The sequence below is a fragment of the Gossypium arboreum genome, chromosome 13, assembly GCF_025698485.1.
Source record: "Gossypium arboreum isolate Shixiya-1 chromosome 13, ASM2569848v2, whole genome shotgun sequence".
Classification (NCBI taxonomy): Eukaryota; Viridiplantae; Streptophyta; class Magnoliopsida; order Malvales; family Malvaceae; genus Gossypium; species Gossypium arboreum.
Genome location: NC_069082.1, coordinates 107,564,078 through 107,636,166, shown reverse-complemented (window position 1 = coordinate 107,636,166; position 72,089 = coordinate 107,564,078). Strand labels below are relative to the sequence as shown.

The following is a 72,089-nucleotide window of genomic DNA, read 5'->3' as shown; positions in this document are numbered from 1 at the left end:
GTTCGAAGGTTTTCTTCCCCCTTTTTTGAATCAGCAGAGAAAAAGAGAGAATATAGAGGTAGCAAAAATCTATAATTACCGCATATTCCTCGGGAAATTTAATGCGCCTAACTATGTAACGCTCAAATTCCTGCCTTAGGAAATCAAGACCGCCAACATTCTCCCACGTAACATTTGGAATTGAGGAGAATCCCTCTCTTCTTGATGAGGGTTGAACCATTTTAGCTGCTTCCTGCAAGTAAAACATTTTTAAGCAAATACATAAATACAAGGGCATAACTAAATTTCATCTAAACTTTCTAGCATAAAAGAAATACTTCTGCATACCAGAAAGAATATACAAGCTTTGTTTCAATTTTTTGATAAATCTTTTTTTAATTGGAACAATTTCTGTCTTATTTTAAAACTAAGAATTGACCCCTTAATAGAGGTTATTCTTGTAGTCTAAGAAACTAAAACTAACTTGTAGAATAATAAATTATAATTAAGGAAACTAAAATTAAGTACTTTTAATTGCATTAAAATACTTCCTAAATGAGTATTCTAATTAAGAATACTATTAAACAAATTTGCTTAATCTTTCCATCCTTGGCGCTTTTAACTTCTTTTCTTGCCCATTAAGGCATCAATAACAAGAAGACTTAAGAATGACAACCATACTATATTGCATCCCAGTCAAAGTGATACTTGCAAGTAGTAAAACCACATTTTGAACTGACAACAAAAATTCATTTCCCAAACAACTTTCATATTTAAAACATTGACAGCAAAATAATAGCATATGGAACATGTAAGCCACTAAGCATATACAACAGCTTATTTTTAATCATATAAATAAATGAAAACAGAATAAAAGGTATAGTTTTCATTACCTCAAAATCAGCCATAGTGATTGCTAGCTTTTCCATCTCGTCAGGCAACCAAGGCTGCCTCCACCACTGATCAGCTTGTTCATCATCTATTGGTTCTCTAGAAAACTCATGCTTTCTTTGGTCTATGATCCTCTTCATGGCCAGATTACCAGCCTTGTTAGCCAGGGCAGACAAATCCGCTCCAACAAACCCTGGTGTAGCCCTAGCTATTTTTAAAAGATCAAAAGACCCTTCAAGTCTAAGATTGCCTGTAAGCACAGAAAGGATCTCAAGCCTAGCGTTTTCATCAGGAACACCAAGAACAATCTCACGATCAAATCGTCCAGGCCGACGTAGTGCAGGGTCAACAGCATCAGGCCTGTTGGTAGCTCCAATTACAAGCACATAACCGGGCTTGGAATCAGAGTTCTCCAAACTAGAATCCTTATCATTTGGTTGCACAAGTCTATGAGATTCATCCATGCAAGTCATTAACTGGGTAACGATTCGGCGCTCCATCTCCCTCTGCAGATTTTCTCTTTTAGATGCAATGGCATCAATCTCATCAATGAAAACAATTGAAGGAGCAGTCCTATATGCTTTTGAGAAAAGATCCCTAATATTTTCCTCTGATGCACCTAGAATATTAAATATGAAAACATAATCATCAGCAAATAAATTTTATTTATCCAAACCCTTAGCAATACTTCCATGAATGGTGCTCTGAGTCAATCGGAAGAATCAAAGAAAGAAAAGAGAAAATGAATACCTGAGACACCCGAAACCACCTCAGTAGCTGAAATTTTATAGAAAGGAACACCAGTTTCATTGGCAATGGCGTGAGCCAGTTTGGTCTTGCCACAACCAGGCGGGCCATGGAGCAGAATGCCAGCCATTGGCCTAACTCCCAACCATCGTGGCAAATGTGGATGGTAAAGAGGCACTATGACTTCCATCTTCAACTCCTCTAACACTTCCTTCATCCCACCCAAATCCCTGAACCTTGGCCCCTCTTTCCCATTAACCTCCATACCATTAGCATCAGCAGCAGCCGTAAATGAAGCCTTTGCATCTTTTTTTGCAGTCCCACGTCCATTGGTCATGTCAATCTTGTCCTTAGTCTTATTAATTGCAACCTCCATCTCCATGTTGTTCTCTTCAAGCTTGGGTTTTGTGTTATTGGATTGATTGTAACCTTGTCGTAACATTGATTTCATTAAATCAAACTTGGGTTCCTCTTTTTCTCCATAAACAGCATCTTCAGAAGTTGAAACCCCCTCATCTACTTCTTCAGATGAAGATGATGAGTCAGTGTCCGAGTTCGAGCTTGAATCGTAGCGCTGATTCCGTCTCTTTTCAATGTATAACTCCTCGAAATGCTGTAACCTTTCTTCTTTCCCGTCGGTTACCCTAGCCTTTTTCCGAGAACGTGAATGAGGAGGTGACGAAGAAGAAGAAGCTGCAATGGCATGCTCGTGTTCATCACTATCAGCATCGAAGTTTAAATTAGAAGGTGAAGGAGAAGGATTTTGGGTGCATTTGGAAGAGGATCGAAGAGCATGTCGGACAGCGATTGTGAAAGGTTGTTGCTTCATGCGTTTGTAATCGGGGTAGTTAGTTCGAAGGTGGTCGACGATTTCTTCGACGGTGGAGTGCGTTTGTTGACAAGATTCGAGTCGACGGCTGAGAATTTTGCGGTTTAGAACGCCGGAACCGGCGGGGGAGCGGCGGCCGCCCGATCTTCTTACCATAGTTTTGTTTCTTTTTTTTTTTTTCTGGAGAGCGACGCCTGATACAACTTAGAAAAGAAAGGGTGAGCGAGGGTTTCTTCCGGGGAATAAATAAGGTAAACTCTACGAATAGTAGCCCAACTATTAACATGTTTATGTTTTGGTCACCCATATTTAAAAATTTTTATTTTAGTCACTAACATTATTAAAATTTAATATTTTAGCTTCTCCTCACTTAAATCATTAATGGATTGTTTATGTGGTTTTTTATTGGCATAATAATAAATTTAACCATCTAATATTTATAAATTATATTAATTTAGTCTTAATTTTAAAAATTTAACAAATTCAAATTTCTTAACTTTATATATTATGTCAATTTAATTTTTATCCTTAAAATTCAAATTTCAAAATTTAAAATTTTATTGTTTTATAAAATACATACAAAATTATAAATAAATTATAAATAAATAAATACCTAATTTCTCTTTTTTATCATGAAATTTATTTATTAAAATAATAATTTTATAAATAAAATATTTTAAAAAATCCACAAGACGTAAATCACATTTAAACTTTTTCTTTTCTTTTTTAGTTTTATTTTATTAATAATAATTTATTTATTATACTACTAGTTTTATTTCTTAGTCCTTTTCAAATTTGTCGGGCAATGGGTACTGTCTTAACCAACAATCACTTGCACCAATAACCCTTACTCTGAACTCTTTAATTTTCATATCCTTCGTTGTTGTGTCATTTAACTAGGAATAAGTTGTGAAGCTAGTGGTATGGCCTTGCACCTATTAGATCTTCAAGACTTAATTCTTACTTATATATCCCAATCATGTCTGCCCTCAAGCGCAACAAACTTGTTATGGGCAACAACCTAAAGACATTGATTCTTACCTTTTTTAACCTCAAGCTGTATTTTTTACCCAATTTGAGCATAGTGATTGTTACTGTTGAAAAAGAGAAAATCTAAATTTACTTAGGTTGTATTCAATGTTTTTCCTTGATTGTTTTATTTGTAAAATTATTATTTTAATAAATATCATGTTAGAAAATGAGAAAAATAAGTATTCATTTATTTATACATATTTTTATAATTTTGTATGTATTTTATCGAAAAAATAAATTTTTAAATAAGTTTTGTTTTAAAATTTTATTTTTTTAAGAATTAAGACTAAATTGATAGAATGTGTAAAGTTAAGGGATAAATTTGTTGAATTTTTAAAATTGGGACCAAATTGATCAAATCGATAGATATTGGAGGCTAAATTTGTTATTATGCTAATAAAAAAGGTCATATCATCATTTCATTAGTAATTTGTTGGAGAAGTGATCAAAATATTATATTTTGATAACGTTAATGATTAAAATAGAAATTCTTAAACTGGGTGACCAAAATAGGAATAGAATAATAATTGGTTGACTATTTTTATAGTTTACCCTCAATAAAACTAAGCCTTATATATTAGAGTAAACTAAACGAATTAGGACTCAATTGTATGTATATTTTCATTTTGGTCCTTTAATTATAAAAAGTTACAATGTGATTATTTAAGTATTCGAGATTGTGCTTTGTGATCACACAACTATTAATTATTAATAGAATAATGATGCGACCTTTTTAATTGGTATAATAATAAAGTTAACTAACAATATTTACATATTATATTAATTTGATCTTGATTCTAGAAATTTATATATATATATATATATATATATGTATATGTATATATATATATATAATTTTAAAAAATGCAAAATAAAAATAAAATTCAACATTATTTATTAAATACTAAGGGTGGGTTTGGATGGGCGGTGGGGCGCGGTGCAATGTGTTTAGCTTACTTTTTGTTTCACATTACAGTATCGCTACAATATATAATCTCACAGTCACCGTTGTTTTTACACTAATTGCAGGTAAATACATCACCCATCCAAACCTACCCTAAGACTCCGTTTGTTCCACTGAAAATGTCTTCCAAACAATGATTTCTAGAAAATAATTTACTTTTCTAGAAAAACTAATATCTATTAGTATTTGGATGAATTTGTGTAAAATAGTTTCATTGTTTGTCGATTTCTTAAAATATTTCTTAAAAGTTGTTTTCAATGTAACAAACATATATTCGAGATTTTCTTATATTTTCATTGTTTAATTAAGTTTATTTTATATCTATAAATTTATATTTTACTTTTATTTTTTTGCATATATTGTAATGATTTATATATAAATAAATACATCAAATTAAACATATAATATTACTCAATTATTAAGCTAGAATATTAACAGACATAAATTGAAAACAATCAAAATGAATAGATTGTAACGCCCCCACGCCCGAAACCGTCACCGGAGTCAAGCTTGAGGTGTTACTAAACTTATCTTACCTTTTAAACAACTCTAAACCACTTATTTTAATTTTCGGAAAAAACTGTTTTTTTGCGTCATGGTTGCTTAAAAATTCATTTCTCGAGTTTCAAAACTCGAAATTAAGATCCGTAAATTTTTCCTGAAACTGGACTCATATATATATCTACTAATTGTTTTCTAGAATTTTTTACTTAGCCAATTAGTAAAGTTTATTAGTTAAAGTTACCCCTATTTCAGAATTCAACTGCACTGGCCTCTACTTACTACGAACCACTTTTCTCTCTGTACAAAAATCATACAACTATACCGTTTGTTTCTATTAAAACTAGATTCAATAAGGATTCTAACCATATAAATTACACCACCTAATTATTTTTGTAAAATATATGGTGAATTTCTAAAGTTGGAACAGGGGATCCAGAAATCGCTCGGCCCTATTTCACCAAAACTCAGATACCTATAAAATACAAAACCTTTACTGTTTTGCTTATTCCATATGAAAATAGACACAACGAGCTTTAATTTCATATATTATTCACCATCTACCCATGTCTCTACAATTTCTTGTGATTTTTCAAAATCTCGTTATTTCTGATACTTGAATCTGTTTTTAAGTTACTTTCACATTTTTCTTAGTTTTCATGTGATAGTTACTACTTAATCATACATACTATTAAACATGTATATCATCAGCCACTCTATTAGCTAATCACTAGCAAGTATTTACACATCATTCATTGATCATATCATATCAAAAGAAACCAAGTTCCTATACATGCCATACACAAAACGAAACGTCTAACTATACCAATGTAATTTCTTCGATAGTGTGATCGGGTCTTCGACGTTTCCTTCGATCCCCGAGTGGCTTGATAAAAACTATAAGAAAAAGAAAATAAAGAGAGTAAGCACTAGGCTTAGTAAGCTTACAAGCAAATAAATTACAACATTCAACATAATGAATAATTATACATAATGTCACCTAGCCTCATAAACTTTCTTTACTTCTCATTTTCTACCTTCTTCTTTACTCACTTACCTTCTTTCTTACGACCTTTCACTATTCATAAATATAATCTACCTTCCCTTTGCTGATAATTCACTGTAATTTAACGTGTACAATGACCCGTTGAACCACTCGGAATACTAAGGATACTAGGTCGTTCTGTCTAACAATATCTCGCCAATGCCATGTCTTCGACATGGACTTACATGAATTATTCTGTCTCCAATGCCATATATATATATATATATATATATATATATCTAATATGGGCTTACATGGCTCATTCATGTCTCTAAAGCCATATATCTGATATGGACTTACATGGCTCATTTCATCTGTCTCGTCTCACAACCCCAATATCCTAACATTCCTAAGGTTCAAACGGGGCTTCCTAATGCTTTCTCTCTCACTACGCCTTTAATTCGACTTTAAATATTCTCAAAAAATAAGTATATAAATGCTGAAATTGACAATAATAATGTAAAATAAAAGAATATTACATTTATTTACTGTAAACTTACCTCGATACAAAATGTGACTAAACTTTACAATTTAGTCCTTTACTTTTTCTTTTCCTCGATCTACTCCCGAATTTCGCTCTTCTTGATCTATAATAGCAAATTTAACTTATTTAATATTCATATTTATCAAAAAAGTCCTTGACCCAAACTTTGGCAAAATTACATTTTTGCCCCTAAACTTTCACATATTTGCACTTTTGCCCCAAGGCTCGTAATTTAAACTTCATCCTATTTTCTTATGTTTTATGACATGCTGATCATTTTTCCCTTCTATGACAACATCAAATTCACACTCTAACATGTACTTATGACTATTAGGTATTTTTACCGATTAAGCCCTTTTACTCGTTTTCACTTAAAACCGAGTAGCACAAGTTGTCTAACATAATTTAAAACCTCATATTCTATCATAAAACATCAAAATAAATACTTTTCACTTATGGGTATTTTTCCAAATATGAACCCTAACTTAAATTATTGCTAGCATAAGCTTTATCGAGCTACCGGGACTCCGAAAACGTAAAGAACATTAAAAACAGGGCTTGGAATCACTTACTATAGAGCTTGAAAGCTTGAAACAAACCCTAGCTATGGAGAACCCTTGAAATTTCGTGCTAATGAAGAAGATGATGAATTTTGTGTTATTTTTCCCTTTTTATTTCATTTAATATCCAAATGACCAAAATGCCCTTCCTTATTAAACTTTCAAAAATTCCATCCATGTTCTATTTTGTCCATGAACTTAGAAATTGGTCAAATTGTTATTTAAACCCTCCTAATTAATATTCCAAAGCAATTTCATACTAAAAACTTCTAGAATGCAAGTTTTGCAAATTATTCGATTTAGTCCCTAATCTCAACTTAAGCACTTTATGCATAGAATTTCATCACGAAATTTTCACACAATCATGCAATCATATCATGAACCTCAAAATAATAATAATAAAATAAAATTTTCTACCTCAAATTTGTGGTTTCGTAACCACTGTTCCGTTTAGGCCCTATTTCGGGATGTTACATAGATGGTTCTTGATTGTATTATAGAAACACAAAAAACGAAGATTGAATAATAAAAAATTAGTTTCTAAACCACAATTAGTACTACTAACATTAAATTAATAATATTATCCAAGTGCGTAATTAGTAGTACACCATATTATGACTACAATATTTGTTTGAATAACAATAAATTAGCTTAAAAAAAACAGTAGAATAAAGATTAAATAAAAGCTTTTGTTATTATTCAATTAGTAGAATAAAAGGGCTTAGATCTATGGTAAAATTGTAAAACATTAAGACAATTAGGGAGATGCTATTCTTAGGGCTCCAAGCTTTTAACTTCGAAATTTAAGTAAGTTCTTGGTTATTTTCTTGTAATTTTTATAAATTTGAGGTAATGGGAGCTTGATTTAGCTAGCCCATGTACCAATTTGCAAAACTGTTCAAGTTTTAGAAAGTTGTCATTGTTGATTTCTTGAAGTTTTAGGTGTTAAATTGATAGATTTTAAGCTTAGACGTGAAAAAGGACTAAATTGTAAAGCTTAATTGATGGTTTCATAAATTAGGGACTAAAGTGAATAAAATGTAAAATTGACTATAAAAATAAGAAATGGGAGGTCCCTAATGTATAATAGTGAAATTAGAATTCAATTTGAAGCTTTAAATCAAAAGTTATATTAGTTCCAATTTTAGAGACTAAAGTGAATAGATTACAAAATTTATATAAATTGATAATTGAATGTGAATTGGTTGATTATTGATAGTGCTATATGTTTTATATTAATCCGTAAGTAACGTCGACTAGAAAATATCTGAAGACATTTTGGTAACCAAAGTCTTTTATATTGATCATCCTATTTTACATGAAACAAACATCGGAAAAGGCTGAAAATATTTTCTGTAAAATCTTTTTCGTGAAACAACCAGAATAAATTAAAAAAATCATATAAATTATTTAAAAAATCATTTTTTTCAAAATATCTTAACCTTTTTTTAATGTACAATTAAAAGGTTAGTACTTACACACCCACGGTAGGGACATACTTGTACCACACTCGCACACACTATATCCAAAGGAAGTTACCCAAATAAAAGCCTGCCACTTCCTCGGAGATTCAAATCCAAATGAATTTTAAGGGTGAAAAACCCTTAAGAAATTCCCATAACTTTGTTTTTAACTCTGTCCTATGCTTTTATTGTCAAGATCTTGAGTTTAGGATACCTAAGTGGTTTGTTTTCTAGTATGATCAAATTTGGTGCCATTTGTGTTCTTTATTTTTCTCTTTATAAGATCCAATTCTTCAAAATATTTAGGTAGTAGTCATGCAAACCCCAAAAACTGTCAATATACTTGTATTAAAATTTGTTATTATACTTTTTTTTTATGATATTTCAACCTAAATTATGAAAAAAAGAATAAATATATAGCTCCGTTTGTTTTGTTAAAAATGGTTTCTGGAAAATGATTTACGGAAAAAGACTTATTTTTTGGAAAAGCTAATATTTTATAATGTTTGGATAGATCTGTGTAAATTATTTTCTGTTGTTTGAGAATTTCTTGAAAATATTTCATAAAAGTTGTTTCCAATAAAACATACAATTGAGATTTTATTATATTTTCATTGTTTAGTTGAGTTTATTTCATAAAGCTTATTTATAATTTAATTAATCATGTTTTAGTTTTTATTAATCTTAATTTACTTAATTAAACTTAATTATTAATTTCATGCATTAGGAATATAAATTTATAGATAAAATTTATGTTTAAATAAGTTGAAAGCGGTAAATTTTATTTTGAATATTATTTGAATGAGTAAGTTGAAAAATTATTTAATTTGATAAAATTGAAGTAAGTACCGAATTGTAAAATTTTTAAAATTTTGAATTCTAAGGGTTTAAGTAGTGAAATCTAAAACATTGATGTATTAACTAAATTATATGATTATGAAATATGAAATTTTGGAAAGTTGAGCATAAAATAGTAAAGTTTGAAACTATAGGGTTAAATTCTAAAGATTTCAAAACTTGAGTTTTAGGACTAATTTACATTATTTGAGAATTTACAATTTTGAAAAATAGAATATGGAAGTTTAATTGTTCAAAAATCAAGGACTAATTTTTGGAAATTTTGACAATTTTAGTTGTAAGGACTAAATTATATAATTTGGAAATTTTAGAAAAGGGACTATTTTTGCAAATCTATACAAAACGAGGTTTAGGGCTAAACTGTAGAATAAGAAAATCTATTTTTGAGGAATTAAATTGTAGAATAATAAAAAAATTGGATTTCATGGACCAAATTGTAAACAAAATAAGACTAGAACATATGGGACTGTTTTCTTCGACGTTGAAAAAAGCTTCATCTTTGTTGCTCTGAAAGCTTCCCCTTTTTGTTTCTTCAATAATGAAAACAATGATCAAAGCCTTATCAGTTTGGAAATGTCTTACAGAAAAAATTTTGATAAGACATTTTCGTTAAAAAAAAAAAAAACCTTGATTTTACCATTTTTTTTAGAATGATTTCCTTTGGTAAATCATTTTCCACCAAACAAACACCCTAAAACAATAAAAATATTTTAAATACAAGCAAAAAGACCTTATATTCAAATATTTTTATAATTAGAATATTAATATATGATATGAAATGCATATTTCATATGAAAAATAAACTAGATGAAAAATCATTTTCTCATATAATTATAAAAATTCATAATTTTATGTATTTTAATTTTTGAATCACAATCAAATTGACACAAAGTGTAAACATTGATGGCTACTTTTTTAGAATTGGTACTAGTTTGACATGATGTGCAAATATTGAATACTAGATTTATTATTATGTCAAACAAAAAAGGTCATGTGATTTTTGAATTAGTCATTTAATAATTAAGTGATCAAAATATACCCACCTAACACTTGGGGTTAGTTATATTGGCTACAATTTTTTTGTAGAGAAAATTAGAACGAAGTTAAGCTCGTGGAAAAGGAACATTTTCTCTAAACTACCCTCCTAACCTTTATCTAATCCATAAATTACAATTCCTACTTACTACATGCATAGTGGACTTTACCAACCTTGATCACCTCAGTTCTATAGATTCCTAAAAAAATATTCACCTTCCAAGATGAGAGGAAGTGACAAAATCAAATAGTAAGGGTAAACTAGACCTCATAGAAGACAAAATTCAGAAACCAATCCCTTGTCACGAAGTTGGGTTGGTACGTCACCTATGAACCTGTTAATCTTTGCGCATGAATTCTTGATTCTAAATACATCGAAAGGAAATCTAACCTTAAAATTGCAAACTTAGTTTTGCTCATTTAGAGAATCCTTGAAAATGCCTTTCTTAGATTGTGCATGATAAGAGTTCAATTAACTTCTAGATAAATAATTGGTCAAGTTTTGACCCTTTGAGGAGGCAAATTATTATACTTCTCTCAAGAAGGGAAGAGGCTCGCATTGGAATAACTCGGGACCTCTTTGTATCTATTTTGATTTCTCAATCACTTTATAAGTACTATAATTGTCCTTCATGAGGAAGGCAAATACTTGATCTATGGGAACTACTCCCTAAACAGAGAACTTACACTTAACAGTTCTTACAAAGTTGCAATTTACTTCATAAAGCCCCCAACTTGACTTAATTGAAAATGTCAAGGAATAAGTCAACAATTAAATGATAGTTTGTTAATCAATTAGCAGTGAAAGTAATTGTTTCTATTAATAGTTTGTTAATCAATTAGCAGTGAAAGTAATTGTTTCTATTAACAAGCTGTTGAAGTAGTTCAGTAAGAAATGTTGTATAAATAAAGTAAGTTCAATCTCTTGGATGTATTATTTTTCAATGGAAAACATCTGTTTGGTCTATCATTTTGTTGCGTTTCTCTACATAGCATCAGTGCTAAGGTTTTGCTGTTAATTTTTTTTCCTTTTATTCCTACATTGTGTTTAATCGTTATGGCACCAGAGGTGGTTGCAGACAGTCACCATATTTCTTCCAATGGTGCTGGAGAGTAAGTCAACTTTCCTTGTTCAGATCCTGGTTCAGTAACTTCTGTTGTTGGGAAAAAAGTTCAATAGTTTTCTAAACACGATACTGTTAAACTTGGTGAAAGCAATTTTCTTCTATGGAAACACCAAATCATGTTGATTCTTGAAGGTTATAGTGTGCAAGATTTTGTTTTGGGAACTACCAGTGTTCCTGCTCAATTCGTTATTGATAAAGATGGGCAATTAGTTAAGAATTCCGATTATGTGTTGCATGTCTAACAAGACAAATTGTTGGCTTCTTGGCTATTATCGACTGTGTCTGATAAGATCTTGATTTATCTTACTAGTACTTGTACTAGTTTTGATATGTGGGCTATAATTGAAAGAAAGTTCACCATCAAGTCTACTGTTAAGATATTAAGTCTACGACATGCGTTGTATCATCAAAAGAAGGGTCACCTATCAATCAAAGATTATTTGGCAAAGATTAAGTCAATGAGTGATACATTGATTTCTACGAGAAACATAATATCGGAGCAAGAACAGGTCAACATTATTCTTGCAGGGCTATCAGTTGAATGAGTCAGTACGGATGGTAGCTTCAGCTACTTGTCTTTCTCTTGATCTGTTAACTGAAATGGTGAAGCAAGACAAGTGAAGTTCCTGGCTAATATCTCTGTCCAAGCTAACTTAGCTAGCAAACAAGCCCGTGAAGATTTAGGTCTATTAAAGAATTTTGACTATCAATGGCATAAGCAACAATATCGTGGTGGTGGATTTCAGCGGCATAGAGGCTTCCATCGTGGTAGGAGTCGTGGGGGTCGGTGTTCTCACACTCGCCCCCAATGCCAACTATGTAGTAAAGTTGGCCATGTTTTCCAAAAATGTTATTATAGATTTGACGAAAGTTTTGCAGGTGTTTCTAATGAAGGTCAGTCCATGTCAGTGAATCATCATCAGCTGCTTGATTCACGACAGGTAGAAAAATCTGCATCAAACCGTGCAATGCATCAATGCTGCAATAGAACTCCTGGTACTCAAGAACGTGGTGGTCAACCAGGGTGTCATTTTTTAGTAACTTCCACTAATGATGCTGGTCAAATTTGGTACCCGAATTTAGGTGCCATAAACCATATTACCAATGATGTTTTGACACTCAATCATCCTATTGAATATATAGGTCTGAGTCAACTTTTGATAGGTAATGGTGTTTCTGTTCCTATCATTTATGTAGAGACCTCCTCGATTGTTACTGGTAGTAGACTCTTACACCTTAAACATGTTTCACATGTTCTAAATGTCTGCAAAAATTTGATTTCTGTAGCTCATTTTGTAAGGGATAATCAGGTATTTTTCAAATTTCATCCCGTTCATTGTGCACATACTGCTGAGGTTCACACTCATGATGGTTTTCAGTGTACATATATTACTAAGGTTCACACTCGTGATGGTTCTTGTTCTATGTTAGAGTTGTGGCACAAAAGGCTTGGCCACCCTTGTATAAAAACTTTGTATCAAGTACTTCAAAGTTGTAATATTTTTCTAAATAAATCCACACTGCCTAGGGTATGTGCTCCTTGTCAGTTAAGAAAATCACATAAACTAGTTTTCAATAATTATCAGGCTGTATATTCTTCACCCTTTGAACTTGTTGTGTAAGAATTGTGGGGACCGGCTCCTCTTCCTTCTGAAGGTTGTCTCTATTATATGTCTTTTGTAGATGCATATAGTCGTTATACTTGGATTTATCTCTTAAAGACAAATTCTAAAGTTCTTTCCAAGGTATTCATTGCCGGAATAGGGTACAAGGCATTACCGGAGTTTACGAATTAAATTTTTTTTTTAATTCAATATAGCCCCTTTATAAATATCTAACATTCCCTGCAATATTAAATCGAGACCAATCCACATCAACCAAATCAATTCAACATATTTTTAAGATAAATTCATGCATATTTATAAGATAAAGTTATCACATATCTAAAACCAGGTTTGTTAACCATACTAATGGCTAACTTTACATTCATTTCACGTTAACATTTACTTTGTTAGCTTATACATGCCATTGATTTCCAAAATAAAGTTTCTTTATATACCGAAATCCGAGGTTGACATGTGATGTGCCTCCCACCAAATCGACCTCCGAGCTCTTAACACTACAAAACAGGAAAAAGGAAGCGGGTAAGCACTTTGTGCTTAGTAAGCTCATGTAACAAGAATTATACTTACCTAATATTTTCAATACAATAAAATAAACATTCATATATCCATTCAATGCATTATTACCCTAACATGCACAAACTCAACATTCAAGTTAGTACAATAATTTCAATGTATCAATAATATATATACCATTATTGATGAGCTCGTCAATACCATGATTTCCATTTCCTTGCTATTTTTCCATATTTATCCCGTTGAATTTATCGGAATTTCGATGGATTTTCAGAGGTACACATTTATTGTACAATTCTGGGTCCGTCAATTCATATTCATGTGTGCACATATCCATTTCAAAGAGCACACTCCCGTGAACCTCAACCTTGCAGCGAGATTACCAGTCTAGGCTAAATCCCCTGCAATATAAACTCATAGAGTATTGTCTGGATTGCCGGTCGAGCAAATCCTCAACAACGATTACTCTAATGAGCTTGATCTGAATTACCAGTCCAAAGCTAAATTGAGACCTAATTTGAATTACCGTCCGGCTAAATCCATTTTACACATATTCTTGGGAGGGCTATATCAGATAGGATCACCCGTCCGGGCTAGATCCTTTTTGTCGTCAATTCCTTTTTAGAGATCCATCGAATTTTCCTTTCATTCAAACGGGATTTCTTCCCATTTTATCAAATATATCAATGTTTCATAAATTTCCATATAATGAACATTCAAATCATATTCATATCAAAAAAATGCATTTCAAGCATTTAAGAATATAATTCAAGTTACACGAACTTACCTTGATACTTGTTTGTAAACAGTAAAAATCTACTAATCCTGAACTTTTTCCTTTCCTCGATCTAGCTTCGTATTTGAATCTTCCGGATCTAAATAAATAAATTTAATTATCAATTTAATACATTTCATGTTCATATGCAACATTCTCTATAATTCAACTATTATTTATAGTTCATTCAAAGCTGTCTACTTGAGTCATAGTCACTAAATTATTTATAACTTGAGCTACGGAACTCCAAATTAAGATCCATTAATTTTCCCTGAAACTAGATTCATATATATTTTTACCATAAAATTTTCAGAATTTTTGATTTAGCCAATAAGTACAGTTTATTCTTTAAAGTCACCCCTATTCTGCTGTCGATAGTTCTGACCCTTCTTTACTAAAAATTAATTATCTCTTCATACAAAATTCAAATAATGTTCTAGTTTGTTTCTATTAAAAATAGACTCATTAAGAATTCTAGAAATATAAATTTAAGCCCATAATTGTTTTTCTTAAATTTTTTATGATTTTTCAAAGTCAGAAAAGGGGAACCCGAATTCATTCTGACCTTGTCTCACAAAATTCATTATATCTCAAAATTTACAAATCCATTTCTTACACTATTTCTTCTATGAGAAACTAGACTCAATAAGATTTAATTCCATATTTTTTTTATCTTCTAATTCGATTTCTAAAATTTATGGTGATTTTTCAAAGTTAGTCTACTGCTGCTGTCCAAACTGTTTTTGTGCAAGCTGTTTATTACCATTTTCCCCTAAGCTTTTAATAAATGATAATTTCGTCCCTACTCAATTAGCCTCTCAATTGAGCTGATTTTTCTAAATTAACATTTTATTCTATCACCTTAAACTAGTTTACAACCTTTAGGAATCAGAATTTCAGCAATAGACTTTAATTCCAAGCATTTTTACAATTAGGTCCTAAAAATCAATTTCTATTGAAATTACCTAATAAAATCATCTCATAAACAAATTAAAGCTTTAATTTAATTCTATTTCATCATAAAATTACAGCACTCAACCATGGTGACTTTCAATTTCATCCATGAAATCAAAAACTAATGAATTTAATAGTAGGACCTAGTTGTAAAAGTCTTAGAAACACAAAAATTACAAGAAAAAGGCAAGGATTAACTCACTTGGTGCAAAAATTATGAAATATCAGCTTAGAGAACCCTCCTATGGTGTTTTTAGCTGCTGGAATTGAAGAGAAATGAAGAGAAATCTAGATATTTCCTATTTAGTCCTAGCTTTATTTAGTTAATTTTGCAATATTCCAATTTTACCCTTAATTTATCAATTTTTCTGCTGATTTCATACCCTTCCGTCCAGCCCAAATAACTTTTGGGTCTAATTGCCTTTTAAATCCTTTCTCATTAGACTCTTAAGCTATTTAATCATTCTAGCAACTTTTACACCTATTACAATTTAGTCCTTTTTTTTAATTGACTACCCAAACATTAAAATTTCCTAACGAAATTTTAATACCACATTAATAACATTTCATAAATATTTATAAAATTATTTTTGACTCGGTTTTACTAGATAGAGGTCTCGATACCTTGTTTTTACCCAATTTTTTCAATAATTTCTTTTTCTATCTAATCACTAAATTGGTAAAATTTTTCTATCAATATTTTCATACGATTTTCCTATCATATCAATTTTCAAGCAAAAATATTGAAATAAATTTCTCCTTAAATCGGATCTATGGTTACGAAACCATTGTTCCGATAACCTTGAATTTAGGCCATTACATTTATTCAGTTTTATAAGTTTGTGGAAGTTCAGTTTGGGTGCAAAATCAAAATGCTTCAAAGTGACTAAGTTGGCAAGTACAGACCACTGGCTAATGTCCTCTCTCAGCTTGGTGTTCAACACAGATTGACTTGCCCCCATACTTCTGAATAGAATGGAATTGTCAAGAAGAAACACAGACATTTGGTTGAAACATGTCTCGCGTTGCTTGCTCAAGCTTCCTTGCCTATGCATCATTAGAGTCATGCGTTTTTGCATGTTTTTTACTTAATCAATGACTTCCCACGTCTGTTTTAAAAGGGAAATCCCCTCATGAATAGTGTATCATGCTTCACCAGATTATATGTTGCTTAAGGTTTTTGGTTGCGATTGTTACCCGTATCTTAGACCTTATAATAAGCATAAACTTCAATACCGATCTCGAGCTTTCACCTATCTTGGTTATAGTCCTAATCATAAAGGTTATAAATGTCTTGATTATAGTGGCTGAATTTTTGTGTCCAGACATGTGATATTTGATGAAGCTTTCTATCTGTTTGCCAAGACAGAGACTCCTTCTACAAAGATCTTCTCATCAATGATGCATCAACAATCAGGTGTTCCTTTGTTGCATAAAATTCCGAGTGAATTATTTTCTGGTATTTTAACTGCTCAATCATTTGATCCTGATACTGCTGGTTCTTTATCTAGTTCTGGTGATGCGTTGAATGCTAGAGTCTCTACACCTGTCAATCAACTTGGTTTTTTAGTCGTTCCATCACTTGATACCGGTACTGCTACTTCCTTGTTCGACTCCATTCAAAGGCTGACTACTGAGGTTTTCGAACCTGTTAATCAATTAAGTGGTTCTCTTGAAAAGTCACATGGGACATCTTCTTCTTGTTCTGAATCAGTTTCTACTAGTGTTCCTACAGATCAATTTGGAGTTGCTCCTACATCTTCAGTTGCGCCTGTTAGTTCCAACACACATCCTATGCAAACACGGTCTAAGCATGGTATTTTCAAACCAAAGCTTTGTACTACTGACTTAGCTGAACATGAGCCTTTGACGATTGACAAGGCATTTTTAAGTCCTTAGTGGACTAAAGCTGCCCAATAGGAATACGTTGCACTCATACATAATCAAACATGGGAGCTTGTATCTTTGCCTCCTAACAAGAGAGCAGTAGGCTATAAATAAGTTTTCAAAATCAAGAGACATACGAATGGCTCTGTGGCTCGTTATAAAGGCAGGCTTATTGTCAAAGTGTAGCTTCAGGAAGCAGGTATTGATTTCCATGAAACCTTTAGTCCGGTTGCTAAGCCTACAACAATCTGAGTGGTTCTTTCCCTTACAGTTACGTTTGGCTGGGCTTTGAGGCAAGTGGATATAAATAATGCTTTTCTTAATAGGGATCTTAATGAAGAAATATACATGCTTCAGCCTCCAAGTTTTAAACGTCATAATGGAGGTAAACCATTGGTGTGCAAGCTTAAGAAGGCATTGTATGGCCTCAAACAGGCACCTCGGGCATGGTTTCAAAAGTTGAGATATCCTTTTGTTGCCTTTGGTTTTGTGTTATCAAAATCTGATGCCTCTTTGTTTATTAGACCGTCTGGTGAGATTCTTCTATATGTTCTAGTTTATGTCGATGACATTATAGTCACAGGCAATCATCAGTCAAGTATTCATAACTTTGTAGAGTCCTTAGATTCGAGATTTTCTCTTAAGGATTTGGGATAGTTGAGTTACTTTTTGGGCATTGAAGTCACATACAGCTTCGAGGCTCTTTCTCAGTTAACGAAAATACATTCAAGATTTGCTGCAACGAAGTCACATGTAAAATTCCAAATGCACTCCTACTCCCATGATATCTTTTTGTATGTTGTTTGCTCATATGAGGAGTCCTATTAACAATGAATCAAAATATAGGAGCATCGTAAGGGCCCTTCAATACTTTGTGATTACCAGGCCATATATTATGTTTGTTGTCAATAGGGTCTGTCAATTCATGCACAAGCCCCTTGATCATTATTTCAAAGTTGTTAAATATATTTTAAGATATTTACAGGCAACGATAAATCATGGTGTTTATTTCACTGTTGCCTTTCATCTATCTCTTGTTGGTTACTCAAATGCTAGTTCGAGAAATGATCTTGATGATAGACGCTCAGTGTCGGCTTTTTGTATTTTCCTTGGTAGGAATCTTGTATCTTGGGGTTCAAAGAAGCAACATGTGGTATCTTGTTCTCTGGCAGAAGTAGATTATAGGAGCCTTGCTCATGCTACAGTAGAAGTTACTTGGCTGGAGTCTTTGTTAGGAGAATTAAGAGTTCAACTTGTTAGCTTGCTAGAAAGGCAGTTCTTTAGTGTGACAATTCAAGTACAGTAGTTGTATCTGCTAATTGAACTCTACATTCTAAGTTCAAGCATGTGAAGCTTGATTTATTTTTTTTTGTGAAAAGGTAACCATATGAAAGCTAGTTGTTGGTCATGTTCTAGGTCAGGACCAGGTGGCTGGTATGCTCACCAAACCTCTTTCAGCTGGGTGTTTTACCAGATTCAGGACACAACTTAAAGTTTTATTAGAATTGAGTCCTTACAAAGCAGAAGATGACAGAGGTGCATCAGTTGGGTGAATGTCAAGGAATAAGTCAACAATTAATTGATAGTTTGTTAATCAGTTAGCGGTTAAAGTAGTTGTTTTTGCTAACAAGCTGTTGAAGTAGTTCAGTAAGAAATATTGTATAAATACAGTAAGTTCAATCTCTTGGACGTATTCTTTTTCAATGGAAAACATTTGTTTGGTTTATCATTTTGTTTTGTTTCTCTACAAAAAACAAGTAATGGCTTTGGAAGTTAAAACTTATCGCAACCATATACTCTTCAATTGGGAATGTTTGCACAACATTTTACCCATTAGGCATCTCCTTTACAAGAAATGTATTCACCTTTAAGGCATCTATCCTTTATGCTTAAACCACTGTGAAACAACTGAATATTTACTTCGCGTCTATTCTATTAGCAATAACTAGTGGAAGAAGCTCAACCCAAACCTCTTCACTCACTCACATTTTCCTTCAGTTGGAAAGATTGGTTGAAAATCAATCTATTATCAAAGAGTTGGTTCTAGCTTCATAAACACTTTAGCTCATTGTCTTCAACTTCCGTCTTCGTGAAATTTGGTTGGCAATAAATCCCCTTATCTTCAATGACAAATAAATTAACGATACTTCCATCTTGAAAGCAATGGAATATTTTTTTGTTGTCTCGATTACAAAAAAGACCTAATTCCCACCAGAATTGTCATTGGAGTCATATGGAAAAACCCTTTTATTGAATGGTACAAATTAAGCTCAAACGGTTTCTCTATTAGCCACTTAAGGATAGGAGACACATATGCTTTAATTCGAGATTTTAGAGGAAATTAAGTCATTAGTTCTTTCAACTATATCCTCTATGCCACTGGTGTTGAAACTGAATTATAGGCACTCTGCAATGGTCTTAGACTTGTTTCATCTGCTAACATTTCACAATTAAAAATTGAGTTAAATGCTTGTTTTGGTTAAGGATTGCATGACTTTCCTATACCAATTTGAATAGAGTTTCATCAAGCATGCATTTACGGATGTTAATAAAGTGTAGATGCCCTTACTTGTATTAGAAACAACTTTTAAAATCTCCTTGGATCAAATATTTTTAATTGTTTCTATCACTTTGTATCTATCATAAGTCCCTTGATTGCTTCAAAGCTTTTTCATCTGCTAATGCTCATGGCTCTTTTATGTAGCAAACTGTATTTTAGTTAATGCAAGTTCTTATTTGATAATTAAAATATTTTATTTATCTTAAATATAAAATGTATAAAAATTAATGTAAAATTTTTTTTCATTTTCGTATAAAGTCCATCGAATTTTTTAAAAAAAAAAAACTTATCTTGACAGGCAAATCACGGGCAAATGGGTGAGACAACTAGGGGCCTAGTCCCTTAAAATGGAAAATTATGCTTTTAGCCCTTGAAGATTTATAAAAGATTAAGTAAATAAATGGTAAAATTATAGTTTGACACTTATAAATGATAAAATGTTGATTTAGTCCTAAAAACTATAAAAATACATGTCAATACAATGGTGAAATTGCATTCTAACTCTCATAAAAATATATAACTCAATCTCAACCCAAAAAAATTCTAACTTCTCCCCTAAGATAAAGTAAATTTGAGTGTGGCATTACTTATTGCTACTAGTACCAACTTGGTTTGAGAACCACCTTCCTGCAATGAGTTAAAGATTAATTTTGATGATTCAATAGTTGTGAACTAGAAGTTGGAAGGTGAAGGGATAGGTATTATCAATAAAATTTTAAAATCTTCAAGTTTAGATTTTAAATTTTTGGGTTAATTTAAAATTTTAAATCTCTAAACTATTTCGAGTTTATTTCATTTTAGGTTTAAATCATTCGAACTTTTCATGTTGGGTTATTACGGATTCAATCATGACACTAAAGTTATATGAGTCTAAATTATTTCAAATTATTGAATTTATTCCTTTTTTGAATCTAATATATATTAAAATCGAATTCTTTAAATTATTTACATTTTTATTGTACATATGGAGGGAATGAAAACAAAAAGAATTGACCTTAACCTTTAAGGTGTAGGGCTTAACCATTGCTCCATTATGTTGTCAATCATTTATACTTTACTTCGTAATTAAGCTTTTTAAATCTTCATATTTTAAATTAAGACTTTATTAAATGTCAAGTTTTATTTTTAATTTGGATTTAAAGTTCAGTCAGCTTACCCAAATTGGGTATTGAACAAGGTTTTCATAATTAGATCAGTGGTCTAATTGGTCAGACCATTGATTCCCGATTCAACAAGTTCATTTGGCTCAATTGAATGAATTATATTAAAAAAAATTATAAAATAGAGAAAATTGATTCAATCAAATCGCTCGATCAATTCGATCGGTTAAATCAATTCACGGGCCAATGGATCTAATATTTTATTTCGAACCAGTACCTTAACTGATTCACTATCCAACCGATGTGATCAATCATTCTAGTTCGATTTTAAAAGAAATAGTATTAATTCTAAAACCCTTTTTACTTCCCCTCTCTTAATAAAAATAGAAATGAATCCCCCATTTTCCCTCATTTTGCTTAGCTTTCTTTTATTTTTTTTAATCTAAATATGGTGTTAATGATGCATGTCCTATTTATTTATTTTTAGGGTGTGTATGGGTGAGGAATTATAGAAGGAATTTCATTTGTATCAAGATTTTCAAAATTCTAAAAATAAATTTACTTGTTTTGATAAATATATTGGAGAATTCAAAATTTATGAGTATTTTCAAAAGGAGATTTTAATAGCTCAATTCTCTTTTCAAATTCCCCTAGATATGTGACTTTTCAAAGTTTCTCATAATTTTACTTGATTTAATACACATGATCTCATTATAAGTTAAAAAACTTAAACATGATAAATAATGTTTTATTTAATTATAATATATACTTTTTAAATTCTATTTTATTAAAACTTGTTTATAAATTTTTACAAATGTATAAATAAATAAAAAACTTATCCACCAACGCTAACCGTTAAAAATTAAATTAACGAGGGTGATGAGGTGGTAGTTAAGTGTAACTCCTCTGTTCCCTTAAAATATTTGTTCATCTTCTTTTCTGCTTCCCACTATTTTGTTTTTACGGGAATCTATGTGTTTTTGCATATATTTCTTATTTATTTGAAGGTTTAAATTAAATGATTTCTAATTAACAAACCCCATTTGGTGGACCTTGAAAATTATAGGATTCTTCCTTTCTCTCAAATCCATGCACTACCATCACCATGGAGCTTCAACCAAGCTCGGGTTAAGGTTGTTTGATGTGATTTTCCACAAATCCCTATGGTGGAAAGTTGCCTACATATGTGGGTAAATCATTCTTATATTACGTTTGGTTCATTAGAATGAAATAAAACTATAATAAAATTGAATAGATATAACAGTAATTTAATTGAATGGAATGGAATGGAATGGAATAAATATTGTAATAGTATTCATAGTTTTATTGAAAGGAATAGATATGAAATAGTAAAAATAGAAAAACTCAAATGACGAATAAGCCCTTTAATATTTTAATGTATTTTTCACATCAATTTAATATTAAAAATAATATTAAAATATTTTATTTTATATTTTCTAAAGTTTGGAAATAATATTTTATATTAAATATTTTTAAAATATATTTTATCTTCTTCATCTTCGTTGGTCTCTGTCTCTTCCCAAATTTATCTTCATCTTCCTCTCCAACATTTTTCTAGAATTGTTGACCCTAGCTTTATTTAACAAAATTATTTTGATATAACAAATACTATGTTTTGAATAAAAGTCATTTTAAACAACACTTGACAAAATTGTAATTCAAATTATTTCTAAAATGCAAAAATGTCAAATTTATACTTTGAAAAATTTTCAAGGCCAGGTAAATTAAAAACAATATTTCAAAATATTTTCAAATAAGTTAAAAATGCTCTAGGCCAAAAAGTATCGATACTTTTTGTCAGCTATCGATAAATTTCTAGAAATCAATACCAAAATAGGCTACTGACTTGCAAATGAGTTACCAAGTATCGATACGGTATCAATACCTTTTTGCTAGGTATCGGTAAATTTTTAAATGGTATCGATTTTGACACACTTTATCGATACATTTTTTAGTATAGATACGAAATTAGCATTTTGCCATTTTGAGGTATTCATTAAGTATCAATCCAATATCAATACATTTTATTTGGTATCGATAGTTTTATATTGGTATCGATTTTAATTGTCACTAAATTAAGGCATTAAATGTTAAAATTATCGATACTTTTCCGAATAGTATCGATATCTTTTGTTGCAGGTGAATTAAATGCACTGATATTTTTATTCCAACGGCTCTATTAACTTCCACTACAACCCGAACAATTAGAAATAAATTAAAGGGCATAAATAACATCTTCTAAAGGCCCTACAACAATAAGATAGAATGTTCAAGCAAAAAGATCAATCAAACAACTTTGCAAAATAGTTCCATACTTTTCTTTCATACACTTGTGAGCTTCATTGCTATTCTATTAGCTCAAATATTTTTCTTTGTAATTGAGCTTAATTTGTAAATACCTTGATCTTGTAAGGATTATTTCTTCATTTGCTTCTTTGTATCTATTTGAGATGGTTTAAATCTTAATTAAGGTTAAGTCAAACCTTATCCTAAAAGGTTATCAAATTAGTGAATTTGAAAAAATACTTAGTAGTAGAAAACTAAGATAGTGGAGTAGGTAGTTGGGGCCAAACTACTCTAAATTCTTGTGTTCAATTTTCTATCCCTTCTCTTTAGTATCCAAAATAATTTTAAAAAGTTAAGTCACCCCCCATTTGGCAATTTCAATTTGATTATTTGAGCTAACAATTGGTATTCGATGCCCAACACAAGACACCTCCCCAGTTGGGCTTGATAGACGGCATATTAGTCTTTCAATTTGTTAAATATGACTCCTATTTTCAGTCAAATTTGAAAAATAATCTTTCAGTTAAACTCCGTTTACTTGTTTCAATCAAACACTGATTAGTTTAGATTATTTTATTATTATTTGATCTATGAATTTAGCCTATAAATAGGCTCTTTTACAACCTTAGAAAATATATCCATTAAAGATTAGAACTCATAACACATTTAGAGAATTTTGTGTTTACGTTTTGTGAGTTCTTTGTTTCCTGGTTTTCGGGGTTTAGTTTTTATCTCCATCTTTTTGTACTCTTTGTTCTTTTGCCATTATAATAAAATTATCTTTGCCCGTGGTTTTATATCCTCTTTGGAGGGATTTTTTCACGTTAAATTTGTGTGTTCAATTTCTCAATTTATTCCGCTATTTTCTTGTTCGTTGCTTAATCGGGTCGAAATCCTAACACAATTAGTTTGCTCATTTCCCATTAGACTAAGGATATGTTTAGATTCGTCTACTAATATAAGTTGTCTTTTTGTATTACGATTTGACCACGTAATACTGCGTAATATTAGTTTAAACATTAGACAACCAATGTGTCAATATTTGCTTCTATTTTGCTTTGCATGCAAAAACCACATAAGAACATTATACAAAGTATATTAATGTAATCCATGAATTATTTTTATTAATCAATCTATTCAAAAAAATTACAAAACAAATATACTATGCTTAGAGTACCAGATCAAACATTTTAAGTTTTTTACCGTTTACGACTTTAAGAGATTTTGATGTTTTGTCATAGTATTTTATTGGAATTATTCCTTTTCTAATACAATTTTGATCCACTCCTATTTCGAAAAGGACTATTGTTTCTAATTAAAATTGAATAGGTTAGAAAAGACAGAGATGAACTGGAGTGATTTTTTGCAAAGAAAAAACAGAGATAAATAATAAAGATTCTCTGCAAAGAAAAAATAAAATTGAACATCTCAAAAGAAAAAAGATGAAGAAAGAATAGAGATTCCTTGCAAAAGTTTTGTAATTCAAAGAATATATTCTCTACAACTATAATAATAGTACTGAAAATAATAATTGTGTAATGTTTGTAATAATGTAAGGGATAAAATTTCTGAAGAAAGACATTGTAAAGAGGTAAAAGCCTTCTATAAAAAACTCAATTTGACAATGAAAACACGACTCACAATAATAATATTATTTATTATTTATTTTAATATAATTATTTTTGAACTTATTAAATTTCATTAACCTAATGAAATATTCACCAATACTAGCATTTTAAAATGTTAACGTTGGGAAATTTTTCAAAATTTTAAAAATCTTTATCGAAACAAATCCTTACGAGACCTTAAAAAAATTGTTTAGGGAATAAATATACAATTAAGTAAGGCTTAGAATAGTTTACTCCATCTAAAAATAATGTATGTACAACTGTGCTAACTAATTTTGTTAAAAAAATTTGACCTCGTAAGCCCCCTCAAACAAAAAAATATAACAGCTTATATGTTAAAAAAGTCCTTAAAAATGTAAAAATTTAATTAAGTCTTTGTATTAAATTTGTACATAGTTAAGTCTCTATCGTTAACAAAAAAAAAATTAATTAAGCCCCTCCATTAACGGTTTTTGTCATTGACTAGATTAACCGTTAAAATAAATTGACGGACCAACCAAATAGTGACATGTGACAGGTGGTAGGTGGTAGCTTTAGGTCTAATTTAATATTTTCTCATAATAATATTAAAAAATAGAAAACGGGTTATAAAAATAGAAAAATTTCTAAAAATTAAAAAAATAATTTTAAAAATATTAAAATTGATATAAACTTATGAAAATTGTAATAAAATAATAAAACCATATAAATATTATTAAATATCTTAAAATTCTAATAAATTATAAAAATATTTAAAATTTTATAAAAAATATTAAAGTTCTTAAAACTTATAAAAAATCATAAAAATATTAAAATTGATATAAAATTATAAAAATTAAAAAATAAAAACTTGAACTGGATTGGATCAATCGGTCAATTGGACCAATTAGTCTAAAATCAACAAGTGTACCGGTCCAGAAAAAGCCATTAGATTGGTTAACCTAAGAATCAGGCGATTAAACCAATTTTTTTTATTTTTTAAATATTTTTATTTTTGTGTTCCATTTAATTGAATTGGATGGACTAGTTGAACTGATAAATCGATGGCCTAAACGGTTTGACCACTGGTTCTGTTCTGAAAACTTTGGTCAAAATATTTCATTCCAACATATGTTAATAGTTGGATAATGAAATTTTGATTTGGCTGTATCTAATTTTACTAAAAATACTTAGCAAACAATTTTCAAGTCCAAGCTATTGTACTCTAATTAAAAAAGTGGAGATAAAAATTTTTAAAAATTATCAATAAAAGGAGAGTGTAACACCCCAAATTTTATAATTCTGCTTCTACAAGTTTTTAACAATTGGGTATCTGCTTTAGTGATTAAGTGTTATGAGAGTATGTAAGAGGTCTCAAGTTTCAGACCTAGCTTAGCAAATTTTGGTATTTTTTCTAACTTAAGCCTTACACTTGTTCAGCAGACTTATATTTAATTACTTGTAATTTTAAATTAGAATGAGTTTGTTGGTTTAAGTGGTAAAGAGTTTGTGTGTGGATAGGAGGTATTGTGTTTGAATTTTTGTGCGAGCAAGGATATTTATTTTTTGTTTGATTCGATGAAAGAGAGAGTTTTGATGGATTTTGAACTCTGAGTAATGGGTTAGTGGGAGAGTTTTGAGGGATGTGGGAGTTATTTTGGTATTATCAAAATAAATTATTTGATTTTTTTCTAAAATTCCTCTTCCCCTTTTGATGTTTTAGTTCCTCATATCCCCTGTCAAAATTTTCTTCTTTTCCTTACCTTTCCGGTTTTTAATTCGACTCCTGTGTGCAAATCCCGGTAGTATTTGTTCGGTAAGTCCTATTCTTTTTAATCTCGATGTTTTTGGTTAAGGGTTTGATGAGAGGTTTGTTTTTGTTGCTTTCGATTTAGACAAAGGACAAGTTTTGGGCTAAGGATTTAGCATCGATTTAAGTACTTGAGATTTCGGTCGGTAGCGGTAACTATTCGAGTGCGTTTAGTGATAGTGTAAGGTTGTAATAATGAAGTATTCCCACTTGAGTTTCGTTAAAATTGCTAAATTCGAACTTGGGTATTGTCAATTTTAGGTTCTAGAAGGCTCGAGATTGTTTTCGTAGCGAATCGATACCAGGTATGTACCCGAAACGCAAAAAAAGGAGACTCGACGAAAGCCGAAAAACCTCACTGTCGACGCCACACGCATGTGTGGTCGCCCATGTGGTAAGTCGTGTGCGACAACACAACCGTGTGGTCGACGAAGGCCAGGCCGTGCGCTAGACACGACCGTGTGATGACCAGTTAGGCCGTGTGAGACACATGGGCTTGACCGAATTGGCCCATGTGGTCCACACGGGTAGTCTACACAGGCGTATGGGAATTTGGGTCAAGCCGTGTGATCCACACAGGCCAAGGCCAATCTGGGCATGTGGGCCACACGTGCATGTGGGTCCACACGGGCAAGCCACATGGCCGTGTAGGTCCGTTTAGCTAAAATGTCTCCTAGGGTTGCACGGGTCACCCAAGTCGATTGTGAACCTACTGTAGGGTCGATAAGCGATACTTAAACCCTAAATCGTGTGACCTGAATATATAATGTATGTATTGAGCATGCTAAATTTATGCATGTTTATTGATCCTTATGTATGACTGATAACTGAAATTTAGCATGTAAGCATGTATTTATGTATGTTTGTATTGAGCATGTTTAGTTGAATCTGCATTGGGGTAGGATGATTGATTATTGGAGGAAGTGTACTGAAAGGCTTTCATGCCTATTATCTAGCAGCTCAGCTGCAATATTACTAATATGTGCCACACTCGATACGACTTGGTGTGTAGGGCTAGGTGGGTGTTTAAAACCCCACATGGTGTGTAGGGATGGTCAGAGATGGTGTATAGAGGCTGGTGGGTAAGATACTGATTTCTGTTACTGTATACATACTGTATCTGAGATGGGCTAAGGCTCTAATTTATACCTGAAATTGTATCTGAATAGGCTTAAGCCCCAGACTATATTTGACCAATAATTGTCGTCTGATTGTATGCATGTCTTATGTGGGGAATACATACTGAGTTTACATAAACTCACCCCTTTCTGTTTTATCTGTACAAGTAATCCCCAAATTTAGACGGATCGGTGCAGCGGAGGACTCAACGGTGACCAAATGTCTATTGAACTGTATTAATTTCATTTATGGCTTTTATTTCCTATTTGGTTTTTGGGGTATCTTAGATGTAATTTGGGACTTTTGGGCTGTTTGCATTTGTTCTGGATTTTTACTGTTTTCATGGACTTTTAAACTGTAAAATTCAACGAAAATTTAATTAAACACAATGTTTTTCCTAAACGCGAATAGTTTTCTTTAAACGAATATATTTTTAAACGAATCAAATTAACGAGAAAATAATTTTAAAATTGACGAGAGATAAATGAAAGCTAATAAATGAAAACGGTTTTAACTTGATTAATTCGATTTCAAATCTCATTCCATGTGACATCGCCACATTCGGCCATAACATTTAGGCTAGGTTTGGGGTGTTACAGAGAGGATTCCGCAATTATCATTTTATTTGTGGAATATCGAGAACATTTTATTCAACATGAAAATGATACTAACAATGTCATAACTATTTTCATTACCTAACGATTGGTATGAGGTCATGTGCTCATTATGATTATAAGGGTTTAAATGATATTTATAATTTTAATACTTTTATATTATTTATTAGTTTTATAAGAATTAAAATATTTTATATATTTTTAAATAATTTATTATATTTTTATATTTTTATATTTATTATAATTTTTATAAGTTTATATGATTTTAATGTTAAAATATTTAATAATTTTTTATCATTTTTATTTTAATAATTTTTATAAGTTTTCAAGTATTTGTTTTACATTTTGTACAATTTTATATATTTTAAATTTGTTTTATTAAATTTATAAATTTATAAATTTATTAGAATTTATTATATTTTTATTATATTTTATAATTTTTATAAGTTTATATCAATTTAATAATTTTTATATAATTTTATAATATTTTTATTGAGAATATTATATTATATCAAAAACTACAACATGTCACAATTTAATTAGTTGATCAATTTATTTTAACAAAATAACTTAATTAATTATTTTAATTAACAGAAGATTCTTTTGCATTTTCTTAATGCTTTATATAATTATTAAATCATATGCCCACGTGTTGTATTATCATGGAATTATAGCATAATGAGAATTTTTTTAAAAAGATATATTCTTTTAAAAATATATTCAAAAGGTTATAAAATCTAAAGATTATAAATATATATAAATAGAATTGATAAAAATTCATAATTATATATATATATATATATATATATATATATATATAAATATTTAGTCATAATCATTGGTTGTTTGAATAATAAAAAGAATGCATGTGACGGCAAATGCATATTGGGTCTGAGGATGATCAATATGCAACGTATGGTGAACTTACAATGCATTGCCAGATTTTATGGATAAGCCATGGATGCCACGTTATTAACGTGCTCAATTTGATTTTTCTTTTTTAGACGTGGAAACTAGAATTATAATTATAAAATTAATACATTTTAATAATTATATCTAAAATCCATATTAAAAAAAATATTTTAGTTCATTAATTACGAAAATGATTTAGGGTAAAAATTATATATGTAAATGATTTTATCTCTATAGTTGATGGTATCGTCATACAATTATGACCCAATCACCTTTTCAAAAAAAACGTTAGGTGTTGCTACTGTATTAGGTGGCACCAATATATATTTTTTAAAATACCTGTTAACAATATGGGTATTTCGGAAGAAAAAAACATCATCTTAATAGGTACCACTAATGTGTCAGGAGGCACCAATGGAAATTTTTAGAATAAAACTAAGTGAAACAAAAAAAAAAAAAGAAATAAAATAAAAGAGGAAGTTGTGAACCTTGCTTACTTCATAGGTGATTCTTGTTTTCTTAGCTTTCCAATACCACCATCAATGGATTGAAAAACTCAAGAAAGGAAAACTAAACACAAATAATATTAGATAAGATGATAATGAGAAAGTAACAAATATGAGAGAAAGATAGAGGGACGAGAGAGGAAAATTCCCTTCATATCTCTATTTTTTCGTATCTTTTACTTCTTTTCTTTTCCCATTTTTAACTTTCTCTCTAACTTTTTCTTGTATCTCTTTTTTTTCACTCACATTTCATTTAAGATTATTTGTGTTTAGTTTTTTGAGTTTTTCAATCCATTAATGGTAGCACTGAGAAGCCAAAAAAATAAGAATCACCTATAAAACAAGCATTTGTCACAAACTTTCCCTTTTAATTTATTTTTTTCTACTTCAATTGTTTTTTTTCAGATTTTTTTTTTATGTTTCACTTGTTTTTTTCCTAAAAATTCCCACCATACCGACAACACCAAAATAAATGTTTTATTTTTTAAATTTACTGGTGCCGCCTAACACATCGGCAACACTTATTTAAAATTTTTTTCTTTTTCCTTTTTGAATACTCGTATTTTTAATAGGTATTTTAAAATATATACTAGTATCGCTTGACTAGAGGTGTGCATGGGCGGGCCAGCCCATAAAAAATTTAGGCCCATTTACAAGGCCCGGGCCCGGGCCCGGCCCGAAATATGGGCCTGAAATTTTGTCCAAGCCCGACCCGAGAAAAATTGATAGGCCGAGTCTGCCCGGCCGTTATATTTTTTTGCTTTTTTTATAAAATAAAAACTTTAAAAAATAAAAATTCAAATACATTTAAAACATAAAAACAAATATTAAAACAAATAAAAAACAAGATAAATAATTTTTAAAATAATACATAAATTAAAAATATAATAAAAAAGTAGTTATATTAAAATTGAAACAAATTAGAACTAAAATAATAACTAAATTAATAACAAAACAAAAAATTTACAATATCAAAATAATATTAAAACGACAACATATAACATAATAAATAACTGTAAAAGAACAATAAAATACGACAAAAAATAGAGCAAAATAGCACCAAAACAGCACCCAAACAGCACCCAAACAGCACCAAAACAGCAGTGAGCTAGGGATTTGCTTAGAAATGGGAATAAAGGGAGGAAGGAAGCAGCAGGAGGAACTAAACGAAAATGAGAAAAAAGAAGAGAAAAGTTACTTAAACTTAAAAATAAAAAAGGGAAAAAATATAATATTAAAATTGGGCCGGGCTCGGGCTAAAAAATTCTTACCCGAGGCTCGGCTCGTTTTTTTTCCAAGCCCATTTTTCAGGCCTATATTTTTACCCAAACCCTCCCATTTTTTGGGCGGGCCTTCGGGCCAGGCCGGGTCGCCCGGCCCATGCACACCTCTACGCTTGACATAGTGGGGCACCTAAAAAATTTATTTTTTTAAAAGCAATGATTGAGCCATCATTGGGGGCAATGCCGTTGGTGTGTCAAGTGACACCAGCAATCACTGTAAAGATCAAGCCATTTGCGTATATAATTTTTACTGAATTATTTTTGTAATTAATAAATTAAATTAGGTTATTTAAAAATATTTGATTGAAAGCCGTAATATATGGAATTAAACTATAACTAATTTAAATAAATTTAAATTAGAATAAATTTCAACTAAAAATCTACACATGATTTAAGCATGATAAAACTTGAATTTGATTTCAAAAATTATAAGATGGCAATAGGTGAGGGCGGTTTTTTATTCACCTCACCCCAAACCTAGTATACCCTCAACATAACTCGATCTCAACCGTGATCAAACTCAAAATTAAATATTAATTAATTTATTTTAAACTCGACTCGAAAAATTAAGATTATACTCAACTTTAACTCGAACTAACTTGATATATTACAATTTTCTTATATTTTTATCAAAATAGAATAATAATTTTATTTTTAATGACATTATTAATTATTTTCTAAGTATAAATATACAACAGTAAATATTAATACAAAATTTATTATCATATATTTTAATTTTATTTGTTTATTTGTAAAATGTATGTTAAAAGAAAGGGAATGGTAAGTGTTTCGAAAATGGAGTGCTGATTAATTATGAATTTTGACAAGTTAAATCATATTAATCACACAATATTTAATAAATTAAATAAATTCACAAGTAATATTAAATTTATTTTAGTAACAATTATTTTTATCAAGTCAACCCTAAAATTAAAACTAAATACAAAAGAGTTAATATTGTTATCATTAGATATTAAAATATACAAATTTTGTCAAATATAAATACCTAATTAGACCAAAAATAACATAAATACAGCATTATTTGAAATACCAAATGATATATTAAATTCAATAACAAAATTTATAAAATGAGGGTTTTTTTTAATTCTTAATTTTTAAGTAAAATTTATATATATATGCTTATAATAAAAGGTTGTAAAATTCATCTAAAATTAGTTAAAATTTCAGATTAAGGTGACAATAATAAAAAAGGTATATATATATATTTTTTTCAATTTTTAACAACTAACTATTAAAACATAATTAATTATTTAAAATTTATTTTTATATTTTTAAATAATAAAACAATCACTCACTTATAAACTTTTTAATGTGGAGAATTCTAGTTTTTCTTATCAATTTTATATTTAAAATATTTTAGTTTCAAGTCATCATATATCCAATGACATCATGACACATAATCATTCGTCTTCTATTGTCGTTTACTTGCTTTAAATGATACATGTTTCTTTACTTAATATCTATGTATTTTTAAGCTAAACTATAAAATAGTTATTTTAGTCACTTATGTTTGAAATATTATATTTTTATCACTTACGTTATCGTTTTATTACGAAGTGGTCATTCTACCGTTAAACTCCACTACCTCCTTAATGACAGTCCTATGTGACAGTCCAAATAGATTTTATATGTCAAATTGGATGTCTAGTTACTGGGATAAAAATAGGTTTTTAATTAAATAAATTTAATTTGGACTGTCACGTAAGACATCCAAGTTGTTATTTAAAACCCATTTGGACTGCCACGTAAGATCGCCGTTAGGGAGATAAGGGTAACATAACGATAGAGTGACCATTTCGTAACAAAACGATAACAGAAGTGACTAAAATGTAACATTTCAAACAAAAATAACTAATTGTAATCTGAGGCAAACAAAAATGATTATTTTTATAGTTTACCCTTATTTCTATCTTTAATATATATTTAAAAGATATATAGTGCTACTTAAATAAAACAAAATCTTTTAAAATATGTATTTTATTTTTATAGCTGTGAGATTTTCTTATTGTGCTTTTGAGAATGCAGACACAGGTGGTGCATGGTTGTCATCAGCTCGTGCCGTAAGGTGTTGGGTTAAGTCCCGCAACGAGTACAACCCTCGTGTTTAATTGCCACCGTTGAGTTTGGAACCCTAAGTAGACCGCCGGTGATAAGCGGAGGAAGGTGAGGATGACGTCAAGTCATCATGCCCTTATGCCCTGGGCGACACACGTGCTACAATGGACAGGACAAAGGGTCGCGATCTCGCAAGGGTGAGCTAACTCCAAAAACCCGTCCTCAGTTCGGATTGTAGGCTGCAACTCGCCTGCATGAAGCCGAAAATCGCTAGTAATCGCCGGTTAGCCATACGGCAGTGAATTCGTTCCCAGGCCTTATACACATCGCCCGTCACACTATGGAAGCTGGCCATGCCCGAAGTTGTTACCTTAACCGCAAGGAGGGGGATGTTGAAGGCATGGCTAGTGACTAGACTGAAGTCGTAACAAGGTAGCCGTACTGGAAGGTATGACTAGACCACTTCCTTTTCAGGGATAGCTAATGCTTGTTGTGTATTTTGGTTTGACAATGCTTCACACCCAAAAAGAAGCGAGCTACGTTTGAATTAAACTTGGAGATGGAAGCTTTCTTTCGTTTCTCGATGGTGAAGTAAGACCAAGCCCATGAGCTTATTATCCTAGGTCGGAACAAGTTGATAGGATCTCCTTTTATGCCTTCGGGTCCCTCCCATGTGGTGACATGAGGGCATAAAAAGGAAAGAGAGGGATCGAGTTTCTCTCACTTTGGTCATAGTGGGCCCATAGCGAGTCCCCAGCGGGAGGCTCGCACGACGGGCTATTACCTCAGCGGTAGAGCATGCCCTTGATAATTGCGTCGTTGTGCCTGGGCTGTGAGGGCTCTCAGCCATATGGATGGTTCAATGTGCTCGTCAACGCCTGACCCTGAGATATGGATCACCCAAGGCACATTAGCATGGCATACTTCTCCTGTTTGAACAGGGGTTTGGAACCAAACTTCTCCTCAGGAGGATAGATGAGACGATTTAGGTGAGATTTTCTTATTTCAATGAGCGTGCGTGCTAAGTATTACTTTTCAATGCGAGTGTTCCATGTCTTATTACGAGAAATTATTTTACGAAGTTTTCTACCATAAATTTTTTAATTAATTAATGATATTTTAATAATTTTTTATGTTAATAATATATAATTTTTGTAATTTTTACCCTCAAATTGAAAATTTAAATCCCAAATCTTGAACTCCGAGTTCAGGATTCCAAATTTAAATTTTAAAGGTTTCAAGTTTATAATTTAAAATTCAATATTCAAAATTTGGTGACTGATTTTACTACATAAGCAAATAGTTGTAATTAAAAGAAAAGAAGATTCAGTAAAATTCCAGTAGTTTGATCATGCAACACGAAAGTACTACACATCGTTTTTCCCATTTAATTTTAATTCAAATTCAAAGTTGCTTCTTTGTACGCAATCTTCTTCTATAAATTTAAACCAAAATTATACTTAATTGCTAAACTAAAAAGGCCATGGAAGAAGCTCATTCTAGTAATCAAACCCCATTGTTGAACAAGAAGCATCATAATCATCTCCATAGAACCGGTAACTGTGTTCCCTTTGTTTCAGTTTTAATGATTTTATCTCCAAATACATCCTGATTTTGTGTTTCAAGTGAAATTTAATCATTTGGATTTTTTATTGATGGTTGGATGAAGGGAATGTATGGACGGCGGTGGCGCATATAATAACGGGGGTCATAGGCGCCGGGGTGCTATCTCTGGCGTGGAGCATGGCTCAGTTGGGGTGGATTGCCGGACCTTTGGCTATGGTGCTCTTCGCGTCCGTAACTTTGATTTCCACGTATCTTCTCTGCAACTGTTATAAAACGCCTGATCCTGAAGTTGGACCCGTCAGAAATCAATCCTACATCGATGCTGTTAACATGAATTTAGGTGAGATTTTTAAAACAGTTTATCATCTTTTTTTATCGACTCCATCTTTGAAACTTCATCAAAACATATTCTTAATCATTATATCGTCGGTAGATTTCAGAGTTTCTATTGGAGGAACTCTGAAAAAAAAAAAACGTATGCTAGAGTTTTGAAGGTAGTTGAGAAAAGATAGGTCGATGTGGAATGGTAGATTCAATCACTGAACCTACAAAGAAAAGACGGTAGACTTTTCATCTTCATAGTTCTGCAGCCCTGCAACAATTTTCTTTCGCTAATATCTTTGTTCATTTCAATGTTCAATTTTCTGCTTTTTTTTCTTTACTTGAGTTCATCATGTGATCCGATGAGTGATTGACTCATATGCTTTAATAACCATACATACTTAATTGAGACACAAAGAAAGTATATGGACCAAATTGAACATTAAAATTAAAATCTGAGAAAAAAAAATTTTAATATCAAATTAAAAAAGCTCGATTATCAAAATAAACTAAAACATTAGATACTAAATTAAATATTAAAACCATTTTCTTTAATCACTATTAAAGTCAAATCCATCCATGTAGGAAGCCCACAAAGGAATTAGATTTTGTCATGCCTTGCTAAGTTAGACAAACTCGGCTTCGAGTGAGGGGAAATTCATTGATTGAGGTCGTGATGATAATCATGAATATTTCATCCTAATGATGATGATTATGTATGGGCCCTTTGACCATTGAATTTCTGGATTGATCATATAATGCATAGGTGTCCACCACTTATATCACTAAATTTCATATTTTCACGCAAGTCTTTTCCTGAGTTTCCACTTGTATGCATCAGGGATTCATGAATCTCCAAGAATTTCTAAACTATTTCAACTTTAAAATCAGATCTAATCAGCCTACATAAAAAGCCAACAGTTGGCATATTCTCTTGGATAAAAGGAGATTGAAAACCAAGTAATTCTCAATCTAAATCATGCACCAGAGCCATGAGGCCAATCTTTATATTGAAAGCAAATGCCTACTAAAACCACACTTCACCGTTTGTTCACCAGCTGTTAATTACTACAATATATGTTTATACATGCCTGTTAGTCATCAATTTTGATTGCTTATCATGGATTTTCAGGGAAAACCAATGCAAGGGTTTGCGGCCTTTTTGTTCAAGTAGGCTTGTATGGTATGGGAATAGCATATACAATCACATCTGCTATTAGCCTGAGGTGTGTTGTTAAGGTTCCTTTTACTCCAACTGCTTGATCCTAATTTACTATGGCTAGTTCACCCAAAAGATGCTGCCGTTGCTGCTTATGTTACTCCGACTCTTCATTTTCTTGAAGTATCTATGTACGACCCCCATATCCGATGCATGTATAGACATGAGTATGAGTATGACCCTTCAAGGACCTTCCAAATATATGAAAAAACTTGAAAAGAATTGAACATACCTGTGGCAGACCAACACTCACACCCCCGTCCGAGTAACATAGGTTATTGATTTTCCTCTTTCAGAGGTATAGTTTTGGTTGCCAATGCCTATTCTACTTGTGAATGCAGAGCAATTCAAAAATCCAACTGTTACCACAATGAAGGGCATAATGCTGAATGTTATTTTGGAGATGCTCAGTATATGCTAGCTTTTGGAGTTGTTCAATTAATACTGTCTCAGATAAATAATTTTCAGAACATACAATGGCTATCGGTGGTTGCTGCAATCATGTCCTTTGCTTATTCTATCATTGGTCTTGGACTTGGCATTGCTAAAGTCGTAGGTAAAATGATGAACCTATAGATTTTTATAGATTTCTCATTGTAGAATATCTGAAAGAACTTGACAAGATTTTACTGATGTTTCTGGTCTAAAATTGCAGGAAATGGTTATATTAAGGGTTCCATTCGAGGAATCTCAACTTCTACTACCGGTGAGAAAGTTTGGCTGGTTTCTCAAGCACTTGGAGACATATCATTCGCCTATCCCTACTCCCTAATTCTTATTGAGATACAGGTTTGACACCATTAAAGATGAGTTCATATTGTTATTTCTTCATTCTTCTTAAAATATCCTTGTCAAACATATATCTGAAAATGAGTATGGGATAATATGAAAAAACTTAGAAAAAATTCATCATGCCCGTGTTTGACATTCTCACATGAGTCTCAGTAACATAGTTGATGACAGTTGAAGTGTTGGTGATATGCTGAAATAATGGTGATTACAATTTTAAAATTTGAAGGATACTTTAAAGTCACCTCCTTCTGAGAAGGACACAATGAAGACAGCTTCAATAATATCAATTTCTGCCACCACCTTTTTCTATCTCTGTTGTGGAGCACTTGGATATGCAGCCTTTGGAGATAAGACACCAGGGAATCTCTTGACTGGTTTTGGATTTTACGAACCATATTGGCTCATCGACTTTGCTAATATGTGCATTGTTCTTCATCTAGTTGGAGGATATCAGGTACTAATAACATTATGTTTGATTAACATTTTCTGGTTCAGCTACATGTTATTGTTCTTAGGAACTTTTCAGCTGTTAAAATGATAATCATATGGTTTCAGGCCTTTGCTACTTCGAAGTACTCGTATCCAACATATATCATGGCATATATATGAGAATATAGCCCTTTAAGAATCATTCAAATTCATAGACATGTATCCAACTCTCACACTAGAGTTTGAATAATGTTGGTGTTAACCTTTGTGTTAATGCCTTGTATTTGGCAGGTTTACAGCCAGCCACTATTTGCAAACGTTGAGAAATGGGTCTCAGTGAAATTTCCGGACAGTGGAATCATACACAAGGATTTCAAGTTGAAACTCCCACTTTTGCCAGCTTTTAAATTAAACGTTCTTAGGTTATGCTTCCGCACCATTTTCGTAGCTTCGACAACAACAATTGCCATGTTATTCCCATATTTCAACCAAGTTTTGGGAGTATTAGGAGGCATCTACTTCTGGCCCCTATCAATATACTTTCCAGTGCAGATGTACTTCAAGCAGAGAAACGTTGAAGCCTGGTCACTAAAGTGGGTCATGCTCCAAAGTTTCAGCATTGTGTGCCTTCCACTGACATTGTTCGCCCTGGTCGGGTCGATTGAAGGGCTCATAACCGCAAGATTAAAATAAAGCAACTCCATTGATTCTAGACAATCATGGGGAAGAGAAAGAAACATTAGGATTGTACTTGTATAGAAATTTATGCAGTTGGATTTACATTTAGTTGGAAATTACAATAAGCCTTTGTACTTTTTCGGGAGATTAGGAAACCTGGTATTGAGATTGTAGTGTTGGAATCAAATAATCATCTCCTTGAGAGAATTCAATGGTGTGTGTGCTTGAGCATTTGGAATGTGGGTAATTTTTGAATGATATCAGCGAGGTTTGTGTGTAATCGTAGATTTTATAATTCATGTATTTATGTATTCGAGTCATGTTCCTATATTTATGTATCATTAAACCTTCTCCTAGTGACTAAGCCTATTTGATCCTTGCTGAATTTCCTCCAAGTTCTTATCTTCTTACTGTTTCAAATTAGAAACTTTGGGCTTTTTTGAATCAAATGGGTTGGGAGCCCAAAGAAAATAAGGAAAATGAATACATTTTTTAGCAAGTATTCATTTCTTTTTCTACATATTATCTAAATAGCAAAAATCATCTTCTTATAGGTTCACTATCTATTGTCCCTCTCCGATTTTTAAATTAGAAGATAATACATTTTAACACATTCGAATTATGACAACAATATTAATACCAATTGAGCTAAAACTTAATCGATACTCTCAATTTTTTACATGTATTAAACTATATAAAAAGAAAAGAGTTAGAATATATACATTGTGGAGTGGCTTCATACTATTTTCCCGCAATTTATGAAAAAATCAGTCGAGTTTAAGGTATTGATAAAGTCAAACTGACAAATACATGGTTTCATAATTGGTAGATTATTTAATGAAGATTGATATTTTTGGATGCTAATATGGAATATAAAACATGTGGTAGCTGGGGTATAGGGATGGGGTTGGGGTGCTACGATAGCAAATTGGCATTAGTTGACCATAATAGGCCTAGGAACCCTCTTCTATATAATAATGGCAATAAATAAAAAAGAAAGAAAGCACCAAAAGTGTAACAAGGAAAGGAATTTTGCATTGGATTCGGACATATCAAGCACTCAACTCGAGACTTTACACACACTGCACACTTCAGACAGCACAGGACACAACACATCGCAGAGGAAATGTCGAGTTTGAATTCTCACTGTTTTTCCTCCTATAGCCTTAGGCTTCATCTCTATCTACAATAAGCATTTTACAACCAATGTGTGATTTGTGGACACACTACCTATGCCATTGAAAGGCGACATATTTATATCCAAAGACAAAAACCCTCAATAAGTATGTTTGTTTTGGGTAGGATAGGACGTAGGAGCATCAAAGGCCAAACCAAAAGGAAAAACCCCATAATAGATGTCCAAATGTCCAAGCTGTTCTGTTTTTTGTTTCAAACAGTGTCACACTGTCTTTCTCTGCCAATGGGGATGGGACCATGCCCATTCCTTTTCACCCAATTTTCTCATGAATTAGATTTGTAAAAATTAAAAATGTTTCACCATCACACGTATTTGGGAATCAATTTGACTGCTTATGAGAGAGAATCCTATATATATATTTAAAAAAATAATAAACAGAAAGAACTTTCTGGATATGTCATTGTTGTTGTAGGCCATGTGTGGTGTGTTGTCAGATCTTGTAATGAAATAATGTAATGTGACTTTCACTAAAACTAGTTGTACTATACTACGTCGTTGGAATCCTTTCTTTTTTTTTATTACATTTTATGATATAGCAATAGTGATGACAAAACATTTAACTGTTTTTTATATTATTCTTTCTTTATTTTAAATATATATTTTTTACAAACAATAAATTCGAGTATTCCCATTTACTTTTGGACCAACCAGTTAAGAAACAAAATTGCTAGAAAACAAATTTTGTTATTTTTGTCTAACATGTTATTGTCATTACCCTTATTTTTATATTATTGTAAATTTATATTGTAGAAACCTTTTTTTAAAAAGGAGATCATTTAAAAAAACGGGAGTCGTCACCAGCCTTTTTAGGTGCGATTGGATCACTTTATAAAATATTCTGGTCTACAAAATTATGAGAAAACGGGCTTGGAAGTCGGTTACGTGCGAGAAAGGGTTAGCACTCTCGCAACGCCCAAAATTGGTACCAAATTGAATAGTTTTGTCTTAATGTCAAAAACTTAAAAGAATTTAGAAATAAGATCTCTTTTAAAGCCGAAATAATTTGAGTTGAAAATCAAAATTCTTTCATTTCAAAAGAATGCGAACATCACATCCAGCATGATTGGACACGATATTCTTAAACTTTTGTAACAAAAATTATCTCGTAATTTACAAAATCTATTAAAAGGGTACTTTAGATATTTAGACAAACGGGAAATCGCCACCCAGCGTGTTAGAGCACTATTTCCCGAATTCCTAAATACAAAAGACATTGCCTTGTTTTTAATATTCCTTTGGGTTAAATGAAATATAAAATTTTCTAAAAACGATGATGCATTTAACCTATTACAAAAGATCAATATTAGATTAATTAAACTACATACTTTCATGCAAATATAATGGGAAAATGGTAAGCACGACATAAATCTTACAATATACTTTAACATTTCATGCATATATAATTACAAATAACATGAATATACACATTATCATTTCTTGCAAAAATACAAAATGGCGAAATAATGAATATATCGACACAAACTAAATATATATTAATAATATTTCATGCGAATATATTCTTAAAATAACAACATAAAATGATCAATTTTATGCGAATATATGACAATGAATAAATAACATAAAAATAACAAATAATTTATGAGATGAAATTAGCATGTTAAAACAATATCTAATAAATACAAAAGGATAGAAATAAAACAATAAATAAAAATGAAATATATTAAGCAATATATAAGTAATAAAAAGAAAATTTTAAAAAATAAAAATATAATAAATAATAACAATGTATATGTTAATTTAGTAATTTACAAATTTAATAATAAATAATGAAATAATATATAACAAAAGAAAGATAATATAGGAATAATATATAATAATATATGATATGTAATATATAAATAAAATATAATGAAATATAAATGATGTGATAAAATATCATATAAGGATAATACATATACTATTATTTAATAATAATTTGAAAAAATTTAAAATTTTACACAATTAATAAATAATAAAATAATACATAATTAATAATAGAATGAAAACGCAATGAATAATATATATAGTAAAATATAATATATACTAAATTTATAAATAAAATGTATGATAATATAAATAATATAATGAATAATATATAAATAAAAATTATATATACTATTTTATATAACTAATATTCATAAACATATAAGGTATTTAATAAATTATGCAAAAATATTTAAAAAGATTAAAATGAAATAAAACTAAAGTCTTTGGGCTAATTTTTAAAAAAATAAAAGATTTTAGGCCTAATTGGAACGCGCCCAAGATTACAAGGGACTCACTAGGCAATTTGCCCTAATCCCAAAACGGCGTCGTTCTTCAGAATGAATTTTAATGGCCATCGGGGCTAAATTGAAATAAAATATAAAGGTTAGGGTCAATTTAAAAATAAAAATAAAATGAAATTGTAAAAATTAAAAATGCGGAAGGATTGATTGAATAATTTGCCCTTTTAATAAAAACACGCGGATCTCATTCGGGTTTCGGGTCAACACGCGGATCCTGGGCTTAAACTGCGTCGTTTTGATGCTTATGAATTAAGCAAAAACGACGTCATTTTGGTAATATTATATAAGCTAATTTTAAACCTAAAATTCATTTTAACATTTGTTTTTTTTTAAAAAAAACTCCTTCAAAACCTCTGAAGGCCTTCTGAGCTCCGACCAGTGATCGGCCTAGCTCCGACGTCACGCACCACCACACGCCACCACACACACTATGTCAAGAGGCCCAAAACTTCTCTTTTTTTGGTAGAAACACAGGTAATCCTTCTCCTTTTATTTTTTAAAAAATATTTTGTGCAAAAAAAAAGTAATAACCCAAAAACCTTTCGGTATTTCTTTTTTTCGTGTATATATGAAAAAAATGAAAATAAAATAAAAGTGCAGTTCTAATCCAAATAGAGTAGAAAAATAAACCTCTATCTTCTTTCAAAATCTTTGTATTCTCTGTATATATTTGTATCTCTTCCCCACCACTGTTTTTTTTACACCCATTTATACTGTTTACAAATGAATCTAAAAAATTAAACCCCGATTCTGATTCTGATTTATTGGCTGATTGCTTGCTCCTTTCCTTTTCTTGCAGGTTAACGGCGCAATCTTTGGCAGTGGGGCACTATCCGTGCGTCGATTGAGGCGCGACATGGGGCCGTGTTGCTTGCTACGGCGCAAGGGTTTCCCAGGAAACCCTAGGTCTCCTGAAACTATTTGGGCATCGGGCCAAACACCGTTATTGGGCCATAGGGTCTAACTTGGGTCTGGTACGGGTTATTGGGCTTAAGTCTTAGTGGTTTTGGGTTAGTTTGAATTTGCATTTTAAATGTAACTGGGTAATGGATTGTGATTGTGCCTCGGGTGTACAAGGGGGTATAGGGTTTAGGTATTTGGGTCAATAAACTGTAATTGGGCTAAATGTAATCTGGATTTGTAAATGGACTGTTTAAAGGTCCTTATTTAATGGACTATTTTTTTGTTTTAGTTTCGGCAAACTTTGTTTATTTATTTTACGGGCCCGGGCAGAAATGGGCTATTACATATATGTTTTACTAATACTTATTTATTTATAGAGCTTATTGAATTGGTATCTTTTAATCAAATTTCAATTTACTTGAGCAATTATTGAAAATTCTTGATGGAATTTAAATCCAAAACACAATATTTTTCAATTTTTTACTTAAATAAAGCTTCATTTGATATTTTAAGTCAATTTTTTATAAATATATTTATTTACTTTATTTATTTTCTTGAAGTTCTTATAAGAAAGAGAGAAATTATCATATCAAAGACCTATGCAATGTCAACCACAAGACTAATAACTTTTTTACCGATTTCATATAGATTTGTTAATTATGATCTAAACTTGAAAATTCAACTCAATCTAATTTGGTCATTAAAAATCAACAAACTAAGCCTTTCCAAAGCTCTTGACATTTTTGGGTCAGATACTTCCTTGTTAAGCCTAAAAATACCAAGAGAGGGGTAATTTGGTATTTTAATTTTCTACAATTTTTTAAAATAACAAGTAAATGAAAGAAAAGCTTGGGCAATTCAATTTACAGTGGTTTGACCCCAATTGTCGACCTCCACTACCTTAGTATACCTCAACCAATGATTTTCTAATTCTCTATACTTGAATTGTTACATTTCAAGGAAAATGTATAACATTTACAAATCCTATCTTTTTTACAATGCTAAGATAAAACCTTCTCCCCTAACTTTTATTACAAAGGCTCCATTAGAAACCTCTCTAATCTCCTTAAGGTTTTATACCTCAAAAACATTAAGTACACTCTTTACAACAAAAAGAAGATGAGCAAACTAACAATGAACATCTAATAGGTGTGTTTTTTTTTGTGTGCAAGTTGAAGCTCTAAATACAAAGATGAGAGTAATAAAATATTTTTACAATAAGCTCTCAATAAATATGTAGAAGAGAAATAAATACTTTTTTTCTCTTGAACATTTTGCTTGTATGTTGCTCTTTGAGTTTTAAAGTGTTCTTCAAGAGTATATATACCAAGGAACGAGGTTGTGGATGCTTATAGATGTTGAGGATGACTTCTAGCCGCTACAAGCATTAAATCGGGCTTAAAAATTATCCATGCAACGCATGTCTCAAGACTTGATTGAAAAATAACCATTATATAGTCGTTGGTAGGCTATGTCTCGAGGGATACAAGCCAATGTCTCTAGACATGTAGACTATATCTTTAGACATGTAGCACATGGAGTAAAGGTTTGGTCCTAAACTTGCATGTCTCGAGACTTGACTACCAAAATGCCGTAAAAACATTTCAAACACCTTAGAACATTTTGATAATGACTCAAAATCATTTGGATTAATTAAAACACTTTTTTTTTAAAGAATACATTTAAAACATGTTTTTGGGTATATTGCAAGTTTATGAAAATGCTTTAAAGTTTTCAACCATATTTTCACGAAATGTCTTAGGAAATATTATATATATAATTTATCCTAAATGTTGTTGTATCAAAAGCTTGTGACATCAAAGCTAACACTTTTAAGGCATTTTATTTTTTAAGATCGATACAACTCGTACCGTTTAAGATACCTCACTTTCTCAAGCATCGAGCCTTTTAAAGCTATTGACATTTTCAAGTCACATGCTTTTAAGGTATCGTATCTTTTAAGATATACATTTCCTTTTCAAGCGTCGAGCTTTTCAAAGCTCTTGACCCTTTTATGACACATACCTATTAAGGTATCATATCTTTTAAGATACACATTGCCTTTTCAGGCATTAAGCTTGTTAAAGCTTTTAGCCTTTTCAATTCACATACCTCTTAAGGTATCATATCTCTTAAGATACACCTCGCCTTCTCAAGCATCAAGCTTTCGAAAGCTGTTAGCTTTTTCAAGTCACATACCTTTTAAGGTATTGTATCTCTTAAAATACACCTCATATCTTTTAAGATACACCTCGCATTCTCAAGGGTTGAGTTTTCTAAAGCTTTTGGTCTTTTCAGGTCACATATCGTTTAAGGTATTACATCTCTTAAGATACACCTTGCATTCTCAAGTGTCGAGCTTTCCAAAGCTTTTGACCTTTTCAGGTCACATATCTCTTAAGGTATCTCTTAACTTACACCTCATCTTCTAGTGCAGCCAACTTTCCAAATCTTTTAACCTTTTTAAGTTACATATCTTTTAATGTATCATATCTCTTAAGATACATCTCGCCTTATCAAGTGTGAACCTTTTTAAAGCTCTTGACTTATCAACACACATATCTCTTAAGGTATCGTATCTCTTAATATACACCTCGCCTTATCTAGTGCTAAGCCTTTCAAAGCTTTTGACCTTTCTAAGTCACATACTTCTTAAAATACCTTGCATTCTCAAACACTTAGCTTTTCAAATTGTGTAACCTTTTCAGGTCACATACTTAAAGTACCTCTCCTTCTTAAGCATTTAGTTTTCAAAGCACGTGTGTAACAACCCGTTTTTGGGTCAAATAGAAATAGTGGTTTTGGGACCACAAATCTGAAGTCAAAATATTTATTTTATTATTTTAACAAGGTTTACAGCAGGATAGATTAATTACGTGAAAGTTTCATAAAGAAATTTTATCGTTTAAATACTTAATTCAGTAAAAAAGACTAAATCGAAGTGTAAAAGTTAAGTTCTATTAGCTAAAAGTGTTTAAATGCTATAGAATTTAAAGGAGGAAGTCCTTATGTGTTAATTAGTCCAATTATGAGATAGTGGCTGAAAATGGTTTGGCAATGTGGTAAATTGAATTAATTTTTAAGGTTAATTTTGGTATTTGATAAATAATGTTAATATTAATAAAACAACAAAAGCCACCATCTTTCGTCTTCAATTTTCCACTGAACTTTCATGCTAAGATCAGCCATGGAAGCTTCAGCATTCAGCCAAGCTATTTTGGCCAATCAAGGTACGGTTTTTGTCCCGTTTTTAATGATTTCTAGGTTTTTAAGATCGTTGCACCTTAATGGCTTAATCTAGCTAGCCCATATCTCCGATTTCAAAACTGTTAAAGTATTTGAATGTTGCCATTATTAAATGTATGATTATTTTGTTATTTGATGATGAAAAATAATTCATTGTTGTTAGATGTACAAGTTTTGTAAAGTGAATTTTGGTAAAAATGTCAATTTTAGATTAAATTGTGAATTATGAAAATTTAGTGGTTGAATTTTAAAATAAATGAAAAATATGGGTTGATATGAGAATGGGTAATATTCGGCCAACATGAATTTGTATTAAACTGAATGAATTGTGATTTTATGTGATAAGGACTAAATTGCAAAAATGTGAAATAATAGGGGTAAAAATATGATTTTACTAAAATGTGTAAATTGTGCTAAATTGAATGAAATGATGATTAAATAAGTAAATTTTGATATTATATAGATTGAGATAAATGAGATTTGGATCTAGAACAGGGGAAAAAAAAGTATTGGATTAGTCGACCTAATTCGTCGTTATAGCGAACGAGGTAAGTTCATATGTTTAATAAGCATTAAATTATATATGTATAAATGCTATATTATTGAAATGAAATGTGAACGTTATTGAGATTCGATACAGCAAAAATCCTAGTTGAACCTAAAGAATAGATAGGATACAAATGTCATGACATTAGGATTACTGAGATTATGTGTAAGACCATATCTGGGATTTGGCATCGATATGAGACTTCATGTAAGACCATAGCTGGGTATTGGCTTCGATATGAGATTATATGTAAGACCATATCTAGGATATGGCATTGGTACGATACTGTGTGTACGAGATTCTCTAGTATCCTTTAGCTTTCCAAATGGTTCAACGAAAAATGTTGATGAAACGTTATTACAAGTGATGGTATGACTCAGTCAAGGTATTCGTGACAGAAACTGACAAGTAAGTGTTAAAAGTGAATTTCATATGATGAGTAAGTAGAAAATTATGAGAATTCATATGTTTCAATTGATTATATATATAAATGTGATGGTTATTGAATTGAATATAGTTTATTTCTAATTGCTTATGTTTATATAAATGTGAATGAATGGATAAGAAGTATTCAAATTATATAAGCATTGAAAGGAATAAACTTGTGAAATTCTTAGTTAACTATGTGAGTGGATATATGACATAAAGGTGGAATTATACAAGTTATATTATAGTATTTAAATGGCTTAAAATGTGTTTATTTGATGAATGAGCTATTATCGTACAAGCTTACTAAGCTTTATAGCTTACTTTGTTATCTTTTCTATGTTTATAGTGATTCGGAGGCTCTCTCAGGTTGGAAGTTATCAAAGATCATATCACACTATCCAACTATGGTTTGGTACTTATAAGCTTTGTGATATTGTTTATATGGCATGTATAGGTTTTGTGGTTATTTATTGAGTATAAGTAATGTTGGTGATTGATGCATATGTGCTTGATATGTATTTAACCATGAGATTTGGCATGATTAAGTTATGTGGTTTAAAGTATATATATATATATATATATATATATATATTCCCATGTGATATGAGTTATTTTGGTAAGCTTAATGTTACTTTAAGTTAGTCAAATGGCCAATTGGTATCTGTTGTGTAATAGCTTGAGATGTACTTAGTTTTGGTTTGGTATTCAAATGCCAAATTGGTTAATAAAGTAGATTGATTTAGTATAAGTTATATATGTGAATCTTGACTTATGAATCTTGTTGATTGGTATTGAAATGGTCTATAATGTGATGATTTGAGATTGATTTGGCTGTTTAATTGTGTATGGAAATGGTATCATTTGCACTTATTTATGTGTGTTTCCTTTAGGTAAGAAAGGTGGCTTGTAACTAGCCTATTTCCGTCTACACGGGCAGAGCACATAGGCGTGTGTCTCAACCGTGTGTGACACACGGTCATAGTACACGACCATGTGTCATCTGGTGTTGTAATTGGAAGTAAGTCAGTAGACTCCACATGGCCTCACACACGGGCGTGTGACTTGGTCGTGTGGCATAAGTCAGTATACCCTACAGGTTTGACACGGCCTAGCACACGGCTTGGCACACCAGCGTGTGTGGCCATTTCGAATGGGCACACGGGCTAGACACACGGGCGTGTGGTTGGCCGTGTGACCCAAGTCAGTATGTACCCCCTGTTTTCACACGGCCGATGACACTGGCTTGTTTAGTGGCCGTGTGAGACACACGGCATACCCACATGGGCGTATGTCCTTTTGTTTGAAGAAAAATTTTCTAAGTTTCCCAAGTTTGTTTTGAATTATCGGTTTAGTCTCGAACCATTTTTAAAGCATGTTTAAGGTCTCATAGGCTCGTTTAAGGGACAAAGTGATTGAGTTTGACTGATGATTGTATGATTTGAACGAATGTATGAGAAAAGTACAGTTATATGTGATATAAGTCCGACAATACTCCGTAACCCTATTCTGGTGTTGAATACGAGTGAGGGGCGTTATAACGTGATCTTCCCAGGTCACATACTTCTTAGAGTACCTCACCTTCTTAAGCACTTAACTTTTCAAAGTTTGTGACATTCCCAAATCACGTACTTTTTAAAGTACCTTACCTTTTCAAACACAACTTTTCAAAGTTCATGACCTTCCCAAGTCATGTACCTTTTTTGGTACCTTGTCTTCTTAGGCACATTGCTTTTCAATTATTTTGACATTCTTAGGTCACATACCTTTTACCTTAGTTTCTTAGTCATTTTGCTTTTCCAAAATTCTTGACTTTTTCAAGTCATATACCTTTGTAGGCACCTTGCCTTTTCAAGTGTATCGTATTATTGCGCACTTAATCTTTTCGAGTAGAATTCCACCTTTCTAGGTGTAATGTATTATCAAGCACTTAACATTTTTCAAGAATAATTTTGCCATTCAAGAAGTGGTGGACTAGGGATACTATTAATTTAGTTTCTATGATTTGCCTTTTCAGGATTTATAAGGAGAAATGTGCATATTCTTTTTTAATAAAAAAAGATATTGCCCACGGGAAAGAGGTTTCGGCCATATTTTTTCTAAGATAGTATCACATCCTTCATAGCTCATAACCACCTTGTGCATTATAAGGCAACATTCCACGGACCTCACCAAAAGGCCCTTTGTACATACAAGACTTTTCTCTATCTTTTCCATATTTTTCTCCCACAGGAGCACTCCAAGGACGTAGCTAGTAGGCTGGCAGGGGCCTCGATCTCCCTAAAATAGAAAATTATTCATTTAGACCCTTTAAAATTATTAAAATTTTAAATTAGTAAATGTAAATTTGCACTTTGGCCTCTCCTAAAATGATAAAATTTTTATTTAATCTTTTAAAAATTATAAAGATATAAACTATTAAAATTGTGAACTTATCTTCTAAGAGAAGCTACATACAAGCTTCCCCTTTTTCCATCATATTTCTAACACCATACGACTCTATGGCCTTCAAAGATGAACCATCTCAAAATTCCCAACTCAACTCTTATATCAACAATATAATACAAATATTTTTATAAAATTAAAATATAAATTATAAACATTAAAACTCATATAAAAATATAAATGTCGAGACTAACATCAAAAGTAAAAATAAAAATAAAATAAAAGATTACACCAAAAGGTACATAACACATGTAAGAAGAGACAGGCGCTGCCCGTGTTTGTGTTGGTAAGGCCATGTTTGGATGGTGAAGCCATAATAACTCCAATTAATTTACTGCCCACTGATGAGACAAATGAAAATTACATTCACGAGGGCTTCACTTCTACACTAATTGTCTGCTACTCCCACGCATGCATTATCCCTTTCTTTTTTAAAATTATATATATTTAACTTTTTCAATTTAAAATTATTTCATTAAAACTACAACCTTTTCAATAAATATTCTAGTATTTTACTTCCAAACTAGTTTTTATAAAAGTTCAAAATACTTAAAGTCCATTGAAAAATTATATTTTATAAAATAAGAATGGATTGTTTGGTAAAATTGTGTTGATACAATGTGCAACAATGGAAGAGGACAAGGAGGAGAGTAAAGTGATGTTGTAGAAGTCGATTGAGAGGATAGTTGCTCATAGTAAAAGGATAGACTGATTGAGAGGATAGTTGCTCATAGTAATTTTAAGGTGCTAGAAATCGATCCTCTCTTCATCGTTGATCAGGATATTTATAAGAGATGTCATTTTATCTATTAATATGACATGACACATTATTATGAAGAAAGTTATCCTCATTCAATTCATGAAAGACGTGCATAGTGAGGTCTATTTTGTTATTCATTCCATTAGTATAACGTTGTTACACTCATGTGGGCCTCTCATGACCTTGAGAAGAAGTGTTCACATCTAAAAGTGGGTGTTTGGCCCTTTTTGAGAGGAGAGGATGGTTTTATCAAAGAGTGCTGAGAGCTGGTGGTCAAGAGTGCACGAGAGGATGCTCCTTTGATCAAAGCAGGTGGTTGGGCAATGTATCGTTTCAAGCGGAATCAACAAGAAGATAAACGCTACTTCTGATGCTAACATGTGTCCAAGAGGTGAACGGATATAACAAGTTGTTCATAGGTTAAACCAAGTCAAGTTATAGCCTTATTCCAAAAAAGACTTCAACCCCAAAATTATTTTTGGGTCAACTTAGCCCATTGACCCATTTACGAGATAAAATTTTATACATATTGAAAAAATATTGTTATATTAATATTTATATAATTTTAAAAATAAATTTAAAATAACTTCATTATTTAAATTAAACATGAGCGGATCCAAAACATAATTTTTTTTGTCTAAATCTAACCCTGCTAAACTAGGTAATTATTTAGCATTGGCCAAAAGATAGTAAAATTACCATGTAGGCTTCTTATATTAGGAGTCAGATTGTATTTTGTTATTTTTACTAAAAAATTGAGCAAGTTAGTCATTATATGTTAAATAAAATAGCAAACGAGTTCTTTTAATTAAAATTTTTAACCATTCATACGGTTAAAAACTGATGTGGTTGACAAAATAATTAGACAATTACACATGACACCTCATGTCTACGTACAATGATCAATTTATTATTTGATATAATATATGGAGACTAATTTGCTTATCTTTGAATAGAAGGGAACAGAATAGAATCTAACCTTTAATACAATGATCTATACTTACCCCCAAAAACTAATTTTTTTATTTAATATATAATAATTAATTTATTAATTTTTTAAATAAACAAAATAGAATACAATCTAACTATCAAATAAAAAACAAAAGATTTGTTTTTACGATTACCAAAAGATGCTTTACAAACTCTACAACGTTGCTAAGCATGTGTATTTTTATTTGGATTCTTGACTTGAGAGAGAGAGAGAGTATGGCTATGTGCATGGATAGGTGCATAGAGACAGGTATTAGAATTGAGACGGAATGTGAGAAAAGTTGACAGAAAAGCCAAAGGGAGAGAGTGGAAGGCATATATAGCACAGGCATAGCCATAGCCGTAGGCATAGGCATAGGCATAGGCATAGTTCTGTTGTTTGCTTTGTCGGACATAACAATGTCTTCCTCCACCAAAATAACTACAATTCAGCGGGTTTTTGACTTCTTCTTGGAATGGATTATTATTATTATTATAAACTTGTACAATATTTCATGATATTTCAATTAGATATATTTTGTAGAAATTCAATATAATATAAAAGCAGATGGAATGGGTGCAAGTAATTTGTGTGGGCAAAAAACCACTCCTTTCTGATTTCCATGGACATAAGAAGAACAGAAGAGATGAAGAGGAAAAAGAGAATGGGATGAAAGGGACTCATAATAACTGCAGAATTTTATTGGCGCTGCCATTTGAGAGCGACAATTCTCCATTTCACTTTTCCATCCCCTCCATTTCTCAATCATTTTTCTTCTCTTCTTTTCTCTTCTCTTCACTTTTTCTTCTCTTCTCTTCCCTAAAGTTGTCTATGGCCCAGCCCGAAAGCACGCCTAAAAATGAAAGAGTTTGGAAAAAAATATAGACTCAAAAAATAGATTTGAGTCAAAAATAAGATCTGTTTAAAAAATGAATTAAGCCTTGGGTAAGGTTTTTTGACCTGAGCTCAGGCCGACCCGAATTTACAATAAAAAACTCATGCTATTTTATTGTTGTTTTTTCATGTTTTGCTATTGTTTTCCCACTTTTTACCACTGTTTTGTTACTCTTTTATTGTTAGTGTTTGAATATTGTATCATACTTGTTTTATTGTTAATTTTGCTACTATTTTAAAGGCATTTGCTTGTTAAGTTGTACTTATCTTAGTGTTATTTAAGTATAAAGACTTTTTAAATTAATTTTTAATTTGTTGAGAAATATTTATTTTAATATTTTTAGCATATTTGGTATATTATATGTTTTTTAAAATTTTTTATATAAAAAAATAAAAATTAAAAAAAACAGGTGGGTCGAGCTGGACTCAAGTTTTAACATTTTTATCTGGGTTGAGCTTGGACAAAAATTTAAACCTATTTTTTAAGTCGGGCTAAGCTTGAAGCCTATTAGTCAAACCTAAAATTTTGTCTAAACCCGACTCGATCCAATCTAACCCATAAATAACTTTATTCTATCCACAATTACAAGTGAGTTTAGAAGATGTGAATATTTTTTTAAAAAATATTTTAATTATTTTAATACAGCGTTAAAAATAAATGGCATCTTTTTACTCCACTAAAAATATAAATGAATGCGCAAAGTTAGGTGGAAGCAAGCATGGAGATTAGTGTACAATAAACTGTTTGAAATTACTTTTTAATACTAATATAAAATAATGCATTGATGAAATGAAATGGCATGTAGTGGAAGTCAAATAATGCAAAATCTTAGAGAAAAAGTAGAGATTTAGCTTTATTTAGTTGATTTTCCAAAACAACTTTATGTGTGAATATATAGGAAGGGTCCAAAATAATTGAACTATTTCAGCTAACTTTATTATGGGTGCCAATGATTTTAGTTATGAGGGGCTAATGCAATGAAGTACAACCTAACCTATCCTCCAAAATCATCATAACATGCACCACCCATGGGGGAATTCATAAATTTTTCATACATAATTTATTAATTATAAATTTTATAAATTTAGAAGATAATTTCACAAAATTAAAGGAGCTAAAGCCGTCTCTTTAGTGCCACTCTTAATGATAATATGTTTAGTATTGTTTTTAAAAAATATATTTAAGATAAAAATATTACTAAACAAAATACTTTTAAATTTTTCAAATATACTTTTGGACAAAAAATACTTCGTAAAAGTAATTTTTAGCCAAAAGCAAAAGCAAAAATTTTAATTTTGCTCAAAAGTGATTTTTGACTCAAAAGTAGTTTTGAGAATAAATGCTAAATTAAACTAAAGTAGTGCTAAATTTTGAATAAAGAAATTAGTTCCAAATAACTAATGTTGCCCAAATTAACAATTAAATCTGATTCCAGCAATATTTTTAGAATTAGATTAGTGGTTGAATATGTCAGATCATTAATTTATTCGTCTAATCAGTTTGATTGAATCAATTGATTAGTTCAATTAAATTTAAAAATATAAAAAAAATTGATTCAGCCAATTTTTTGCATCGTTCAATTGATATGTACCAATTCTCCATTCAATCGATTCAATGTCCTTCTCCAAATTGATACTCGATCAATTTTCGGCCTAATTAATTCAATCCAATCCGATTCAAACAACTTTGAATTTTTGGATAACTTAACTTTGATTGTCTGTTAGCTTAAAACAAATGGATGGAAACGTACCCTATAATTTAAAGCACTATTTTTTCTTTTCTCTTTTTCCTTTTAATATTCGATAATCATATTAAACTTAAATTAAAATTAAAGTTAAATTTAATTGTGTTAAATCCTTAAACAGAAGTAAGTCTTTAATCTCACATAAGCATTATTTGAAGCACAACTTTGATTGTAAAAGATGAAAGGGCAGTTGCTTGATGTATGTTTGCGGTTCGTACCAAAAACATATGGCGGTGTGTGGTAATGGGCAATGGGTGTATAAATGGCGGATGCTTAAAGGAGGTGATATGTATGTAAGGAATCCAGAAATGGTGACCGACAGTAATTTGGACGTTAGTTGTTGGGTTGCTACTCTCAATTTTGTCATGCTCTTTATTTAATTTATACCCCCAAACTTTGACTTCCCTCCATTGCAGTAAAAATCAAATCAGTAGATTATAATAAGACAACAAGTTTTACAATATTCATGAAAATAAAAATTATTATAATAACTTCATAAATATTTATTTTATAATTATTAAAATATTTAAATTAGCTTCAACACCGTTTACAGTCAGTTTAACCTATTTTTATCGATTTAATTTTTTTTTTGATTTAATGATCTAATTAACTAATTCGATCTTTCATCTTTTGCCATTCATCTTTATGTTAAATTCAACCCTTGCCACGGTGGATTCGTTTGGTTTTTAATTAGAATAATTTTTATTCATTTAGGATGTATTTGAATCTTGATAAATAATTATAAATTATCATTTCATTAAAATGAAAATTTTCAATATTTAATAATTATTTTAATTTTTATTTAATATAAAATTTTAAATAATTATTTTAATTGCTTGGTTATTAATGTAATAATATGAGAAAAAATTATTTATTACATATGTATTGGCTGAAAGGCTATATAAGCCCCTAGACTTTGATGAAAAAATCAATTAAACCCTCGCCAAAAAGGCACTCAATTAAGCCCTCAAATTCTTAAATTGTATCAATTAAACCTTTGACCAATGTTTCCGCCTTTGATTGTTAAAGCGCTGACATGGCCTAACATATTCAAATAATTGGATATATTTACATTTAAAAAATCTTAGATTAATAAAATTTAAATTTATTTATTTTCTAATTTTTTATTTTTATATAGACTAAAAGGTATTAATAGAATTAAAATATTGATAGACGTATCATATTTTTAAAGAAAATTAATTTTAATTTTAAATTTTATATAATTTAAAAAATCGTTTTAAATGACTCGGACATACAATTGTCCAGATTTACATTATGCCTAGACAACAATATGTCTAGATTTATTCGGATTTAACTTTTAAATGGTTTTTTATTAATTTTAATTTTTGAACATTTTAAATTTTATAAAATTTAATAATGTTTTAAAACTTTATAAAAAATTTAAAAATAGCTTTTTAATTTTTAAAAAGTTTAAGCTTTTAAAACGACTGAATTTGGACAATCACTTGTCTAGGTTCATTCTAGTCAAAATTCAAAATTTCTTTTAATTTTTTACTTTTTGCTAATGCGGACATCAATAACTTCTATTGACATGGAGCGTCATGTTAGCATTGTTAACAAGCATGTTAGTGCTGTAATGGTCAAATATGAAAAATGTTGGTCAAATGGCTTAATTGATGCAATTTGAGAATTTGAGGCCTTCATTGAGTGCATTTTTTTACTGAGGAGGTTAATTGATTTTTTGCCAAAGTTCAAGGGCTATATACCCTTTAGTATGTATGTATTACAATAGTTAGATATAAAATAAAGAATAATTAGTACAAATTTGAACTTGAAATTAGAAAGATAAATAAAATTTTTGTAAAAATAAAACCTTTTCAAAATAAATGAAAATTATTGTTTCTCATTGTCGAAAAAAAATTGCTTCTCTTTGCTAAAATAGGTAATGAGAGTGGCAAAATTATCAATTGAATTAGTTTATTGCTAACTCATATACTAAAATATGAGTAAAAATATTAAGTTGATTTTATTTTATTAAAAATAAAAGAACTTATATTTTCTAATATATATATATATATTAAGATTACAATATCTTTTACCCAAAACTATTCAAAATAATATAAAATTTATATTAATAAGATTAAAAATTAAGAAATAAATATTAAAAATAATATTTATTTTTATCAAACATAGTTGTATTTAGTATTTATATTTTACAATTTAACAAAAAAATTATTATAAATTCAGCACTTATAAAAATTAATACTAAGAATTCAACACTTTATTTAAAATTTTAATTTATCACTTTTAATATTTAAAATTTTAATTTATCACTTTACACTCTAATTCAAAAATTGTGACATGTCTCATTTATTTATTATTTAATATCAAAATTATACATTAACTTTGATTCAACGTCCAATTTGATGTATAAATTATGATTTAGTGTAATTATACACATAGTACTTTAATTGCAATTCAACTATATACATGAAACTTTAATATTGAGCCAATTGTACACATTAAATGAAATAAATATATCAAATTTTATATTAAATAATTATAATTATTTGTGTATGCAATATATTAACATAAAATATTGATATTATATCGATAATTGTATTAGTGATTTGTGAAAATTGAATTAAATCAATATTTAATATATAAAATTGTACAAAATTAAAGTTCATTTGTAGTTTTACATTATCCCTAATTTCTAAGAATAAGGGTTAAAAAAGACAATATATTTTTCCAAATAAAATCAAATTCATTATGAAAAACGTATCTAATTAAGCCCTTTGATTAATGGTTTCCGTTATTGACCATTACTTTACTAATGTAACCATTAATGATATGAACCAATAACCATTAATGATATGAACCAATCATCGTGATGTTAGCTATTAATGTGCCTTATTATTACACCAATATTTATTAGTAAAACATTTTTTATTTTTCACATTATGTAGGTCCATTATAAAAGCAGATGTTAGCCACGAGTTTAAAAATTATTCCATGTTCAGAATGAAGATCAAACCTTTAACCATTAGTTAATATAAAAGAAACCTTTACCATTTCACCTAGAGAACTTTAAACAAAATATCAATACTAATTACTAAGACATTATTAATTAATTATTAACTAACTAAAACTGGCGGTCAGCATTTATTATAATCCCAAATAAAAATATTACTTTTATTATTATTATTATTTGGGAAAACACTTATTTATACTATTTTAATAATAAATAATAAATAAAACAAGAAAATGCCACGTGTACAGTTGCAAATCCCAGCTCACAAGCAAAAAAAAAAAAATGAAAAGCAGAGATTAAGGCTTAAGCTGAAGCTATTTCTTTTTCACTTGCTGGAACCTTCATTTGCTGCTTTAGCTTTTTATCGAAGAGTTTCATTTTTTCTTTGATTTGTTTGTGTAGAGAAAACATAGAAAAGATTTAAAAGAACCAAAAAAAAAAAAAAGAGGATAAAAATCAGATCAGATCTTTCAAAAACATTTTTTTTTACTTAATTTTTAATATCGCTACCAGCATTTTTTTCCAGAAATTCCTCCACATTTTCCCACAAAGTCTTCTTTTACTTTTATGGTGTGTGTTTATTTTCTTGCGTTCTCTCTCCTATTTTCGAGAGATTCGGTGCGGTTGTGGTTTGATTGATAGATTCCCACCTTCGCTCTCTGGAGTATTTTATCTGTGGGTGCGTTTTCTCTTTCTCTCTTGCTTCTTAATGGTGGAAATGGAGGATTGTGGAGATCCGTACAATTGATATGGTAAATAATCAAGCATTGTATTTGTGAGAGTTTTTGAATGCGTTGCGGGCGTCTTCTTCTTTTAATAGCTTTAACTGCGCTTTTACTCTCATTTCTTAACGGTTTTTCTCTCACTAACTCCATTATTCTACTTTCACTGAAATTTGACGCCTTCGTTTCGGGGTTTTTACTTGGGTTTAACTTTAAAGGGTAGAGTTTTAAATTTTTGGGGAATTGGGTTTTATTTTATTTATTGTTTTATACCTTCAACAGTCATGGAGCAAGATTAATGATAACTGAGAGAAAAAAAGAAGAAGCTGATTCAATATTTTGTCCAGATCTGATCATCTCTTCATTATTTCTTGTCATGTCTCAACTCTAAATTTCATTTTAGGTGTACTTTTTGCATAAATTTTGCTGATTTTTTTTTGTAGTCATTGCTTCTTTACATCATATGATTCATTAGCTTCTGTTTTCTAATTGTTGTCAACAATGTGCAGATCATGATGGGTTTTTTACATTCTATTCAACAGTACTAATAGCTTTAAAAGATCAAAGCCTTTTCCTTTTGAGTTGCCAGAGATGTCAGGTATATTAATTAATTCTACTCTGGGTTTGTTAGTTTTATTATGAAATGCATTTATGTCCTGTTTAATTTATTGTATTGGAAAAAAAATAAAGGGGTGGAAGAAATTGGGGCAAATGATGAAAGCAGAGATAGAAGGTCTGATTTTGATAACTCTGAGGATGAGAGAAGGAGATCCAAAATTGGGAATCTGAAAAAGAAGGCCATAAATGCGTCCAACAAGTTCACTCATTCTCTTAAGAAAAGAGGGAAAAAGAAAATCGATTACAGGGCCCCTTCTGTATCCATTGAGGATGTCAGGGATGCAAAAGAGGAGGGTGCTGTTCATGAATTGCGTCAAAAGCTTCTTCATAAGGATTTGTTACCTCCTAGACATGATGATTATCACACTTTGTTGAGGTCAGTTGTTGCTTTCAAACACAGTGGACAAGCTCTAATTTGTTCAATGTTTCACATTATATGTGCCTTACTAATGTATGCTGAGAAGTACTACTACTCTTTAAACTTGTAGATTCTTGAAAGCTAGAGAGTTTAACATTGAAAAAACAATCCAGATGTGGGAAGAAATGCTTAAATGGAGGCAAGAGTTTGGAACAGATACCATTTTGGAGGTGAGAAATGTAGACTTTGTTGTAACTCTTTCATTGCCTTGTCACTGGAGAAGAGTTAACAAATAAAACCTCAAATGAGTTGCATCACTTTTGATTAAGCCAAACAGTTTTCAGGCACCCTTAAATATTTTGTTTGCTTTCAAGATTAAGGGCTAGGATTTTGTTTTGATGTATCTTTCTATCATACAAGTTTAAACTTTTGGCTATCAACAGGATTTCGACTTTGAAGAGCTAGAAGAAGTATTGCAATACTATCCCCAAGGGTACCATGGAGTTGACAAGGAAGGGAGACCTGTTTATATTGAGCGGTTAGGAAAAGCCCATCCAAGTAGGCTTATGAAAATCACCACCATAGACCGATATTTGAAGTACCATGTCCAAGAGTTCGAGAGAGCTCTATCAGAGAAATTCCCTGCTTGTTCAATTGCTGCAAAGCGACAAATCTGTTCAACAACTACTATATTGGATGTACAAGGACTGGTATTTACCTTTTATCTTGTGCCCTTCAACAAATTGAGATTTGACAACATTGTTCATGCCATTACAGCAGAACGTTGTTAGTCTTGTACCTTTTAGAAAATTTTGCATTGTCATTCTACTTAACAACTGTCTTTTATACGTAGGTTTAGACTAGAACTAAATACAAAAGCTTCCTTTTACCTTAATCCTTGCTATGGCCCCATTTCACTGATGACTTGAAGCAGATTTCCTAATGGAGGGTGCAATATAGCCTGTCACATTTTCTATGGAATGTTGCAATACTTCCTTCCTCTAGGATAGTTACTTTCTTTTCTTTATAGCAGCCTAACACCCCCCCTTCCAGCTGCCTAATGGTCCTAATGGTAGAATTATATTGATGGTTAAATTTTGTTTTCCAAGTGATTGATGTTTATTGTTTCCTTTAGAGCAGCCTAATGGTAGATTTATAATCAGCAATTGAATGTTATTTTGAATGTAGGGAATGAAGAACTTTAGCAGGACTGCTGCAAATCTTTTGGCTGCCATGACTAAAATAGACAACAGTTATTACCCTGAGGTATCTGATCTTATCCATTCATGTTTTTACTTTCTGTTGCTAATTGGAATGTAAATCTTTTTTATATGGCTTTACAGACATTACACAGAATGTACATAGTCAATGCTGGTCCTGGATTCAAAAAGATGCTTTGGCCTGCTGCTCAGAAGTTCCTCGATGCAAAGACAATCGGGAAGATAAATGTAAAGGATATGGCTTTGGGCATTCTTCTTTTGATTCCCTTTCTCCTGCTCTGTGGTTATTCAATGTTCTATTTACTAATTTCAGGTTTTGGAGCCCAAATCTCTTGGTGGGCTACTGGAGATCATTGATTCTAGGTCTGTTAATTACCTGTTCATTCTTGCCCTTGCGAGAGTTGACCTTGTGATCCCTCCTAAGTCCTTGCTTATTCTTCTCCTCTTTCAGTCAGTTGCCAGATTTCTTAGGAGGGTCATGCACTTGCTCTACAGAAGGAGGGTGTCTTAGATCCAACAAAGGTCCATGGAATGATCCAGAGATAATGAAGGTAGCCATCCCCTTAATCAAAGTACCTGTAATATGATGTTTCTTTTTTTTTTTTCCTTACGTGTGGAATGGTTGTTAGATGTGATTTTTTTGTTTTATATGGCTTTTACCTGGAGACTAACGTATGTTTCCATTGATAGCTTGTACATAATGCAGAGAGAACATTTGTTAGGCAAATTACAAGAGTATCAAATGACCAGCATAACTATGAATCTTATGTTCAGATACGGCCACTAAAGGTACTTGAGATCATTCAGGAGAATAATGTTAGGTGGTTATATCTTTTGATGCTTATGTTTCAACACATGCTCTGTCAGGGAATGACTAGTGACACATCAGCAGCAGAGTCAGAGATCGATGACCCGTGTTCTCCAACTGAACGGAGGAGCTCTGCATTTCCTTGTTTGGCACCAGTTCACGAAGACGTGAGTTGCAAAAGTAGGGAATTCTGTTTTATTGGTAACTGATGTGAGTTTCTGACCCTCTTAATAAGATTGATTGTGAATGCAGGTGAGGGTGTCAGATCCTAATGCTTATTATAGTTGCAATGATGGTTTCCCTATGATTGAAAAAACTATAAAAAGTGACCAAGGACTGCTATATTCACTAGATCAGTTGCCTAGTTGTAGTAATGCAGATAGCCAATCTCATCGAAGAGCATCTTTTTATTCCGAAGGTATTTTAAAATGCTATTTCATCACAATAACCAGTTTCCTGTTAATTATCTGGTTTAACATAGAATGTAGATAGTTAATCATGTAGTTGATGGAAGATTTTGTCCTAATTCCCTACCCTTTAGATTTGTTTTCTAAATTGACATCAAATTTCAGGAATTCCAATCACCAGTTGGATAGACAACGTCAAAGAAAAGTTTGGGAGAAGGAATATTCAGTCTTTTGCAAAATTGCTAATAGCTTTATTGGTTAGATTGGCTGCTTTTATTCGTACTGTTCGATTGGAATCATGGAGAAGACCAAACAATATACATCCTTCAAATGTGATTGGATCCAGCACGAATAGCCATTCAAATGTAACAGTGCCAGAAGCTGTTAATGAAGAGGACCATGTCCGTCCCTGTATAGAGCGTCTCCAGAAACTAGAGAAAGCATTTGAGGAACTCTGCAACAAGCCTGCTGGAATTCCATTAGAAAAGGAGAAAATGTTGATGGAATCTCTGGACCGAATCAAATGTGTTGAGTATGATCTCGACAAAACTAAGCGAGTATGGCTCAACTTGGTTCATTTAGAGAAGTCAGGTACAGAGACCTGATTTTGATTTTAATGTTGACAGATATTTTGACAATGGTGTGTCATTTTACAGGTTTTACATGGTACAGTAATGCGGCAAATTGAGATTTCAGAGTTTCTGGATAATATACGGGCATCTGAATATCATGTAAGTTCCGTTCTCCATAAGGCTTGATCCTATTCTAGTGTTTAGAAGATTGCATGTGTTTTAGTGCTCTGTCAATCTGATAGGAGCAGCAGAAAGAGAGGGGTTACTAGTAGCTAATAAAAGATGCCATTGATTGATACTTTCACACCAAGTGAAAAGAAATTTAAGACCTAATCAAGGCAACCATCTGGTTAATCTGCATATGAAAAAGAAGTTTCACCAGGTTTTATGAAATGTAATGTGGGGTGTAGCCTCTAAAGAGCGAAATGCAGATTAATTGTATAGAAATTTATCTCAAGTCACTGTTTAGTCGAATCAAGGAGTGATGGATGCTGGCATACTTGTTGGTTGTTGTTGCAGCGACGAAGATTGTTTTGTTGAATTTTTGGAGATATTGACCGATATTGTTGGAAGGAGGCTCTAGGAGTAGAAGGTTGACGCTGACAAAAGTTCATCATCCGGGGCCAGCTTTGCTCGTGGCACCACGCAGTTGATGATGAAGCATAGGGGATGGACCTTTTTTTTTCCTTTTTAGCTTCTTCATCTCCTTTTAATCACCTACAGTACCATGACTGAAGTTACAGTTGAGGTGTACGGATTTTTCCAAAGCACACAGCTTTTGAACTGTGTATGTAGAGAGAAAATACATCTATATGTATGTATCAGTGAAAGATTTTCTTGCAAATTACATTCCTTTTCAATTTTCCTTGTATTGTAATGAATGTTACCATGTCCTGCTTTAACTGTACACACTAAGCTTGTAAAACGAAATTTTGAAGTCCATCTTCCAGTGAGACGGCCACCATTAATACTTAAGTCCAAGGGAACATATAAGTGTGCATGTACAGAATGTGTGTGTAGGTAACATAGATCTTCCATTTGTCCCATTTGGGGCCACCCACCCACCAATGATGCTTTCATGGGTGGGAGAATGTGGAGTTGACAAAAGAGAAGACGTGGTCTCAAATAAGCAGCACGAGCGCTGAGATGCACTGAATTTTGTTCAACTATCAGTCAAATCAATCATTCCTTATTATATATTGCCCAAAAGAAAAATGTCATCAAACTTCAATATAATATCATGCATCCATTTCATTGATGGTAATGATATATATTCATAAAATAAATAATAAAACAAGTGTTTTCTAAGATTTTAGTAGTAAAACTCATTATGCAACTGTTCAAAATGAAATGAAAGAATGGTGGGTTTTTCTTGTTCATGTTTTCTATTGAGGTTATTAATGATAGAAACTAAAATCACTTCATGGTAGGGAGGCTAAGGTGTTGGAGTTATTATATGCTTAGTAGGTTGGCAATGAATACTTATCCAATCCATTTACATTCTAATTTTGACAATTCATATATTTATATTATATTTGTGATTTTTTACTTAATAAAAAATTTGATAAGTTTTAGTTTGCATAAACATAAACTTAGCCCTAATGTTTACTCATTTTGGTCCTTATTTTTTTTGGTCATTTTTATCATCAACTTTTAAAACTTAATCAAATTGTTTGCTTTTGGATGAAAAATTTAACTAAACTGTAAAAATTTTAACGGTATTGATGTGGCCACTAGCGTAACAATTCATGAATAATTCAGAAAAATTTAAAAAAATCAACAAATTTCAAAAAAGTTCATAAAAACTTTTAAAAAATTTATTCATGTTAGAAGTGAAGTATACGTAAAATGCCACCTGAGTTGCCACATTAATACCATTAAAATTTTAATAGTTCAGTCAGTTTTTTTGTCCAAAAACAATCAATTTGACTTATTTTTAAAGGTTGATGACCAAAATAACCCCAAAAAATAAGGACCAAAATAATAAAATGAATAAATGTTAGGGGTTAAATTTATCTTTATGCCTAAACAAAATTAGTATATTTATATAGTCTACACATTTTTAATTATTTTTATGTCATGTTTTATATCAATATAATTATATCTTGTTAGCTCATCTATAACTAACTATAAAAGCAATTCCCTAGCAATGAGATTGGAGAATTTCAATTTGTGAGCTAGTGTTAGAAATAAATTAAGATTTCAGGGGTATCTAGGGTATTCACTGATTTTTTTGGGGATGAAGAATTAAGAAAGGTACAAGAATAAAAGAATAAAGTTTAGGGAACATTTAGTCCCTCAACCCGTAATTTTTCTCAACACATTAGTTTTGGTATTCTTTTTCGATTTTGGTGTTTATGATGATGTGACACTTTATATTATATCATGTAATCACTTAATTTTTTTTTAGAAAAAATATAATTTTTATGTGATAACATGGCACTTTGATATTATTTCACGTCATCAAATTGACCAAAATTGAGAGAAGTTGTCAAATTTGAATTAATATGAGAAAAGTTAACAAGTTCCAAGACTAAGTGGACTGAATAAGTTTAGAAATTTTGAAAAATTATTAAATTTAAATACTAAAAGGAGATTTATACCTAAAATTTACAGGAAAAAAAAAGAAATATATGCATGTTTTTGTGTGTTGAGTGTTGACAATGGTATCATATTTTGTGTAATGATTGATAAATATTTATTTATTATGGTGTGTATCTATTATGTTTATGATTTTTACCTTATTTTAATTTTAATTTTTGATAATTAGAGGTAAAGGGTGAGATTGTTATGTTTGAACCAAAATGTGGGCATTTATGTAATCCAACATTAATTTAACCACATGGGTATAGGTTGGGTGTGAGTTTTGGACCCAAATCATGGTTAATGTATGATTTCATCATTTTCATACTTATGGTTACCATTTCTAATTATTTGTTTTTATCAATTATGGTCCACACCCACCATTTGACTAAGGAAATATAAGAATAATACAAATACCTAACTTTAATTAATAATTATTTATTCCAAAAATAATTATTTTAATTCAATTGATATTATTATTGCTACAACAATCAATAGGACATCAATTCGAGTACGTTTAAATGTATCATAGCATTCATACAAACCTATGAGACCTTAAAAACAATTCAGAAACAAATAAAGACTAATCTGAAACAATACAAAAAATATGGAAAAATAAAAACAGGGGTCACACGGTTCTGTGACAAATGCCAACCTGTGTGGCTCAAAGACATGGCTGTGTGGCTACCTCACATGCCCATGTGACTACTCCACACGCTCGTGTGCTTAGATCGTGTAACTGATTGTGACTATGTGAAAAATCCTGCACCTAAAATAAATAAGATACACGACCGTGCTCCAAGCCGTGTGCACCCAAAAGGACTCTTAATGCCAACCAATTCAACATCCATTTCTTGGACATCAAACCAAACATTTTTTAATAATTTTCATATGGTTAAAACACATTCAGATATACTTAAAACATGCCAAAATCATTCATACTATGTGTCCAACCAATATGCCATCACTTGGAACTACAATTCAAACATTGAAACATAATCTATTCAAGTACAACTACTTAACATTTCATACTTCTTAACTTATCAAATTTACCTCATTTATTATGGCCAAAATCATCAACCAATATTTACTTAGTTACCTAAGCATTTGTACCAATTCAGCCATTCCATTCACATTCAATCTTACTATATTTTAAAAACTTCCAAGAAACATATATCAAATAACTAAAGACATACATATATGGATATATACAAGCCAAATCTAAATATATATACATATATATGCTTAAACTAAGTTTAAATAACATCATTATAGCAAAAGAACTTAAATGCTCCCAAAACATGCCACTTATAACCTAAATCAGAAATCATCACATCTTATACTGAATTGTTGAATTGATAGTGTGGTATCCAAAAGTAATCCAATTAACAGTTCGAATTTAACAATCTACAAAAAAGAAAACCAAAACGATGTAAGCTTGCATCAAGCTTAGTAAGTTTGTGATAGACTTAAACTTTGACTTACCAAAAAGGATGTAATAAAACATTTTACAAGATAATTCAATGTCTTAGTAATGAGTTGGTTAATTTCCTATACACATCACAAGTCTCACAAGATCACTGAGTTCATATATAAAACATGTAACTTTATCATGTCATCAAACATATACCTAAAAACTCATTTGATACATAAACCAACCATCACATATTTATTTAACATTTAACATTTAACATCTTTATTCAAGTATATATTACAAATATCCCTTTTTCACATATTTATATTCCTAATAGTATTTTGTATAAACACTTCATATATTCGTTTCATATATCTATATTCATAAAAACATTTCATTTAACCATTTCATGTAAACATTTCATTTTACCATTTAACACATATTCATTCATTAAATCTTGTACTTACATTTTTTTCCTATACAACACAACCTCACAAGGCTAGTAGGAATCGCAAAGAAACATATAATTCCAAAAAGTAATGGAACATGTAATAATAACATAACAAGTACATATTACATCCATCATGGGTTCGATAAACATAGCTTCCTATTTCAAGTATTTATATCAACATCTTCCAATTCACATGTTTTGACCATATAACATTTCATATATATATATATATATATATATATATATATATACATATTTGTTTAAACCTTTATCACTTATTGAACCAAATGAAATAACATCGGATACTCAAGAATTACTCACACAAGCTGTGACTGTAACATGTAACCATATATGCTTACACGATCTGTGAAATGAACTTACTCACATGAGCTGTAGGTCAGGATGTTAGGCTACACGATGATGCTCACACGAGCTACAGAGAATTTCATAGTCCTTAAATACAAAATTAACAAAATTTTCTTAATCAAAATTTCCATATTTATTACATTTTCACAAGAATTTCATGAAATTTTACTATTTAACAACTTAGTCCCTAAATACAAAATTAACAAAATTTTCTTAATCAAATAGTTTTTGAACATTTCATAGCTTCCAAATCTAACAATTTCTTTTAAAAACATATAAGATTCATCGATGACAAATTTTAAAATCTTTAGCAGTTTTGAAACGGAGATACAAATTAGTTGGACCTAGTTGCAACAATCTCAAAAACATATTAAATAGCACAAAAGGTTGTAGTGGTCTCATCGACAACTCTAATAGTAAATTTAAACTTGAAATTTAGTAGTAAGTAAATAATTTGTTAATAAGTATGCAAATATAGAATTATATTTCGATATAATGATAGATTTGTAATCATATTAAATTTTAATGTTATATTTTTGAAAAAATAATTTATATTATTATAAGTTAAATGATATTGAGGAATCGAGAACTGTATATGATCACCACAATTGTTACATTTAAAACCTCCTTCTTACTTATTCTATCGTTGTTTTATGAATAGGACATGCTAGGTAGTACAGCCGAATTCCATATAAAATGTTGTTATAGTTGCTCGACATGTGAAATTACGTATCTGCTATATATTTAAAAAATGTAAGTAAAAGCTAACAATGACGTGTGTAATAATTGTTAAAATAAATATTTTGTCTCATAAATATACAAAAAAACTAAATACCTTTAAAAAAAAAACTTTGTTGAATGATATTGATATTCTGTATTGGTGAATAATGTTTCGGCAGGAGATGCTATGTTCTTAGAAGGTGTTGTGAATTCCTCAATTGTGGTAAGTAAAATGGAAGAACTGAAAAATTGCATGCGGATTAAAACTTATGTATTTTCAATTTATTAGTAAATGTATAATTAAAATACTTTTGTAATTGTGCAAATCTTTCACCTTTGGTTTAGAAAGGTGAAAGTCAATTTTAGTAAATGAGGACAACAATAGAAAATTGAATAAATATGAAATAAATTTATGATAAGAAATTTTGATATAATTGTAGAAGTAGCAACAATAACAATGACTTCATTCTACAAATAATAAATACATTATATACGTAAGACATACTTGGCATCTTCAAGCTGAATGGTTCCACGTATTTTTGATAAATTTTTTAATCCACCAATAACATCAGCATATTATAATGATATGATAGATGATGGATCACTAACCTGTGAGAAATGTGTTATTTCCCCATCTGGGAGTTGATAAAATCAAATTTATGGATGAATCTGTTAACACTTCAATCTATTTAATGACAGTTCAATACTCCCTACTGAGAATCACACTTCAATACACATTGCCTTTTACCATCTTGGAACGCTATATTTCCACAAGGTTTTTGTAAATAAAAAGCATGTGTATGATCAACAATACGAATTACAACATTGAAAAGTAATTTTAATTAATTGTGATGAAACATAAATAAAAGAAAGCTAAAGTTTCAAGACATGTTGGTATTGGTAAGGGATGAGATGGAAGAACTTGAAGCATCTCATGATTTTTGGGAAGCAGATTCAATCCCTGCAATCTGCTGTAAGATTTATTTCATAATTAGCTACTTCATCCCTGGAACTATATATTTGGCTTGATTAGGTGAAAGAATGAAGACAAAAAGCAGTGTCATGGGAGTTAGAGGCACAAATCTATGTGGAGATTGAGGCAAGAAAGAGATAGAAAAATACGGAGGTGCCAAATTGCATCACCCATCAATCAAGAAGCACAAAATGAAATAGAGAAGAGGGTACTTGTGTGTCACTTGAAGGATCTCTTTAAGAGATGGAAGACGAAAGCCCCTAACAATAGCAATTTCTTGACAAGCCTTTCTGACTTATCTTTGCACTCATTGATAGAAAACAATAGCAATCGAGTTTCAGTTTAAGGTTTGATTAGAGGCCTTGAGTCAATTTAGGGTTTATGATTAGAAAATATACCTGATACATGTTTTAGGGATTTCACTGGAAAGCTCTTATTTATTTATATCGAATCAACAGTTGAAATGAATCATAGTTATTTATTTTACTTTGAAGGTTGGTTGAGCTTATTCAATTAAGTTACTTAAGTCGAGTGAGATTGAGTTTAGATGTACGGTGCATTTATCTGCGGTTAATATAAAAATAGTAGTGACGGTGAGATTATACATTGTAACAATACTATAGCGTGAGACAAAAAAAATCTAAACGCACCGCAGTACAGCCTACCGTCCTATCCAAACTCACCTTGAGGTTTAGTTTAGATGGGCGGTGCGTTTATCTGCACTCAATGTAAAAATAAAAATGATAGATGATATTAAATATAACATGAGACAAAAAAATAAACACCGCACCTAATCGATATTAATATTTAAGAAAACATCCTTCAATTTGCTATAAATTTTGATGAAACAAAAAAATAAACTATTTGAATCGAACATATATTGTAATTCAATATTAAATATCATTTTCATCCTTACTATTCAAACCATTAATTTGAATAAAAATCCATCAGAGTTAGTAGCTGGAAAAGGAAAATAAGAAAAAAAAAAATACACAGAGATGAGCTGTTATCAATTTTCAGTGATAACAAAAAACACGGTTTTTCCTTCTTCCCTGTCTTTCTCTGTCTTCTCTTACTTTTTTATATTACTCTCAATTCCCATTAAAACTTTCAGACTTTCAGCCATAATTAAGCTTCTTCCCTTCAGAAAACTTCGACTGAGGCTGCTCCAAGATTAAAGAAGCTTCAATTTATAATACTCTGCCCCTTAAACTAGCAAGCCTGGTCTGCTGCATAATCGTCTAAAGAAAAATTGATGGGGATAAATAAGTTGCTGTGTTGGTTTGCAGTTTTCTTCTTTTTGTTGGGTTTCTCTGCTTGCACTTCGATTTCGGGTATTTTATCAATAAATTCATAGCTTCTCTTTGTTTGTTGTGAAACCCATTTTTTATTTTTCTGATATGCGACGATTTGAATGAGTACAGATGGTGTTTTCGACTCTTTCACTTCTACTGGAAGGCACCTCCTTCAAGCTAAGAAAGGTTCTTTTTTCTATCTTTTTCCTTTGTTGGGATCAGTTTTGTTTAGATCAAGATAATAAATATTTGCTATCAGATCTGATGCCTTGGTTTGGATATTTCAATTCTTGGTGTGACTGTGAGCATATTTGAGATCTTGCGACCTTTTAGGCTAATACATGAGTTTGTAACACAAATGAATATGATTTAGGCTATTTCAAAATCTTGAACAGAGGGAGAAAGGAATTAAAGGGTACTTTTTTCATTTTTGTTTTTGGGCGGTTTAGATCTTGAAAGGGGCAGAAAGGGCTTCAAAAGGATTGTTTTTCTGATTTCCATGAAACTGAAAAAAATCTGTTGATTAAGGGTTACTTTCATTGATGCTCTGCATGAACTGAATAAAAAAAGGGTATCTGACTGTGTTTTCTAGGTTTATCCCATATTTTAAGAACCACCTAAGGTTATCATTTGTCAAGCCATTCTTTTCGTAACCCAACAACATATATTCAGTTTATTTTCTCTTTTGTGTTCCTGCAAGTTAAATATATTCTTATATGGGGTTTTCCATTGGTATCATTCATTTGATGTATGGCTGTTAGTATTTGTCCTTTTTCCTTTGCCAATTTCTCCTTCCATCGTAAGGGAAATATTGAAAGTGCATAGTAATATTCTTTGTAAGGACACCCTATACTTAATGCTGATTTTTCTTTTGGTACAACAAAGACTTGAACCCAGGTTAATTCTGGGGAATTGAGCACCCAGCCAATAGGCCATAACTTCGGGTTCCTATTGTTAATGCTGATTTAGTGAGTCCTATTGTTTTATTTTCTTTGTGCTAAAGGTGACTCAACCAAATGCGGCAAATGTTAAAATCATCAGATTTATGTCTTGACTTAGATGATCACCCTTCATTTTGACTTGTGCCTGACACGAAGTTGGCAATTGATATGGGGACAAGAGCCTCCAATGACCCTCTAAATGCATAGGAAAACTTTAAAAAACTTAAAACATACTTATGTCTGACACGTGCACGTATTGAACTCTTGCATCTGAGTCCGAGTAACATAGCACCTAATACCTTGAAAGGGATATATGATTAAACTTTTGACGTACTATTTCTAATGCATCATTTGCAGCTTGCCCTGTTAACTTTGAGTTTCTGAACTACACAATTATCACAAGCCAATGCAAAGGACCAAAGTATCCACCTCAAAGTTGTTGTTCTGCATTCAAGGAATTTGCTTGTCCTTATGCAGAACAGATCAACGATTTGACAACTGAATGCGCTTCAACTATGTTCAGCTACATTAATCTTTACGGGAAATACCCTCCTGGTCTTTTTGCTAGCGAGTGCCGTGAAGGGAAAGAAGGGCTCGCTTGCCCTGCGTTATCGCCATCAGCATCAGCATCAGCATCGGAGAATGCTAATGGTAGTCAACAGCTGATACGTAATCCTTGGATGCTGGTAATGGCCGCAATCATAGCTGCAGCTATGTTGTTATGAACTCCTGGAAATGAATTCCGATTATTCCATTATTTGATTTATATATAATATTTATATTATTTTCCCACTTTTAACGCTGAAGAAGAGTACAGTATTTTGATTTCATACACCAGGTTCTTTCTTGGTGCATCCTTTTATTTGTACTTCCAGAAGTGTTGTAGAAATAATATACTTCATTTGGTTTTGCGTGGACAAGCATCATGTCTATTAGTATTTGGAGATTTCAAGTTGGTTTCTACCACATAAGTCAAGTTGGGAGGTTATATTCATTTCGTCATTCTTATTTGGTTTGATTGAACAATGGAGACCAGAGCATGGACAAAGTCAAAGTCAAAGTCAAGAAAATTAGATTGTGAGGTTAAATTATAAAAAATTAAGACGAAAACTAATGCATAATATTAATCTTTGATAAATCATTGTATAAATGTAATATTCTTACAAACTTGTTGAAGTTACTTATAAAGTTTAGATTGTGAGGTTGATACTATTCTTTCTTTTACTTCATTAGTAAACTTTCTTTCAAATTATTTCTCCATTAATGTTAAATATTTAGAATAAATAAATTTAAGCCTTAAGCATAAAAGTTGTTAATAAATTAACATGTTATCTTAAATTGTTTGTTTGCTTAATATGAAAATTATAATGGAAGTGTTTGATTACAGTGGCCATTACGGCTTGACACTATGAAAAATTGTGCAAACAAAACTAAATAACACCAAGGATTTGTTTACGCAGTTCAATTTTTTTTTAAATTTACAGAACATAGATCAGTGAGTAATGTCACCATCTTTAATCCACAATACAACAAGTGATTTTCACTCTATCATCTCACCTTCATGCCTAAAGACTAAAACACTCACCTACAAACACTCAATAATGTTTACAACTCAGTTTGCGCTCTCTTACAAAAACAACTCGTCAATGAACAAATTAGAATGCATTCAATAAGCTCTCATCCAAAACTTAGACAATCGTCAAAACATATATCAATTTCGGCATACTAACATAGAATCTAAGTGAATACAAAGTAACTATTTGAAAATAGCTATTACAATTACAACATTCAAAGTACAATCAATTGAAGATATACTCTTCATATTCAACAATGTAATCGACCGAATCTCCACATTCCAAATGTTGATTTGATTCACTCGAGTTCAATTCAATTTTCAAAAGCCAATGGTTGATTTCCATAAATTGACCAAAGTATCTTTAATATAACAACACATTAACAGGTCTAGAGATTTTCTTCATTGAATTGCCAAACCGAAAAAGGTAAGTAATAGTGACAGCCTACAGTGTGCACTGTTGAGTGCCACTTAGCTCCATTAAGCATATCTTGCCTCAACATA

At 31.0% G+C, this 72,089-nt stretch overlaps 4 protein-coding genes and 2 long non-coding RNA genes across 11 annotated transcripts in view; 5 read left to right on the top strand and 1 right to left on the bottom strand.

The window, feature by feature from the left end:
* LOC108464487 (cell division control protein 48 homolog C) overlaps positions 1 to 2,730 on the bottom strand; it is a 4,620-nt gene extending 1,890 nt beyond the window's left edge. The window contains exons 1-3 of the mRNA XM_017764814.2: positions 1,621 to 2,730; positions 873 to 1,489; positions 80 to 232 (exon numbers count right to left, since the gene is read on the bottom strand). Of these exons, the coding sequence (XP_017620303.1) occupies positions 80 to 232; positions 873 to 1,489; positions 1,621 to 2,602 (1,752 nt within the window). The 5' untranslated portion in view covers positions 2,603 to 2,730. The remainder of the gene's footprint in view (positions 1 to 79; positions 233 to 872; positions 1,490 to 1,620) is intronic.
* Positions 2,731 to 34,453: 31,723 nt separating this feature from the next.
* On the top strand, positions 34,454 to 38,532 carry LOC108462999 (probable amino acid permease 7). The gene is made up of 7 exons (XM_017762925.2): positions 34,454 to 34,698; positions 34,812 to 35,048; positions 36,162 to 36,255; positions 36,590 to 36,804; positions 36,904 to 37,037; positions 37,267 to 37,494; positions 37,761 to 38,532. Exons 1-7 carry the CDS (start codon positions 34,626 to 34,628, stop codon positions 38,160 to 38,162), a joined length of 1,383 nt encoding a protein of 460 aa, XP_017618414.1. The 5' UTR covers positions 34,454 to 34,625; the 3' UTR covers positions 38,163 to 38,532.
* Positions 38,533 to 42,077: 3,545 nt separating this feature from the next.
* Positions 42,078 to 42,835, top strand: LOC108463575 (uncharacterized). Its single transcript, XR_001868091.2, has 2 exons — positions 42,078 to 42,107; positions 42,433 to 42,835. It is a non-coding gene; the product is annotated as an uncharacterized LOC108463575 (long non-coding RNA).
* A 2,847-nt stretch (positions 42,836 to 45,682) lies between these two features.
* Positions 45,683 to 47,412, top strand: LOC128286657 (uncharacterized). The gene is made up of 2 exons (XR_008277276.1): positions 45,683 to 45,766; positions 47,105 to 47,412. It is a non-coding gene; the product is annotated as an uncharacterized LOC128286657 (long non-coding RNA).
* Positions 47,413 to 56,846: 9,434 nt separating this feature from the next.
* LOC108464378 (phosphatidylinositol/phosphatidylcholine transfer protein SFH13) lies at positions 56,847 to 62,262 on the top strand. 6 transcript variants are annotated; one of them, XM_017764655.2, is made up of 15 exons: positions 56,847 to 57,243; positions 57,796 to 57,884; positions 57,977 to 58,280; positions 58,393 to 58,492; positions 58,706 to 58,972; positions 59,451 to 59,528; positions 59,606 to 59,710; positions 59,796 to 59,845; positions 59,934 to 60,033; positions 60,173 to 60,271; positions 60,350 to 60,457; positions 60,543 to 60,708; positions 60,863 to 61,254; positions 61,354 to 61,428; positions 61,789 to 62,262. In XM_017764655.2, the coding sequence occupies exons 2-15, from the start codon at positions 57,878 to 57,880 to the stop codon at positions 61,807 to 61,809; spliced, it is 1,872 nt and encodes a 623-aa protein (XP_017620144.1). In that variant the 5' UTR covers positions 56,847 to 57,243; positions 57,796 to 57,877; the 3' UTR covers positions 61,810 to 62,262. The 6 variants fall into 6 exon arrangements, with proteins under 6 accessions (XP_017620144.1, XP_052880230.1, XP_052880231.1 ...); XM_053024270.1 differs by having other exon boundaries at positions 56,847 to 57,417; XM_053024271.1 differs by having other exon boundaries at positions 56,849 to 57,316; positions 59,460 to 59,528.
* Positions 62,263 to 68,684: 6,422 nt separating this feature from the next.
* On the top strand, positions 68,685 to 70,932 carry LOC108463839 (GPI-anchored protein LLG1). Its single transcript, XM_017763785.2, has 3 exons — positions 68,685 to 69,110; positions 69,201 to 69,257; positions 70,370 to 70,932. The coding sequence occupies exons 1-3, from the start codon at positions 69,032 to 69,034 to the stop codon at positions 70,735 to 70,737; spliced, it is 504 nt and encodes a 167-aa protein (XP_017619274.1). The 5' UTR covers positions 68,685 to 69,031; the 3' UTR covers positions 70,738 to 70,932.
* Positions 70,933 to 72,089: the final 1,157 nt, after the last annotated feature.

Bases quoted from the DNA above. Each gene is read 5' to 3' on its own strand.
- LOC108462999 (XM_017762925.2), top strand. From the start codon at position 34,626: ATGGAAGAAGCTCATTCTAGTAATCAAACCCCATTGTTGAACAAGAAG. The intron at 36,805-36,903 runs GTAAAATGATGA...CTAAAATTGCAG, and splicing joins TGGCATTGCTAAAGTCGTAG to GAAATGGTTATATTAAGGGT. The intron at 37,495-37,760 runs GTACTAATAACA...TGTATTTGGCAG, and splicing joins ATCTAGTTGGAGGATATCAG to GTTTACAGCCAGCCACTATT.
- LOC108464378 (XM_017764655.2), top strand. The intron at 60,272-60,349 runs GTACTTGAGATC...ATGCTCTGTCAG, and splicing joins TTCAGATACGGCCACTAAAG to GGAATGACTAGTGACACATC. The intron at 61,255-61,353 runs GTATGGCTCAAC...GTCATTTTACAG, and splicing joins ATCTCGACAAAACTAAGCGA to GTTTTACATGGTACAGTAAT.
- LOC108463839 (XM_017763785.2), top strand. From the start codon at position 69,032: ATGGGGATAAATAAGTTGCTGTGTTGGTTTGCAGTTTTCTTCTTTTTG. The intron at 69,111-69,200 runs GTATTTTATCAA...GAATGAGTACAG, and splicing joins TGCTTGCACTTCGATTTCGG to ATGGTGTTTTCGACTCTTTC. The intron at 69,258-70,369 runs GTTCTTTTTTCT...CATCATTTGCAG, and splicing joins CCTCCTTCAAGCTAAGAAAG to CTTGCCCTGTTAACTTTGAG.